General features: G+C 40.1%; 4 protein-coding genes across 6 annotated transcripts; 2 read left to right on the forward strand and 2 right to left on the reverse strand.

Annotated features, from left to right (window-relative positions):
• Positions 1-2,655: 2,655 nt before the first annotated feature.
• On the reverse strand, positions 2,656-20,921 carry LOC119740255 (tyrosine-protein kinase receptor TYRO3-like). Its single transcript, XM_038215511.1, has 11 exons — positions 20,749-20,921; positions 19,564-19,723; positions 17,154-17,284; positions 14,395-14,490; positions 13,251-13,334; positions 12,164-12,250; positions 11,478-11,596; positions 8,251-8,357; positions 7,031-7,202; positions 5,502-5,638; positions 2,656-2,935 (listed from the first exon to the last, which is right to left on the reverse strand). Exons 1-11 carry the CDS (start codon positions 20,783-20,785, stop codon positions 2,740-2,742), a joined length of 1,326 nt encoding a protein of 441 aa, XP_038071439.1. The 5' UTR covers positions 20,786-20,921; the 3' UTR covers positions 2,656-2,739.
• Positions 20,922-25,674: 4,753 nt separating this feature from the next.
• Positions 25,675-39,297, reverse strand: LOC119741681 (cysteine synthase 1-like). Its single transcript, XM_038217525.1, has 11 exons — positions 39,182-39,297; positions 37,988-38,025; positions 37,364-37,506; positions 35,870-35,920; positions 35,284-35,447; positions 33,938-34,052; positions 32,678-32,731; positions 30,899-31,119; positions 29,191-29,265; positions 27,953-28,058; positions 25,675-26,347 (listed from the first exon to the last, which is right to left on the reverse strand). The coding sequence occupies exons 1-11, from the start codon at positions 39,263-39,265 to the stop codon at positions 26,301-26,303; spliced, it is 1,098 nt and encodes a 365-aa protein (XP_038073453.1). The 5' UTR covers positions 39,266-39,297; the 3' UTR covers positions 25,675-26,300.
• A 3,164-nt stretch (positions 39,298-42,461) lies between these two features.
• LOC119740246 (organic solute transporter subunit alpha-like) lies at positions 42,462-52,038 on the forward strand. Of its 3 annotated transcripts, none has more exons than XM_038215493.1 (8): positions 42,462-42,624; positions 45,760-45,846; positions 46,180-46,340; positions 47,106-47,179; positions 47,742-47,903; positions 49,168-49,279; positions 50,531-50,783; positions 51,529-52,038. In XM_038215493.1, the coding sequence occupies exons 2-8, from the start codon at positions 45,789-45,791 to the stop codon at positions 51,819-51,821; spliced, it is 1,113 nt and encodes a 370-aa protein (XP_038071421.1). In that variant the 5' UTR covers positions 42,462-42,624; positions 45,760-45,788; the 3' UTR covers positions 51,822-52,038. The 3 variants fall into 3 exon arrangements, with proteins under 3 accessions (XP_038071421.1, XP_038071423.1, XP_038071420.1); XM_038215495.1 differs by lacking the exon at positions 42,462-42,624 and adding an exon at positions 43,743-43,873; XM_038215492.1 differs by lacking the exon at positions 42,462-42,624 and adding an exon at positions 44,773-44,967.
• Positions 52,039-57,063: 5,025 nt separating this feature from the next.
• Positions 57,064-71,750, forward strand: LOC119742152 (organic solute transporter subunit alpha-like). The gene is made up of 8 exons (XM_038218193.1): positions 57,064-57,521; positions 62,952-63,175; positions 64,302-64,459; positions 65,162-65,235; positions 65,660-65,821; positions 66,835-66,958; positions 67,684-67,936; positions 68,866-71,750. The coding sequence occupies exons 2-8, from the start codon at positions 63,028-63,030 to the stop codon at positions 69,330-69,332; spliced, it is 1,386 nt and encodes a 461-aa protein (XP_038074121.1). The 5' UTR covers positions 57,064-57,521; positions 62,952-63,027; the 3' UTR covers positions 69,333-71,750.
• The last annotated feature ends 59 nt before the right edge of the window (positions 71,751-71,809 follow it).

A 71,809-nucleotide genomic window follows, 5' to 3' on the forward strand; every position in this document is an offset into this window, starting at 1 on the left:
TTTGAAGCAAAAAAAAACAGGAAAAAAAATGCATCGCCGCACCACTTTTTGGGCAAGCTCCATACCAGAAACTGGAGACTTTTTTGGGGGGGCCTTAGGGGGCACAGAAACATTCAGGGTTGGAGGAAGATCTTGTAAATATCGCAACATCAGGCCGTCTTAATTGTTTTGATTTTCATATATTTGCAATATATATAAAAGTACATACAAAGCAGGATTCTGCATATTTGATGCTTTTAAAGGTGAATAAAATTCACAACTTTTGGTGCAAGATATGTTTATTGAATAAAACTGAATAAATCTGAATAAAAGTGAAAAATAGTATTTTTGCCTTAGTACTGCGTGTTATTATTCATGATAGCTGGATTTTGTTTAAATTTGACATTTTAGGTTTTATACAGCGTGTGAAAAAGATAAGGACTTTAAACCTTTGCGGAAAGAAAGAGACTTGCCCTTTCCAAATCAAATGATCCAATAATGAGGCAATAATGATAACATAAGACACATGTCTGTTTGCGCCCCAAAATGAAGAGGTAAACAGCGCCCTCATTGGCTATATAGGAAATAGGGTCTATAACCATACCGCTTAGTAATTATATTTTATACAATCAACAATTGTAAGAAACTAATTTTTTTCCAGAACAAGATTAAGCTTTCCATGACCAATCCCTACGCTGTTTTTGACAACAAATTTACAGTACACAAGAGAGGGGGTGGGGCACCAACTGGCCAGGCAAGGGACTCTTTTTTTTTATAACCAATTTGTTCACATTTCATAAAGCCGTAGGGTCAAGGGAGAACAAGGGATTAGAATTGGGTCATCTACACTTTTCTTTTGTTTCAAAAAAGACAGTTTTGGCTTGGCAAGCAGCAAATTCTGTGGGTTTTTGGGTGGGGGGGGGGCATCGGGAATTTTTATACACAGGCACGGCTGATGGGTTAAGATGTCAAGATTGCTTTGTATTGCCTCTGGGTGACGTCTTAACACGTTTATCCACACATACTTGAATTTGTATCCTTGTGGAGACATTCCTTTGTTGTGTACTACAGTTTTCGAGTTTGAAAGTGTAGTTTAAAAATGCTCCTATTTTAACCAGAATTAATTTCCTTGGCTGAAATTTGGACTTAATATCCCTTTTCTAAAACTCTTCCATTAGCGAAGGATCAACATAGCTAGGAAATTCGTAATTTTTTAGTAAAATCCATATATCTATTTCGTGAAAACCTTGTGGAGACGTATTCATCTATAGAAATTGCCCTGTGGAGACGTATACTATCTTTTGTTCCCTATTGTGTGCACGTTTCCAGAGGGCACGGTGTATCAGATCATCGTGCCTTTCGTACACACTAAGTCCGTGAAGTCTGTGGAGATGGACGGTGTGTTTATCTTCAATTGGCCGTTGTGCACAGCCTATTTAATTATTGTACAATTTATTGAAACATATGAGATTTCGGCAAGATTTTTGTACAAATACTGTAGAAATGACTCTTGCGAATCAGTACTTATGGCGTTTGGCTGTACATATCAGAAGTTGGCTGAAAAATTTTGCCTTTTGCAAAAAAAAAAATCATCAAAATTTTTGGCAAAATTAATCCCGGCGTAAAGTGGTTAACACAAGACCACAGCAGTCATGAGTACCATAAAAGCATCACAATCGTGAACAATGTACATGCAACAAGTACTGAACATACATGCATAAAGAAAAAGTACGGGAAACAGGAAAGCTAACTGGAAGACTGCCATATATCCAAATATTACACATCATCAAACTTGATAAAATCCAAAACAGTGCTGGTAGAATTATCATGGGCCTCCCCTGAAGATTCCCCACTGACAATCTTTTATCTACTCTGTTAGATGGCAATCTCTAAGTGAAAGGAGAGATTTTCACTTAACTACTCTAGTATATAAGAGTTTAACATCCAAATTGTCTCTTCAACTTTGTAACTGTTTTCATTTTGTTTCGAGTACCCACTCGTACAATACTGTTTCTCAAGGTTTCTTCGTTATCCAAATCTAACTCGGGAAAACGTAAATTTGCATCTTGTGGAGTTCATTCTTTCAATAACCTCCCTGCGACACTTAAACATCCGTTGCTAGCTCCCACTCTTGCCAGTTTTAAGCGCATCCACACAAACCTGATAGTTTAATATTATATGGTTCATGTATGTCTTGTTTTTGTCTTTTTTTACTGCCAATGTAACAACCGTGATTAACCTTGTCTCATTTTACTGCGTATTAATCTTCTTAATTATATCTTTGTAATGTGCTTATTGCTTGTTCTGTTTTTATACTATTGTATGCTTGTTGTAAATGCTGGGCACCTTTGAAAAACAGTGTTCCACTGAAAGGTCTCCCCAGGATAAACAAGAAATAAATAAGTAAATCACATAAATGTATGGGTTGTGCAGGATTCCACGGCTTTTCCATGACAATTTTCTTGGAACGTCAACTTTCCACAACTCCTTGTAAAATAACAAAATGCCAGGGCTTTCCACGATACCTTTATATCCCAGGATTTCCCAGGACTTTTCCATGACAAAACAATGATCTGTGGTGTCCAAAATGGCACCGTGGGTTACATACACCTCTATGTTCCGACATCCCTATGTTCCGACTGCACATATTCCTATTCCTAACCCTAACCCTAACCCTAACCCTAACCCTAACCGGGAGTAACACAATCTAGGTTGTCGGAACATAGGGGTGTCGGAACATAGAGCAGTCACCGAGTATGATCATACCCAGGCATTGTGGTACAAGGCATTGGCCTGTCTGATATTGGCTCCATGATTCTTCCTGACGATGGTTGCTGACCAGGTGTCCTCCGCAGTGCTCAGGGTCACCTTCAGGGCTTCCAGCTTCTCCCTCAGGTAGCCAAACGTTGGCCGCATGCAGGGGTCCTTGCGCCAGCAGCTGTACATCAGCTTGTATCTGCAATGGTGAGATATTTGGTACAGGATGAGTTTAAGGGAATGTACATCATTGGCTTTCGCTGTAATTTTCAGAAATGAACTAGTTGAGGGGTTAGTATAATAGATCAAAATATTGTTACACTGACATGTTTGAAGTGTTGTGTCCGAAAATGCTGGAAAAACCAAGAAAAACAAACATTTTCAAGTAGTCTGGTTCCCTGACTCCACTAAAGATGAAATGGATCAATTGTTAGATGCCAGAAATTGTAAGGTAAAGGAACCAGTCTAGCTGGCCTGCACCCGTTCATGAACGTGTAATCAATAGCAAACACAATTTGGACTGAAACAAATGGTAAATTTGGAGCAGTGGTTGAAAAATAGTCAGGTTTTTCCAACGGTGGTCGGCCGACCACCGTTGGAAATGTATACAAAAATACCATTTTCTTGAAAATGTCTTCACACCAGGTACCATAGTTTGACAGGATGCTACTGTCATTTACACATGTACCAACATACTAGTAAGGTTTTTCGTAAAAATTTTGTAGTTTTATTTTTCGATGTTTGCAAATGTTTTTTCCTTTTAAAAAGGAGCGGAACCCAAACCCCAAAAATTAAATTTCATGTTTTAAAAAAATACGTTGCACCAAAAATAATGACTGGAAAGCCAATTTTATTAGCTACTTTTAGATGAAAAACAAATACTGAAATTGGTGCATCTGTTCAAACAATATCACCATTTAAACACAATGACCCTAAAACCTGTCTCGTCCTAAAAATGCAATTTCAAGAATTGTTGTCACATCACTTGTCTTCAAACATCACCAGCGATAAAATCTTAGTTTAAAACGTTAAACAATTCTTTTGAAGGCCCGTCTTTTTGAAAAAAGTAGATTTTATAAATCCATTGTTTGCCTAACTACGGTTGTTTATAAAGATATTGTATACTACAGTTGGTGACAGTTATTGAAACAAGTATTCTGTGTCATTTTCTTTGTTGTTCCAAACAGTCAAAACACACAATAAATTGTGTGTTTTTTTACGAGACAGGATTTAGGGTCATTGCATTTAAATGGTGATGTTCTTTGAACAGATTGAGCAATTTCAGTATTTTTTTTTCATCTAAAAGTAGCTTATGAAATTGGCTTTCCAGTCATTATTTTTTTTGGTGCTACATACTTTTTTTAAACATGAAATATATTTTGTTGGGTTTAATTGGGTTCTGCTTTTTTGACTCACCCTGTATCGTGCATATGTTATGAACAGCTACAAACTTCTCCACTTCAATTCAAAATCAATTCAATCATTTTTTAAAGTGAGATTCGCTTTGTAAATATAATTTAATCAGTAATTACCTGATGTAATGTTAGTCGTTGAAATGAATATCATCAGGTAAAACGTGTAGCATTTTCAGATTGTCAATTCTTATAATTATCAATTTGTCTTAATTTTTAGTTAATTGTCACACTTTAATTATCAATGTTCCTTTTTGAACTTTTTAATGATTAATTCTCCTGAATGCATTACTCATCGTTTTCTTGTATACACATACATGTATACCCACACAGTGCCTATGCAATGTGTAGTCCCTATACTTTTATATGTACAGAGCAAATGACCTTCACTGCCCACACACAAGTCATTGGTCATTTTCTTAGTACAACCAAGTTACTTTCAAGATCATTGTTTTAAGGAGCTATGTTACTCATTCCTAGTCATCTTTCTGAGAATCAAGGAAGCCAAGACATGACTAAGTTTTCCCATTCTTAACTATTTCTTATTCCCAAGACATCCTGTTTTCCACCAGCATAATACAACGTAAGTGCTGCACCACTAGCAGTTCCTCATTCTGTTTCAACATGTTCAATTCCATTTCTGTTCCATTTCCATTTCTATTCTAGTCTTTTTCAGTTCACTCAATTTAATCTTTGTCTCAGGTCGCTGTAACCAGTTCAATCAATCAGTGTGTATTAAAATATTGTTGTGGAATAAACAGTCACGGTAAACACAGTCCTCATCCAAAGAATTGTGTATCGACTTAAATCCATTCCCCAACAAAAGAAACTGGAAACCCTCTCTCAAACGAGGCACCATACCCTGCCAATCATGAACATTGTCCACTTTGTTCTTGAGATGCCACTTTGAAACTGCTCGATGTGAATGTCAAGCAGAATTGTCATCACAAATCTATGCCAACCATCACAAGCCATTGCAAGCCATCACAAGCCATCCTAAGCCATCGCAAGCCATCACAAGCCATCGCAAGCCATCACAAGCCATCACAAGCCATCTCAAGCCATCACAGGCCATCACAAGCCATCACAAGCCATCACAGGCCATCACAGGCCCTCACAGGCCCTCACAGGCCATCACAAGCCATCACAAGCCATCACAAGCCATCACAGGCCATCACAGGCCCTCACAGGCCATCACAAGCCATCACAAGCCATTACAAGCCATCACAAGCCATCACAAGCATCAGGATCAAAGCTTCAGGATCAGACTGATGTTTTTTTAAAATTAATTTGTACTTCTTTCCTTCAAAAGCAAATCTTGAACGTTGCAAAATACACAAAATGTGAACTTACAAGTTTTCAGGGCAGCCATCCGGCTGATACAGACGATGTCCCGACTCGAGATGTCGCAGGACTTTGTAGTTCTCCAGGCCAGGATACGGAATCTTAGCATGGGTGAAAATCTCCCACATGGTGACACCAAAGGACCACTAGGAATAAAGTCACAGAGTAAAATTAGTTTTAAGTTGTTGTTTCACATCAAATTTGACTTTCGCAAAGAGTGTTTGATTTTTCCATTAGTGTTGATCTGATACACCGTGCCCTCTGGAGACGTGCACACAATAGGGAACAAAAGATTGTATACGTCTCCACAGGACAATTTCTATAGATGAATACGTCTCCACAAGATTTTCACGAAATAGATATATGGATTTTACTCAAAAACTAGGAATTTCCAAGCTATGTTGATCCGTCGCTAATGGAAGAGTTTTAGAAAAGGGATATTAAGTCCAAATTTCAGCCAAGGAAATTAATTCTGGTTAAAATAGGAGCATTTTTAAACTACACTTTCAAACTCGAAAACTGTAGTACACAACAACAACAAAATGTCTACACAAGATTACAAATTTCAGTATGTGTGAATTTGTGTGTGTGTGTGTGTCTAGGTTTCAAACACTAATACTCTGATGCAGAGTTGTAACGAGTCACTGAATTTTTTTACTCAATTAAGTCGAGTCAGTCATTCGAAGGAAGTTACTCAAGTCGAGCCATTAGGTCAAGAGATCGAGTAGAGTTGAGTTGAGTCGAGTCACAGTGTGTTGTTGAGTCGAGTCAAGTCAAATTTACACTCGAGTCAATTTGAGTCACTGATAACACATTAACACCATTTAATAAATAACAATGGAAGAAGGAACACAAGGCACCAGTTTATTTTGAAGATCCGAAGACCTAAACTATGCTGTATGGTACCCAATAGACAGCTTCTGCTAGATGTTTCTACCAAAGATCTACAAAAGTCTGCAAAAATTTTACGCTGACGTCAAAACCAAATGGCAACATAAGAAACTGTTTATATTTGCAAGCGATAAACGGTCACAACTGGACGGCAACGCAAAGTACACGAACATAAATAACTATGTAACACTAATCTATTTTTCGCACAGTTATGAAACTCGAGTGTTATTGGCCTTCAACTCCAGTCGAGTTGAGTCGAGTCATCTGTTGCCGGACTCAAGTCGAGTGGAGTTTGCTCGCAGTGACTCAAATCGAGTCAATGTCATCTGATGAGGGACTCAAGTCGAGTGGAGTCATTTGCTCGCAGTGACTCGACAAATCGAGTCAATGTCATCTGATGAGGGACTCAAGTCGAGTCGAGTCATTTGCTCGCAGTGACTCGAGTCGAGTCGAGTAAGTTACCTGTTGGGACTCAATTCGATTCGAGTTGCCAAAAATTGTGACTCAGTCGAGTCAGTACAGCGCTGCTCCGGTGTTTGTCTTTATCAAATAACATTGCTCATTTGCATATAAGTTTTAGACATGCATGGAGTCTATAGATTTGCACCAGGGCGAGACAGATTTGATTTGGGTGTAAGTAAACTCACCACATCGCTCATTGTAGTGAAGATGGAGTCATTCAGTCCCTCCATGGCCACCCATTTGACAGGCAAGGAGCAGGAGATACTCTGGCGTATCTTCATCTTGTAGAATTCAGCATCATGCATCTGCCGGGCCAGACCAAAGTCAGCTACCTTCACCGTGTAGTTGTCATCCAGCCTAATATGGACAAATCCAGAGGTGTGCGCTCCAGTCATAAGAAATTCATCCGTGGCTGCAAATTGCTAAAACTATACCGAACAAGCTTAAAGGCATATGGAATCAATTTTTTTTTAATGCTTTGTTTTCAACGATAACACCACTCAAAATTCAAAGAAGAATGTTCAAAACCTACTTTGCTGAAGTTTCAGCTCTCAAAATTCAAAGAAAAAATGTTCAAAACCTAACTGGCTGAAGTTTCAGCTCAGTGGATATTACACTTTTGAAGAAAACAATGAAAAACCATGTCAAATTTTTTGGTTGCCTATTACAAAAATTGGTAAATTGACTGATCATTAGAAATCACTTCTTGATTTCTTCTAAATGACAGCAAGCCAGACGAAATAATTTCACAGGGTGTTTAGTACCAGTACAATCTTTAATCTTCTTGATAATAATTTGGTTGGTTACTTTTGGGAAAATTGCAAACGATCCTGGCTATATGCCTTTAAGTACACCCCATGGTGTTCATTATAGCAGCTTTTTAAAATTCCCATTTTCATGTTTCTTAAAATGGTTCAATAAGCTATTGCAAGTGCCGCAGTGGCCCTTTGTTAAAACAATGCCACATCTCTCATCCCAAACTTGTTCAATTTTGTGTCTTTTTTGGTTCATTTTGTGTCTTTTTTGGTGGAGTGCTGTGGCCTAGTGGTCTGAAGCATTGAATTTGTGGTCTGCTGGTCACTCTGCAGGTTGTGGGTTCAAGTCCAGCCTGGGGTTGTGGTGCGTGTGCCCTTGGGCAAGGCACTTTGTCACTCATTGCTTCTCTCCACCCAGGAGTAGATGGGTACCTGTGAGGGCAGAGTTGGTGACTGTGAGAGGTTGATCAGTACGGCCAAGAAATGGCTGCCTACCAGCCCTCTATACTCCCCTGGGAGTTGAGAAGGTTTCAGGAGGGTTTGCCCGTAAGCGCTTTGATACTTGTTTAAAAAGCGCTTTCTACACATGCCTGTTATTATGTATTATTATCCAGTGAGTAATAAAATGCTACAACCCTGGATAGGCTTACATGCAGTTCCTGGTTGCCAGGTCCCTGTGCACGATATTCTTGCTGGCGATGAACTCCATTCCAGAGGCTATTTGGGCCATCAAGTCCACCCGCCAGCGCATGGACAACTACAAAATGGACAGAAATAAAGTGAAAGACGAGAGTTTATAACATCCATTGCCTCCCACTCTTGCCAGTTTTAAGCAACTTACTTTTAAAGATATCCACTCAAAAAAGTTGTTACATGCAAACTGAGAGTTTTTTCTCATAAAACCGGTCTTTGCTAAAGGGGGAAGTTGGTGGTTCATAGGTTTTGTTGGCAAAATTGTCAAAACGTCAGAATAATTTCTGGCTAGTAAATGTTCCTCTTGGTATTAAGCGATGATAGTCATGACACTCAATACTAAATTTAGGGACACTGGTAACCACAAAAGCGGGTCATCAAACATATGTCATTGTGAGAGTGCCCACCCCCCCCCCTCAAACAAAAGGAAGACTGCCACCAGGAACCATTTTCTAGTTATTTAATGGCGCATTGTTTAGTGATGCACTGAAAAGTATAGGCCATATCAACCTCGGTCCAAAATTCTGGCCACCGGTATCAAATGAGGGGAATAATCGTCATAGCGATTTTTGGCAAGGTGTACACCTCCAAAGTTGGAAAATATCTGATAGCATTGCAGCGGTGGCAGCTTTTTGGGTGTTATCACCCTTTTTTTCAAAATGTCCATCAAAATGCTTGTTACCACTCTAGGGGCGGTATACCTTGCGTATGCGCACCATAATCATTTATGCCCTGATTTGATACTGGCCAAACCCCCAGGCTGATGGCCTAGTAGTGGATCACTTCAACAACGTAACTGAAACTTTACACAGCGATTTGTACATCCAGGAATTACTGACCTAGACACATTTTAGATTTGACGCATGCATCCAATGTTTAGTTGTTGGAATAACAATAAAGGTTTTGTACTAAATGAAACACAGAGGTTGTACAGGAAAATTATGCGAAGGCCTGGCCAACTCGGTTAAAGTGAATTCAGTTTCGAAGCTACATTTCAAGCCAACACAAACATGCAGGAAATACTGTGGTTTCAACAATTGCTTTATATTTGACATTTATACTTTGTTGAATTTACTTCACTTTCAGATTCAGGAGAATTATAAACCTGGCTTTTAAAGGGAATGTACATCATTGGCTTTTGCTGTAATTTTCAGAAATGAACTATTTGAGGGGTTAGTATAATAGATCAAATATTGTTTAACTGACATGTTTGAAGTTTTGTGTTCGAAAATGCTTGAAAAACCAAGAAAAACAAAAATGTTTAAGTAGTCTGGTTCCCTGACTCCACTAAAGATAAAATGGATCAATTTATAGATGTCGGAAAATTGTAAAGTAAGGGAACTAGTCCAGCTGGCCTGCACCCGTTCAAGAACATGTAACCAATAGCAAACAAAATTTGGACTGAAAAAAAAATTGTAAATTTGGAACTGTAGTTGAAAAATAGTTGGGTTTTCCAATGGTGTTGGCCGACCACCGTTGGAAATGTATACAAAATTACCATTTTCTTGAAAGTGACTTCACACGAGGTGCCATAATTTTACAGGATGCTTTAGACTGTCATTTACCAACATCCTGTTGTGTATTTCGTAAAAACTTGGTAGTTTTATTTTTCCATGTTTGCAAATGTTGTATTTTCCCTTTAAAGGGGCATTATGGCCTGGAATCCCAAAAACTTTCATGTTTTGGATTGTTTACTTATAAATGATTGTAGTACTTATCTTAAAGGTCTAGTAGAAAAGCCCCTTTTTTTCTCTTCCACATTTTCAATTTATGTGTTTTATTTTAACCAGAAAAATAAACCCTACTTAAGATCCGTCTGAATTATTGAAGGGCCTCAAATAATTCAATATTTGAAAGCCTTTTATTTCATAACTAAACATGGGCAGATTTTCTCATTCGACGTCTGATTCAAAAGCTAGTAACTTAATTTCGTTTTAGCAACAAAAAAAAAGCATTTTAAAACAGGAATCATCTTCTGAAGGAAAAATTAGAAAGTAGCACTGGAAGAGCAACTCAGTGAAATTAGTCGTTGAAGGGAATATACATCATTTGCTTTTGCTGTAATTTTCAGAAATGGATGGAATTGGGGGGTTGGAAATATATGAGCAAATATAGTTACACTGACTTTTTTGAGGTTTTGGGTTCGGAAATGCTATAAAAACCAAGAAAAACAATCAGTTTCCTGTAGTCTGGTTCCCTGACTCCATTTAAGAAGAGACAGGGCAGTTTACTTATATTGGGGAATTGTAAGGTCAGGGAACCAGTCTAGCTGGCTTGTACCCGTTCATAGGTGTGTAATCGATTGCAAACAAGTGCGATGGTCAACTGGGGCCAGTATTTGAAAAAAAGCCAGTTTTTTCCAACGCTGATCGGCCGATCGGCGTTGGAAATAGATACAAAAATACCACTTTTCTTGAAAATGACAGTATACCAGGTGCCATGATTTTACAGGATGCTTTACACTGTCATTCTATAACAGTCCAGCAAGGTATTTCAAAATGATTTGGTAGTTTTATTTTTTGATGTTTGCAAATGTTGTATTTTCCCTTTAATGGCCAGTTCGCACCGGGATTATTTTGACAAGAACGGAACGATGTGCAGGGTACTTTTCACTGGACCTCAAGCCAGGCAGGTTGAAGCCATCACCCTCGGGCAGCACGCTTATATTTCCGGCCTCGCTCGCTGCGGGCGGGTCGTGTTTATCCGTCATCTGTTCCAAATACCGCAAAACCTTTGCGTGTACACTCGTCATACTATAATAATAATAATAATAATAATTTGGGAGGCTAATCATCCTTACTCGCAGCTGGTGTGCTGAATTGCGAAGGACGCGGCTACAACGTGGTCGGGCCGCTAGCACGTGAAGGCACCTATGTCTGCCGGCCACATCGACCCATATATGACCACGGAACACAGCCTGAGATCGAAAGTGTTTGATTTTTCCAGAGGGGGAAAACCGGAGTGCCCGGAGAAAAACCCTCGTGGCAGAGGAGAGAACCAACGCGCAACTCTACTCACATGCGATCCGCGGCCAGGATTTGAACCGTGGTCACCTTGGTGAGAGGCGAGCGCTTTACGCACAAGCCACCCATGCCACCCTTAACAAACTGGTAAGTGACCAATGGGATAAGCCTAGCATCTACTGAAAGATGCAAGGAATGCCGCCTCTAGTTTCAATGTTTACCTCCTGGTTATTGGCAAGTCGGACGTTCTTCAGGAAGCTGTTCAGATCTCCGTTTTCGAGAAATGGCATGACGACCAAGGGTCTTATCTGCTTGGAGTTGACAAACTCAAGACTGATGCCTGCAGTGAAAAAGAGGTCAAAAGTAGTCATTCAGCAATATGAAATGGGTACTTTGTAGGTTTCCGGGAGGCCGTGTCAATCGCTTCTCAAAAGTGGGGGGGGGGGGGGGGAGGACATCCCTTGATCAGAACTAATGCGAAGCGTGAAGCCCTAACGGTGTGGAGTTCAGAATATTGGTGCAATCTGAGGCAATTTCTGACCACTTGAACCTTTTTTTTGAGCAAAAGATCATCATTTTCGAGTTTGGGGTCATTGAATCAGCTACTCTGAGTTAAAGAATCAAATGTAGGCTACACTTTTTATTTGAGGACAATTTTTTTTTTTTGGGGGGGACAAACGATATGATCCCCCCCCCCACACTTTAAAAAGTAGGGGGACATGTTCTCCCCCCCCCCCCTCCCCTCACTGATCAATGTCCCTGGGTGGCGCCATTTCTCTACACAGCTGTAAACTCCATGCGTGACTATAGGATATTAGATGGTGCTTTGGGCTACTTTTGACAGCCCCACATTCATGAGCAAAGATTTTTCACATTCATGAACAAAAGAGTGTCGAGCAAAACGTACCGATGATTGTCAAGATGTTTGGGTGGAGTAAATCTACGGTCAGCATTCCTTCCTCAATGAGATGCCTGGCCTGATCGGTCCAATGCTCTGCCAAAGAGAACAAGTTATGCATAACATTAACAAGCAGATATCGATACTTAAAATAGCTCCTGGGTACAAAAAAAAAAAAAACCTGTAAGGTGAAACTTTGGACTTCTCTTCTTCCAGTTTAAAAATTTCCCCCAAGTCAAATTCTTTTTCTTTTTTTTCTCGCAAAGTTTCCCAACATTCTCCAATTTTTTATTCAATAAAAAAAAACAGGTCCTTAACTTCTTCACATTTTCAAGCCCCACAAGGTTTTAATTTAGAACTGTGCTTGTTATTAAAAGGGAATGTACACTAACATTTGCTTTTGATGCAATTTTCAGGGAAAAAAGGGATTTGGAGGATTAGTATGTTACAGCAAATATTGTTAAACTGACTTGTTTCACGATTTGGGCTTGTAGATGCTGGAAAAACCAAGAAAATCTATCATGTTCTTGTAGTCTGGTTCCCTCACCCAACTTTAAGATGAAACGGAGCAATTAATATTGTAAGGTCAGAGAATCATTCTAGCAGGCTTGTACCCCTTCACAGGTGTGTAATCAATTGCAAAGAAAAGTCAGAATAACTCAATATGAACAATTAGGAACGGGGGGGGGGGGGGGGGGGGGGGGGGGGGGGGGGGCAATCTGCCCTCCTCCCCCCGGCGGATTTTTTTCACAACATGTTTTGTTGAGCAGTTATTTCAATAAATGGTTAGAGAGTTCTGACATCAATCCCAAAAAAGAAAACCCACTCAAAAAAACATTACAATGCGCCGTGAAAATGGGTATATAATTTGCAGTATCCATAATTATGGTCAGTTTTGAAGAGTGCCCCTGTACCAGCCCAGCCCCCCCCCCCCCCCCCCCCCCCCACCCAAATGTCCACAGAAAAAAAAACATGTCTACATTTCGGCGCGGATGTGCAGTTGGGCCCCCCCCCCCTCCCCCCCCCCCCCCCCCCCCTCCCCCTGACATCCAAAGCTAAATACGCTACTGATCACACCTTTGACAGAGTAATATACCTTTCATGATCTTGACTGCCACTTTCTGCTCGCAGGAAAACGATGGGCTGACCAAGGTGGCAAAGTGGACTTGTGCATACTGGCCTGGGGAACAGAGTACAGGGGAGAAATTCAACATTAGAGAGTAAAGTAGTTTCGGGGTCCGCTCATAAGTACGACGTCTCATAGGTCCGACATTTCTGAAATTTCGGACTTATTGAGGCGTCGGACCTTTGAGGCGTTCGGACTTAGCTGGATGCTTTGTCTCTGAATATTTTTGTCTGATTTGTAACTGTTTGTACAATATAATGGCATTCTACTTTTTCTCGAGAAACATATGGGCTCCATGCGACAACACAAAAGAGGGCGCGTTTTTCCACTTTTCAGAGCCGCACTCACCGCACCGTACCCCTGATTCCCAGCATAGAAAACCACAGCTAGACAAAATTTATCAAAATTTGGCAAGTTGGAATATCCAAACCTTTTAGTGGCCTATTTATTAGAAAGTTATCTCCAGAGCACGCACTTAACCAGACGAAAGAACCGGGTCAGCGCACCTGTGCCCTATAATTAGCCCGCCAACAATGCGCCCGCCGGAGCTCGGCTGGCGATTTTTTTTTTCTTTAGTGGGGTTGCTGAAATGTCACCCTTCGTGTTTTGGGTACACAGCTTATAATACATCCCCTGTGGGCAAACAAGGAAATACTGCTTTGCACGTGTCAAGCTGGGGCGTGTGTATGCCGCACCCACGCCCATTATTTGCATAAACTTTAAATATGCATTTACAATTCCAAGACCCATATTTCATTGAATAAAGACATTAAATATCATAGGTTTTTTCTTGGGAGGTTTTTGGTTGTTGTTTTTGGTCCTCTACCCTCACAGGTACCCATTCATACTCCTGGGTGAGAGAGAGGCAGTTGTAGTTAAGTATCTTGCCCAAGGGCACAAAAGCATGAATTCCAGGCAGGGTTCGAACCAACGCACCACCGTACATAAGTCAAACACCGTAACCACTGGACCATGGTATTCTACTTAAAAAAGTTAGTTGACTTGTGTAAGTCCCTGATTATTCAATCTGAGCTATTGAGGAGATGTATTTCCATTAGAAAAGTCAAGAACATAGGACCTAGAACATGTTGGACTATTTATAATAATTAATTACCTTCACCAATCAGTTTATGTATGGACAGTTTATTCCTCGGAATAAGAAACATCCGCATCTTCTTCTTCATATCATCGTCCAAAGCCAACTCATCCACTGACAGAAAAGTTGGAGAAAAAATAGCAAGAAGTTATAAATAAAATGGAGATTAAAAAAATTGCGACAAGGTATAAAAGGTTTAGTATATTTTCCCCATTTGTACCACTTTATCTTGGCAGGTACAGGATCACACTAAATTAAATATTGCTTTGGTTAACGGGAATATGACAACATTTGCTTTTGCTGTATATTTTCAGAAATGGATGGATTTGGGGGTTAGTATTTTAAAGCAAATATTGTTACGCTGACTTGTTTGAAGTTCTGTGTTCGTAGATGCTGGAAAAACCAAGAAAAAACAATCAAGTTTTGTAGTCGTTCCCTGACCGCACCTTAGATGAAACGGTGCAATTTATAGATGTCGGAGAATTGTAAGGTCAGGGATTCAGTCTAGCTGGCATTGCAAACAAAATGCGGGCTAACTAAATATGATAAAATGGGAGCAGTATTTGAAGAAAAAAAACGAGCTTTTTCCAATGCTGGGTGGCCGACCAGCGTTGGAAACTGATACAAAAATACCACTTTTCTTGAAAATGTCAGCACACCAGGTGCCACGATTTTACAGGATGCTTTAGACGGTCATTCAATAACAGTCCCGTCAGGTATTTCATGATAATTTGGAACTGATGGTTTTTGATGTTTGCAAATGTTCCCTTTAAACATTCCCTTTTTAAAGGCAAATGGGCACATTGATAATTAATGGGGCTGATTCCATATACCCAGAAAAAAATTATTCTGCTTGACATGGTATCATTCTGAAGAAAACAATAATTGAAGGTGGTTTTAAAAAAGTGTGCACAAGGGCCACACTTTTTTGGGTTCAAGCAACAGAATCCAGTTACCAGAGCAAAATGTTACAGACCTTTGCTTTGTCCTGCTCACAGGATAGTTATGCATCATTTTGAGCAACTTTTTTCCATCAAACAAAACACAATGCACAAAAAGCATCCTATAAACCTTTAAGAACAATTCGTCGCTTAGCCCCACTAGTGTGGCCGTCGGTATGCTGCGCTTAGGTTCAGCGCAGCATACCGACGGCCACACTAGTGGGGCTATTCGTCGCTTAGCTCACGAAGTGACAAAAACCTCAAAATTTGACAAAAGTTCATTCTGAGATAATCGCATTTGAAGTTATTCACTTTTTCAAAAAGACATTTTCGACCACTCTGCAGTAACAGAATTCGGAATTTTTTGCATTGTCCAATAGGATATGATTTGCTCTTTGTTAATTCATAGTTGTTTGTTAACAATATTTCGTAATTAAACAGCAATTCAATAATAAAACTTGTTTGCACTTCGTGAGAACATCAATACTTTGGGTCCCATATTTTGCTGATTAGTTTGTACACAGTTTTTGTCAGTTCATGGGATCATGAATTGCGGAGGCTTTTTATTTGTACTTTTTTCGACGCAACAAACTTGTTACTTTTGCGCGTCACAACAGTTGAGCGCGCGCGCGTCTGTCCTTTTTCACCATCGTTCGCACCGCGCGTGTATGCTCCCATCCTGCCGCGTGTAGACCAATGTATAATTCCTCCGGCCTTGTTCACGAGGTGACTTTTTGTCACTTCCTGAGAACATTTTACACTTTTTACACTTCGTGAAAATGAAAATCACCGATTTCAGGCTTTTTGTCAATTGTTTGTTTACAATAATAAGAAATTAAACAATATTTTGCCTTGAAACTTGGTCAAATTTTTGTTGAGACAACTATAATAAAAATGGCTAGTAAAACTAAAAATCGAATAATTATCGATTTTCGAGGTTTTTGTCAGTTCGTGAGCAAAGCGACGAATTTCAGCGTGGTTTTTTTTGGAAGACATGTATTTCTCTTTGAATGCCTTTGGAAGATTGCAGATATTTCTTCATAAAGTTATATTTTGAGTTCCCCTTGTGGGTAGTCTGAGTATCACCCGTTGTTCAACGGATCCATCTCCGTAACTAACGTCTGATATATGTGAGCAAATTTTATGTGAACCTGCGCGCCAGCTAGTCGAAGTCGACTTTAGAAATTGTGACGTCATTTCGATCAGAAATGTGGACTAACTCCAAAAAAAACAAACAGTCTCCTGTTTCTGGTATGCGCGCGCATCACCGTAGCCATGCGCGTCGGCAAAATGAAAAAGGTTTTTTTTCAATGAGAGATGATGTCTCAAAACCGCCAAACTCACTGGTTTGACTGAAATCCTGCTGCTGCACAATCTTAACATGTTTTTAGATTGGGTTATGGTCGAGAATAAGCTTTATGTGGCCTCTCTGGACTCCCATATATTTGCACTAAGTTTAGTCGGGCACCATTTGCAGTCATCAGCCGACATTTGAAGCAAAAAAGCAGGTAAAAAAAAAAAAGCCGCGTCGCCGCACCACTTTTTGGGCAAACTCCATACCAGAAACCGGAGCCTTTTTTTTGTTGGCCTAAGCTGTTGATTGGGCATTTTGGCTGCCAAGTTTTTGTAATACAACAACGGGTTCCTGAAGACCCGATAGAAGGCGCCCGCTGAATGGTCAGAATCTCAAGCTCAAGACGCAGTCTTGTTTTGCATAGTTAATCGCTGAATCAGCTCGCATATCATAGACCCTTGCTGTGCAAGGGGATATTCCATAAGCTTGTAGGCTTGTCGAAAAAAAACAAATTAAATCCAAACGAGTCAATTTGAACTTACATTTGAGTTCCTCCCAGAATATCTGTGGGCTGATGGTGAAGTCTGATTTAGTAAGGTCCTCCTCGGAGATAAACTGTGGCCTTGGTATCCTCAAGTTGCCCTTAGGAAAATGTTTACTGTAACACTTCCATCTGTACAGTTAATTCAAAAACACATGTTCCTGACTGTGTTTCCATGTCCCAGTTGTACATGTATATGGCTTATTTGTACCTACTATACAGGGTGAGTAAAAAAAAGCCTGAAACCCATATGTCGGGACCATTGTTTTAGTGAAGTTCTTCATGCAGCACTTTCAAAATCTAGGATTTGAAAGCCCAATTCATAAACTTTGTTGTAGTACAAGAATCATTCAAATCACTTATGTACTTTTTAAGTTACGGAATTTTAAACACAACCAGTAAGGTTCTGTCCACGGATCACAAAAAAAGTTCAGTGTTCTTTCAGCAAAACGAAAACAAATCACATAGGGATGTGTGTGAATTGTTTTCATTCTGCTGAAAGAACAAGCACCTTTTTTGTGATCCGTGGACAGAACTTAAAAACGTAGGTTGTGTTTAAAATTAGGTAACTTGAAAAGTACATGAGTGATTTGAATGTTTCTTGTACTAAAAGAAAGCTTATGAATTGGGCTTTCATATCCTTGATTTTCAAAGTGCTACATGAAGAACTTCACTAAAACAATAGTCCCGACATTTGGGTTTCGTTTTTCTTTTACTCACCCTGTAATATCAAAGAGGGGCGACAACAGCTAATCTCTGTCACAAATGACAATGGGGAGTCAGGTTGGCACAGTGGTTAATTTCCTCGCCTTCCACCTCTATGGCCCGGGTTTGATTCCTGCCTGGTCCACGTGGATTGGGTTTTCAGTCCCTACCTGATTCCGTGGCTTATCCCCAGAATGTTCCTCTGGGGTTTTCCTCCCACCTCTAAAACTGTAATTTCTTCTCACTGTCTTCTCTACAGGTTTCTTAAGGCTTGGAAGCTATTGTGCCTTGGTTTCAGTACCAAAACTAAATTAAAAGTAATACTAATTATAAGAGATAATGGGTAATTGAGGACATTTAAAGCATCTCAGGGTATAGCTTATTAATGCCTTGCTCTATGCATAATCCTGGGTTATTACTCAAAATCTTTCCAGTGAGAGTTATTCACAAAGGGCAATGGGTACTTCTGTATCATGGTTGAATTTAAAAGGGGATCTTTGTGACACCAAGTTACAAAAAGGATCTTAAATTTTCAGTTCACACAAATAGTGGTATTTTTTAGTCTGATGAAATCGCAAGGTACATAAACAATACACAATTTTATACAACATTTCTATTTTTGGAATTGAATCGCAGTGGTATGACATTCAAATCGTCACCCAACTTTTTTTGACATTTTGTTTTAGAATACCACCTTTTCCCCTACATGATCAGGTTGTTTCTCTCAACCCCCCCCCTTACTTCATGTTCCAATTTTGAGGGGCACTCATGCAGTTGCCTATGGGAGAATGGGCTTGGAGACTATCTGGGTATAGACCCACCCCATTCATTTTGGAAAAGGTCGAAAGATTCTGTAATGTTTGCACATTTTTTTTCTCCTGCTTTTCATATATTTTCTAAATCCGAAAATGTGGTTTTTTTTAATCTAAATGATGGAGAAATGTAACAACTTGTTATTTTGGTACCATTACTCCAAATCAGGTCCTGGATATACTGACTTAAATTCCTGCCTCTTCAATTTAAAAAAAAAAAAAATTCTAAAATAAAGTGAGGATTGGTTCCTAATTTTACAAATTAGACTTCCCTTTGAAAATTAAAATTATGAAATCTCAGGATCAATACTTACCACAGTTGTAATGACTTGAGTCAATGACTCGATTCGGGTCAGACTCGAGTCACAATTTTTGGTGACTCAACTCGACTTGAGTCCCAACGGGTATTACTGACCCGACTCAACTCGAGTCAAAGGCTTATAACACTTGAGTCCCATAACTGTAAAAGTTATTTGCGTACTTTGTTTACCGTCAAGTTGTGGCCGCTTTCGCATAATTATAAACACGTATCACGGATTCTTGAGTCCTGTCTCGTGGTTTTATAACGTAGCGCACAAACTACTATCCTGGACCCCACCTTTAAACGCATTTCCAAATTCTTGGTTTTGTCATCAGCTTCGGACGATTTTCCTACTTCTTTTTTGAAATTTACCAGATTGTGTTGAAATGCCGCGATGACTCGAATTGACTCGTGCATTAATTTGACTCGGTGTGACTCGACTCGACCACACGCTGTGACTCAACTTGACTCGACTTGACTCGACTTGACATTCTTCATCTAATGACTTGACTCGACTTGAGTCGCTTCCTTGAAATGACTCGACTCGACTTGAGTCAGAAAATTCAGTGACTCATTACAACTCTGATACTTACAACTGCCAACAGCAAGCAACGATGCATAAGAGAACAACCAAACCACCAAGAACTGAAGATAATGCTATGATCCACAAAAACGGGACGTGGAATGATCCATTGGTGGTGGGTTCTGCAGTTGTCATGGCAACTGTATCCATTGCAGTAGCTGTCGGCAGGCCTTGATATATGACAAAAAAATAACAGCAATGATTGTAGTGAGCTGTGGAAAGAAGGATCAATTGTTCTTGCTTGTTACACTTTTGCAAACCAATTGTAACACTGTATGCTCAATGAGATTATTCTGCAATATGTGCGCTCAATTTAAAGCTGCTGTACCCATGCTCCAGACTTGAACCATGAGTGCAGAAAAGCACTCAAAACAAATTTAGGCCAACCTTTCTCACTCTTTAGCCGACAAAATTCTCCAAAATTTCCATTATGCAAAGAGTCCTGATCAGTATGCCTGATCAGTATTTCGCATTGCATTTTTTTCGCTTCCATAGAAGCTAGTTGATGAAAACAAAATTCGAAACCCCCCCCCTCCCGTTCCAACACCCACAATTTGTTACTGGTGTTACAAATTTGTTACATGTGCACAAAATACGGAAAAAGCCAGCTTGGTCAGGGGGTATATGTACACTATTATGTGATATACATATATAATGCTAATAATTGCTGGATTTGAACAGTGCCCCGTTGAAAGTATGGTACGAGCCCCCCCCCCCCCATTGATTTTTAGAGGCAAAATGTCCAGAAAAAAGTCAACATCTCAGATTATTTTGCCAATGAAAACCACCCTGTGCGAGAATTCCTGGATCAGCCCCTGACGTAACAATAAAATCTTTTCGTACCATTTTTTCTTTCAAATACATTGATAAGTACTTAAAAATTATATTGGAATTGAATACCTTTATTCACTTTTGCCCTTAGAAAACCAAACGCTTGCAAAAAAATAGAAATTATATCGACATTTTGAAAGTTAGTATTTTGTCCGTGTGGCCTTTAAATCGCATCCTCTTGCACAAAGCTGATGAAACTCACTCCATAAAATGTGTCATGCCTTGTTTACATGATCTACAATTTTGGCTTAATTCCATTGGTAAACGACAGAGTTATTCAGGATCAAACGTAGGACAGTATTTTTGACACATAGTACAAACAATCTGAAACAACATACATGTCTATAAGTTATTTTGTACATACCTGCCGTCATATTTGTAGTTTCTTCTTCGGAACTCATCACAAATCAGTAGTTTGTCCGTTACTGAATTCAACGGTCAGTCCTCTTTAGATGTGGTGTTAAGGACACTATTCAAATATTGCCCTTCCAGACTTGGTCATCCACCCGGTGATGTGAACATGTTCCTGAAATGAAGGATTTTGAAAGCATTATGAAACTTGAAAACTCATCCTGAAATATAAAACGCCCAGGAAGTGTCAGTTATGAGAGTAAAAGTGTTTGTTCATTAAACAGAACATCAGGCTTTAACCAACAATATAGGCCTACACGAATGGTATTGCCAAAGATACCTGGTACAAGCTTGTACCAACAATAGCTTGTGAAAGTAAAACAATACCGAGGCCATTTAAACAAAATAATTCTGTTTATTTTTACAGGAAAGAAAAAAGTCCGAATTAAAAAAATGTCTAACATTTTTTTTCGTTGGTTCATCTTTTTGAATCTTTTTAAACTAACATTCTGTGCATTCTGGTTTTTTTTTTTAACTTAAATTCAGATTTTTAAAAAACAACCTTATAGTGAAACCTCTGAAATTCCACGTTTTGTTCTATTGTTACACATATGCTAGTTTGAACCAGGGATGAAATGGGCTTGGCTTAAATGCTAGAAATTTCAACCTCCTAAACAAATATTCTTTAATTTGCCTCTTTAAACTGACTACCGCTTCCAAAAAAATAAAAACAAAAAAGCAGGATTGAAAACAGTACCATGGGGAAATATAATTAAATTGAAAAAAAAAGTTGATTGAGATACAGTGCTCAACGTAAAGTCAAGCTAGTAACAAACATGAACATTAAGGCAGGTACAAAAATACACAGGTCAATTAAACAAATGTAAAGCAAATGTGAACTTCTGTCATAACAAAACTTTGTTAAGGTTTGTTATTGATGCTACAGGCTAAACCCAATAGCACATGATCGCAGTCTCAAAATGTAACCGAAACCATTTTACAGGCAACTGAATAGAAAAGGAACAGGGAGGTTAAATGATAAGCTCTTAAATTTAACTGAAGTCTCAAAAAGGTACCATTCCATTTTAAATGGAATGGTACCTTTTTGAGACTTCAGTTAAATTTAAGAGCTTGTCATGGTCACGTGACAGGTCACATGAGGGCCGCAGTAACACCAGTTGATGAAGACACCGAGACGGTGTCGCAAGCTCCTGCTACCAATTGAGCTTTTAATTAAGTCCCAAAAATGTATTTGACTTTTATTTTGGCGTATTTGAGGAAGTTTATGTGGCAATAATAAACAGTCATTGCATCAAAACTGAATTTGTGAGATTTTCTTTTGGTTGTTGTTTGTGTCTGTGACCAATCTGGTGGTAGCAGTGTTTACTACATAGTACATGGTGATTGACAAATGTACATGCACATGTATTATGTATTACATCAGATGTTCAAATCACCCACGCCAAGTTGACGTTTGGTTCAATCTATAAATTTAAGGTCCAAAGTGTGACCTTTGTCCTGTCCCTGTTACCTTGGTACTTTGTAATTTGCCTTTTAAGTATCATTAAGAATGACTTCAAACTTCTTTTGGTGGGTAGGTAGTTTGCTATTCATAATCACTCTTGGAGGATGACTGCATTAAGAAGTGCATCAGAATTATAAAATCATAGATGTCAGATGTAACAGAGACACGACAAATACAGATTCTAAATTTCCATAATGTCTCATTTACATACTTGTATTTCCAACGAAATCTTGGCAGAAGGTGGTGGTAAATTGATAACCTGTAACAACAATTGAATTTGAGGAAAAAAGTTCAAGAAATTAAACAATTTCTTACCCAACGACATCTTCTGACAGCTGGTATTCAAGATGGATTTTCTGCTAATCCAGAAGTAAGGATCTTCTTTAATGACCCGAGTACATCTTTCTGGCACTGGTTTGTGACTTCGCAATGGGATGGAGGCCCACACGATGCAGTGCTGCAGGACACAAGTCCAGCAGGACTCGGACTCGCGGGTCCATCTCGAGTCACAATTTGGGTGACTCAGACCAAGGGCGGATCCAGGGGGGGGGGGGGGGCAAAGGGGGCCATGCCCCCCCCCCCCCCCCCCCCAAAACGAAACCCATTTTTTTTTTTTAATGTGACATCGCAATAAAGGCAGGCAATGAGTACACCACCATCTTTTCCTCAAAAAACATTGGTTAAAGTGCTCAGAAATTGCCTCAGATCGCACCACAGAGCATCTAGAATCCAACAATTTTTGGGGGCCCTTAAGCGGGCCCCGAACCTACGCCATAATTTTTTTGACCCACTTTTTGGGGGCACCAAACTTTTTTTTGGCCCCTCCCAAAATTGTGTTCTGGATCCGCCCTTGACTCAGACTCGACTCACATTGGCAAAAGACTGGAGACTCGGACTTGGGCTCAACCCAAGTGACTCGAGGCTCAGACTCGACTCAATTGACTTGAATGCAACACCGTGTCAATGTCCTTGGCTTTGAAGCCCCGAGTTGGGGTGTAAAGGCTGAGGCAATTGGGGCTTACCAGAATTTCCCCATATTTCCAAAATTTAACTCAAAAATCAAAAGGGAAAAACAGGAATTACACTTTGCCTTTTTTGAAAATTATTTCTACATGATGAAACATTTATTTTTTTAAAAACAAAGAGACATTATCAAACCCCCTAAAAATACAGTTATATTTAAATTTTGGATATTGTTAACCCTGTTTAAAATGTAAGGCCAAATTAAAAAAAAACATGTTTAGCGTCCCCAACCGCTTCCTTTTTGGAGGCCACCTCCTTTTTCAATTTTTTTTAAACCAAAAAAATTGATACATTTTAAACAGTGACATCATTTTGGCCTCTTTGTCTGTTGCATCTAGCCCATAAAAAGCTGGTATGTCATTTCCTGAGTCCAATGGCGGCCATTTAAAAAGAAAAATACTGGCGGCCATCTTGAAAAAAAGCCCGGTCAGGCAGCCATTTTGGCGCGGAAAAAAAGTTCCTCCCATTTCCTTTTTTCAACAAGGCAGGACGCTAAATTTCTGTTTTGTTTTTTGATTTGGCATACCCTTATTAGACCAGGAGAGAATGACAAAAAAGAGGCAACCCTTAAGATCCACTTAAATCAGTCTTATTGAAAATATTGAAATTTAAATTCATTTCAAAGTCTATGGATTTCTTGTGTTTCTATGTAATTGAACAAAATATTAGGTTGGCAGTGCCTTCTATGTTTTACTAAAACCAAATTATTCTTGGGTGACATGTCACCACAAATGAGCATAAAGTCAGACTTTTTAGTAATTTACATTGCTTGATTTTTGCAGAACAAGAGCTTTCTAATGGTGCACATAAAACAAGTGGGGTTCAGTAACAGAAATATAGACCGCCAACTAAACTGAAGTTGTAAAACTGAATATTCATTTGGAGAAAATGGCATTTAAGTATCTTGCTATTGTATTACACTGAATGAACAGTCAACTAATTTAAAGGGATGAGAGTAGGTTTTATAGATATTTGATTGACCACCAAAAATTTGGAAAAGGTAGATTAGGATGTAGAGATTAGGGTTCACCTGAAAACAAAACAAATCAACCACCCATTCAAATTTTGGTTTGCCTCACGGAGTTGCAGAATAGCAACTTCAGATTTTACGCTCATTTGTGGGGGCAGGTCACACATTAGTTTTGACTGGAGAGATACATTGCTACGTACATGAAGTGAGACTTTTTTTTTACAGTTTCATTAGATCAAAATCCAATCATTATCATATATAAAAATATAATTTTAAATTGTCCTGAATAATTTATGATGAACAAAGGTATTGACAAAGTGGGGAACCACCTACATAGGGCTGGATAGCTCAGTTGGTAGAGCACTGGAACGGCAATCCGGAGGTCGCAGGTTTAAACCCCGCTTCAGTCAATTTCTTTGTTCAACTTCAAATAATTTATGTACATGTACACATTAAATTTTCTTCAACACTGATTAATAATAAAGCTTTTAAGGTCATGACAGCAAAAAATCAGGTAGAGTTAAGAATCACGTTCCCATATCCTACAAACATCTACATTCATGAGTAAATTAACCTAAAATTGAATAACTTAAGGGTAGTTATGTAATGACCGAGACAGAGCATTTAAGAGCTCAGTGAATAAAACAGAAGATGCATTTTTCAAATTGTATACATCCATCATCTGGTAAATGTCAAGGAGATTACAGACTAGGAGTTTTGGATCATTTCTCTGAATCATTATTTGGATATCATGGTTAATTGGCCCGGTTAATGACATTACACCTCCTTTGATAATGATGGCATTTTCCTTTGTACTGTTTGTGCACTGCACTCCACACACAAGACATATTTGCATAGATCAGGTGGGACAGAATGCAGAATAGACACCAAAAAAAATATGCAGCGCATTCTGTTTCGATTTAGAAACTTTGCAGCACCAAGGACATCATTCTATTGTTTTTGTTTTTTTTGGATTTTTTTAATTCAGATTTACAAAACAGATGTGCACCAGGTTTTTGCCCAAAAGGAAAGGACAATGTCTGGCAAAAAATACTACAGAGTTTGCCCCAAAAAGTGCAACATTCAGGAAACTAATAATCCAAACTGTTTAATGTGTTTTTCTTCAACGAAATTATATATTATTTCATAAGATGAATTTGCGTCGGAGTGATGTAAATGGATATTAGGTTTTTGCCTTGATGTATAATTGGGCATGCGTGCATTTGACGCTACTTTACAGTGTTTATACGTCAGTCAAGGGCAAAAACCTAATATGGAAATTATATATTACATTAAAGCCGGACATATTTCTCAGTCCACTCCTTTTTACCCCATTCCATTTGGGTCCCTAGAGATCCAGAAATGCAATCAATTAAGTGAAAGGGTGTACATTTTACTTGGGCCACTCTCACCTGTGATGTCACCAACTTCATACAAATAAAATTAATTTCGTCGTAAAATCACACAAATTGAGAATATCGTGGGAGAATTTTTTTTAAGAGAACGTAGCGCGCATCTGCCACACTTTTTGTTGATGGGTTAAAAAACAAATGCCAAAATAAGCAGAAAACCCAGGAAATTCCATTTACTCACCTTTTCAGAATGTTGGTCTTGACATTATTTTCACCAAGTGCATCGTCTTTTCATTTCTCCCACTTTGTTTTGAAAGCGCCTCGTGCTTAGAATATCGGAGGCTTTTGGCTTGCGCTCTGGTGCCTTTTGAGAGAAAGCCTTCATTTGTGTTCAACTAATTGAACTGAAACATTGGAAACCCATCGCAGACAAAATCTAGCCATTTTAAATTGAATGACCAAATAAAATTGGAAAAATTAATCACACACTTATATCGGAGATTCACAAAAACAAAAACTAGAAGTTGCACAATCTAAGAATTAATGGATATTTAGAATTAATAAAGAATATATGGATATTTACGATTATATAAATACATATCATTTTTTTTTTTATAAAAAGCTTGTCTTAGACCCTCAGCACACTAAGTTTGAAGCCAAGTTTTCAATTTGTGTAACTGAATCTGGAAGGTTTCTTAATGTAGAGTTGTTTGGTACTTGGCAGGTAAACAGTCCAGAAGACCTGGCGAAGAAAAATTTAAATCAGGAAGAAAAGAAGAGAATATTGTTTTACATCACCCAATGTAAAACAGTTGAATAAACCACAAATGGAAACTGACTAGGTGCCTGCATAATGGACTGATCCAGTAAGCCCTGCCCACTGCGCACTGGGCTAACACGTGCTCCTCTCCAATGCCACGATGCATTTTCCTGCCGCGCGCATCATACGCGCGTGCACGCATGTCGGACTTTAGTGCACGCACGTCGGACATAAATCACGGCTGTGATTGGTCAGAATACCAAGGGGGGGGGGGGTGCTTACTGGATCGGTCCATTAGTTGAACAACGACATTGACTGGAGTGAGATTTGAGCCTGCGACCTTCGGATCACCATTCTCACCCTCTACCAACTGAGCTATCCAGCCCTAACTGAGCTATCCAGCCCTAACTAAGCTATCCAGCCCTATGTTGGCAGTTCCCCATTTTGTCAATATCTTGGATTAGGGGTGCTAGCCAGAAGCCATGAACCCATATAAAACCCAATGGCATTATTTTCTAATGACTGAATGAAATCTGTTTTCAAAGAAAATGTCGGGGAGTCAGGTTGGTGCAGTGGTCCTTTCCAGGCCTTCCACCTCTATGGCCCTGGTTTGATTCCTGCCCTGGGCCACATGTGGATTGGGTTTTCAGTCCCTGCCCGATTCCATGGGTTTCCCAAAAATATTCTTCTGGGGTTTTCCTCCAATGTCTCAAACTGTAATTTCTTCTCAATGTCTTCTCTCTACAGGTTTCTTTAGGCTTTTGAGCTACAGTGCCTAGGGCGCTTTTGAGGAATCCTTGGTTTCATTATTAGAATATATAACATTAGTAATCACAATTGTTTTTTTAAATACAGAATTTTGTTGTTTACTTTAAAAAAAAAATTGAAATTACATTTTGCACCACAGTGGGGCAAAACCAAATTTGAAGGGGTGGTCAATTTTTTGTTTCCAGGTGAACTTAACCCTAACTCCCAAGCATGATTTACTAGGAACCATACCCATCCTGGCAAATTCCAACACCACATGGGAAACTGTACACACATATTCTGACTTTTGATTCTGGAGGTGTGCCAACCCAATGTAAAAAACTGTCAGTTTAGGGGTACTGTACCCATCCTGACAGATTCCAACAAAACATGCTGTTGGGGCTTGATGGGTTGAGTTCTGTTAGGGTTATATATGTGAGTCCTGTGCTACCTTTTCTCCAATTTTTTTCTGTTCTATCAAACATCTTTAATACCAATATGCATCCGTTTTTATTATTTGAGTGTTCATTCTCTGTAATACAATAGCAGCATTTATACTCCAATTTAGTTGGAGGTCTAAATTTCTGTTACCAAGTTCGGTACCCCAAATGTTATATACCATTAGAAAGCTCTTGTTCTGTAGAATCCAGAACTAAAAATATCTCAATTCTACAAAAGTCCACCTTTTTGCTCATTTTGTGATGACGGAACACAAAGTCTTTAAATTGGATGAAAGGCCTCATAGATGACAAAAGCGTGTTACTTTCTTTGCAAAGTCACAAAATTTTTCTTAGATTCAAGGGTCTGATTTTTTGTGCCTGTTAATTAGACTTTGCTCACCTTTACTTTGTAGCCATTCCTTGCTGAATAGTCTTCCATAGTATCGTTGACCCGTATCACATAAACAGGTGGCTATGATGTGCCCTGGCCCCATCAGTTTTGCAACCTTACAAGAAATGAGGAAGAGCAGTATACATGTAAACAGTTTACAATGTGTCAAGTAAATTGTGTCAATTTGTTTTCATCAGAACACTCTTGTGCCTTGCTGGATGAATACATGTTCTCTCGAGTCAATTCATGATCTACATGTACCTTCTCTTTGCTACTTCAAGTTGTGCCTATGCAACCTCTTTTTAATAACTGAATGGATAAATCTAATGGAGCTTTATGCATACTCATTACACTGTACATGCGCAATTAATCGGGGTTTTCCAATGTGCGGTCACAACTCTGGTCCTATTTAATCAATAGAGGGCGCACCAGCTGCAACTTGGCCAGCAATAACGATCGGGCTATAACTCGCGCACATCCTCATAGGTTTCCAATGCAGTCACATGGGGACCGCAAAGAGCCAGTGATTGGACTGTCGGCGTGCGGGCTACAATTGGGCCAACGGTAGCAATCAGGCTACCTTGAAAGCCAGGATTTGTTGCGGTTACGGGCTGAGGTCCAGTCACAATGGTATCGTGTACGCTGCATCCTCACGTGAAAAAAACAAACGAAGTGCTTTGGGCGGTAATGACTCCTGAAAAACATTTTGCTATCTTTTTCATGCTTCTTTGTGAGTGTTAGGCAGCAGTTTCTTATGGACTGGCTGAACAAAAGTTTGAGATAAACGGAGCTACTGGTGTAGGCTTTTCGAGTTACGGTGGTATTCATGTACATAATATCCTATTCTCTTGATGGGAGTGGAGTATAACTTCAAAATAAATGGAGTTTCAAGTTTTCTGAATTTGAGTTAACAAGAGTTAACTGTATTAGAATTTAATTAAAAGAACTGATGAGAGCAGGATTTGAAATTCCTCCTAAACACCGTAGAGGCACTGTGCTTATGCAGCCACAAAACCCTATGTTGGTAGTTTCAAAATATTTCAATTTCTCATTTCTAGCGGGGAGATTGTCAGAAGCCACAAATGCATGCGTGCTAAAAAGCCATGTGAAATAGTCTTCAGTGCCTTAATTCATGGTGCTAGCCCCAAATCACAATGCTAGCACACCTGGGAATTTGAATATTTTTTTTCTGAGTGGAATTGATTTTAAATTTATGTTATTTGCTTAAAATCACCAGAGATACATACCTGCACAGCTCCCGCCACATTAAGTCCTGATGAAGCACCGACGAAGAAACCCTCTTCATGCAAAAGACGGAATGTCTGAAAATGTAACAAGTATAAAGAAGAAGAATTTTTGTTCAAGAGCTTTGAATGCTAGGTTCATACATTCCCAAAATATTGGCAGGAATACCCTTATCTATCCCAAATAAAAATTCTTGATGGCATCTGGAGAAATTAGCCCCGATTCCCTGTTTGTAAGAATAACCTAAGAATGAAACAAAAATAATCAAGAACTAGGTAGGAATCGGAAGCCGAATCGGACCGAACCAAGCTGAAAGATTGCGATTTAGGGCAGAATAAAACCAAATTGTATCGATTTTGTCAAGAAAACTTACAGATAACTCAAAAATCTTCCAGAATGACCCAGAATTATGCCGATTTGGTGTATACGTAAGTTATTCTTATAATATTCGTACATTTCTTGATACATTGGTTATGATTCGGCATGATTCTGGACTGTTAACACCAAAATTAACCTTACCGTCCCTACAAAACTTGTAAGAATGCTGTATAAATCCAAAATGCTCTAAGAATAGTCAGAATTAGTTATGAATACAACAAGAATAAACAAAGAATTGAAATTGATTCCCGAATCATCCTGACAATTGTCAGCCCGCTTACCGATCTTTAACGATGTTTTACCCAACTAACAGAATCATCCCGAGGCAGCCACGAACCATTCCCCGATTTACTCAAGAATTGCTATTCGCGGCGATTCGGCTTAAAAATCGGGAATGTGTGAACCTAGCATCAACTATAGTGTGGCTAGCTAGCAATACAAAGTAAATGCACACTAGTAAATGATGATAGGACTGGAACACACCTTAGGGTACATAGGAACACTTTCGTTTGGGCATTTTTTGGTTTTATTTGAAGCAACAAAGTTGTTTCAAATCTCATGTAGGGTGCGTAACAACTAACCTGATACGACACATTTTGAGAAAACTATGCACAATTGTTTGTCTTGTTATAGTGGAAGCTGTTGCTAGTGCTTCTGATTCAAACGTTACCCATTGCCCTCCATACACTGAAATGCACCCTCAACTAAATATTGTCAAATTAACCCTAACTCCCTAGGCCTTTTCGCTAGGATGTAGCCTCAATCCTGCAAAATCCTCCAATTGGCCTCATGGAAAAATAGCATATAGCCTCAATCCTGCAAATTCCTGCGTTATTTCTTGAATATGGTCCATGGAGGGGTGACCACTGCCTGAATCCTGCAATATCCTCCAGTTTTGACTGTCAATAGGCTGAGTCAGAGGTAGTGACATCCTGGAGCAGTGCGGAGGATGTCAAGCATAATCAAGGACTAAATTTATGCACGGCTGAGCATAAACAACACAAGGTCCGGCCCAAGACTTTGACACAGTGCGTACTCCGAAATCAGCAATGCACTTTTGCCATGTAACCTCAATCCTGCAAATTCCTCCAATTTGCAAAAAGGATTTTGGAGGATTCAGGGCGGTTAGGGTTGAAAAAAAAAGTGTTTCCTTTTTAACGACCTTCAATGATTGTTTTCTTCCAAACGATGCCATTTCAGGCCAAATAATTTCACAGGGTATTTGGTACTAGTCCTACATTTTCCTCAGCAAATCGGTAGGTTCATTTTCTGATACACGTAGTTACCGATATTCCTACGTTCCTTTAATGGCATCGCCGGTTGGTAACTCACCATATGAACTGCATCCTTATCATAGATAGCCAGCGCATCGTCCACGGGTGCCTCTTTGAAGTTGTCGGTGACCCGACCTTGACCTATGCCCTCTGTAATAGACGAGCCCTCAGTCCTCTCTATCTTGCCGTGCTTGACGTAGTTGTACAGGACGCTACCCTGCGGATCCGCCAGGAAGACTTTGACTTTGGGGTTCTTCTCCTTGAGAAATTTACCGACACCTGGTCCAGAAAATCAGAGTATTAAAAATCTGAAATGAATATAATCCTTGAGAAGTTTGTGAATATAATTCTTTGTACAATGCAATCACTTTTGTGTCACCTCCAACTTTAAAGTAAGTGATGAATGCTCCTTTTTTTTTTGTAAACAACCTTTGTAAGCAGGACACGTATTGTGTTTATAGGGTTACATGCAAGTTCTGGACAGTGGTTAGGTGTGCATTTACGGGTAGAACGGGAACCAGGTACCCAATTGAAAAACACGGGTACCCGGGTACCTGTTAAAGAAGCCCAACCCATAAATTCAAATCTCGGAAGTTGCTGGTCAGATTGTTCACAGAGGTCCACCGGACAATACTACCACATCTGTGTGTTGATACAGCAAGATGCAAGTGTGTACAGTGAGCTTATAGCTTTACGGTGTATAACTTCAACTTTCGCGAGCATCGTAAACATGATATCTTTTATTTCATGTTATTTCATTTTTAAAATCCTGCGTAATTTGTTATTGGTTACAAGTACCCGATTCCATAATCTCGAACCGGTTCCTGACATTAACGGTCAGGTACTTGAGTACCAGGTTCCGATGCACAGCCCTAACAGTGGTCCATATACTAAGGTCATCAACCGTAAGGCCCAAAAAAAAAAGTCTCCGGTTTCTGGTATGCGCGCGCGTCGCCGTAGCCATGCGCGTCGGCAAAATGAAAAAAATGTGTTTTTTTCAATAAAAGATGATGTCTCAAAACCGCCAAACTCACTGGTTTGACTGGAATCCTGCTGCTGCACAATTTTAACGTGTTTTTAGATTGGGTTATGGTCGAGAATAAGCTTTATGTGGCCTCTCTGGACTCCCATATATTTGCACTAAGTTTAGTCGGGCACCATTTGCAGTCATCAGCTGACATTTGAAGCAAAAAAATCAGGTAAAAAAAAAAAAAAGCTGCGTCGCCGCACCACTTTTTGGGCAAGCTCTATACCAGAAACCAGAGACTTTTTTTTTTTGGCCTAAAGGAGCCTGTTTTTGTAAAGGTCATTTTTGAGCTGGAGATGGAGGGAGGGAACAGAGTTGTACAAAAAGTTGTATGCTGATAAAGATATTCATAATTAATACGTACGCAAAGTCTTAGCTATATCTAGGGAAGCTTTGGAGAGTGTTTTCCTATGCACTGCTAACTGAGGAACTTACGCTTTAAATTTTACATTTTCAAAATTTGATGGTTTGCATGAATACTTCATCACAGTTGTATTGAAAGAAGGTGGCTCAGAAGAGAAAGTCGTTCTGTAAAGCAATATTCTGTTCGAGGCAACCTGCTGTATAGTGTAATCCAGCAACAAAATTAGAAGCCATTTTTGAGATGGTGCCACTCTCACGCGAACGCAACATGCATTCTTAAAGATGAGGGGCGCACATTTTGGTAGCGGTATTGCTTGAAGGAGCCCAGAGTGCTTGCATAGTGCATACTACCTGAGCATGACTCACGCGAGCCTGGGACCACAGCAGTGCCACCTCAGAAAATGACTGTCGCCGAATTAGTTTATAGAACTTGAAGGCCATATTTACCTGCTAATGTCCCTCCTGTACCGGTTGAAAAGACTACAGCATCAACCTTGCCGTCTGAAATAAACACAAAGGAGGTAAGCACATTCAATTTATTAAAAGGTAGGGTAGATCATTTGTCATTTGTGCATTTTTTGTTTGTTTGAAGCAACAAAAGCGCTCAAAATTTCAAGACGGGTGCTAAACCACCAACCTGATGAAGTTAATAGCTCTGTGGATGCTGTATATTCCGAGAAAACAATGTTCTAGGATCTCAATTTCAATTCAAAAACTGCGGAGTCGTTTTGAATTGTGCCCAAAATCCTTGTCTGGGACACGTTCTCACTCAGCCGATTGCAGCTAAGCAATGTCACGCACTGGACCGATGAAAAATAGCAACCATGCGTCGGTGCAAACGCTTGCGCGCCCATTCACGAATTGGCCAAATTACAAACCAACTACTAACATGGAAATTTAACATATTTTTGGAAATTTCAAAATGACAGCATGCCAGAAGGAATAATTTCACAGTGAGTTTAGTGTCATTACTATCTTCCAACCAAGTAAGTTTTTCAAAAATAATTTTGTCAGGTACCTTCTGGGTAGCTGCAAATGCTATACTCTAAGACAAAGCATTGCCTGGCCATTCCTCTGCTTTCAAAAGACTGCCTCTTATTACACTCTTATTACAAGTGAATAAAACTGGTTTGTCCTTCAGCAAGACAAGTTATTCTAATTTCTCTTTAACCCCTTAAGGACGGTGTAATGGGGACAATCCTCCACAAATAGAGCTAGTGGCCTGCATGACTGCACAGCCTTTGTGTGGTAGTGGGACTGCACAAAAGCAGCAGCTGTGGAACTACCCACTAGCTGTGTGCCATGGCATACCACAGCTGGCAACTGCATTCCAATGAGGATTAGCGGCCACGGCCATGACTGCTTCCCGTACGCATGGGGTTAAATATCTAATAATAAGTATGGCTTAAATACAAATGCAGATTTGCTTGTTGGGTAGGGTTAAAAGATCCAAAATCTAATTTGAAGATCTACTTTTTCAGAGATGCGTGGAAACCTGTTCGCAACTTTTGATTTGACTCACTTTTAGTCTATAAACCAGTTAAAAGTGCAATATAGGTTTAGTGAAACATAGTACAACTTTATCAATATATAACCATGCCTGATCCTCCCTTCAATGAAATTAGCTAAACCTATTTGTATAACGGTTCTGTAATATATATCTAATACACATCAACATTTCCCACAATGTTGTTATTGGTGTTTCACCTGTTTGGTCCCATATTTCTGGTCCCGTCGTTTCATAATGGGCTCTGAGATTAGCCGTGTTGTCAAACTGGTTGGTCCAGATGGCGTTCTCCAGACTCTCAGCATATCTCTTGGCCTATTCAATGAAGACAAAACAGGAATAGCGTTTGAACTTAACCAAGAAAATACTTCCCAAAAGCACTGTCTATCCGCTCCGTTCACAAGTGTCCCCTCACCGGCAAAGAAAGTACAGTTGGGGGTGACCGACCGACGCCATCTTGCCTGACTGCAATTTTGCCGCAAAGCGCGACCGTACCACTGCGTGTACATAGTACAAATCTCCTGGTGTACGTGCTTCACACACAAGGAACAGTGCGCGTCTAGGGTTTTTCACTCTATTGTCTCACTCATCCATGTTGAAATCAACATGTCCATCGTGCATGGGACCGAGTCAGACAGAACACAGGTCGACAAGGCATGGGATTCTAACTTACACCAGTTCGTTGGCATCTCAACCCTGGTCCCAAATGAACTTTAGTTTGCAATCGGTTACATATTCATGAATGGGCACAGGCCAGTGATATTGACCCCTGCATACACGCGGAGAAGTGGTGTGTGCGAGCACGAAGGAAATTTTGAAAGGAAGGGCTTTTAACGGAAACCTTGCTTAGCGCTGAGAAAAATGAACATGCATTCTCACAGTTTTCTCAAAAAGCATATCTACTGAGCTGAAATTCTGACAGATTAGTTGTTAAATAAGCTGCTTCAGATTTACTGTACTGGTGTTCCTTGCATCAGCAAAAAGACGGGGTTGTTTTTTAGACTGGGTTGTTTTTGCAAATGGTATATAGATATAGTATATATAGATTTTTTCCAGGCTATTTTAAAACATTTGTCATTCAAATTCACCACCTCTAACATTCTATTTCGTCCTAGAAAAATTTCACAGGCTTTTAACAAAACCAATTTAGTCATTTGCCATTCAATTTCAAAGTTTGGTCACCCTCTTTAGTCACCGGGTTGAGAATATTCGTCATTACAGATCAAATTCGTCTAAGCTGTTGCCGAATGGCAGAATTCAGAGATCGAATTTGTCTTATATAAATTACTTAGACGAATTTGATTTTTGAATAAAAAGGTTTGGCGTAGACGAGACGAAACAGAATACTCCGGTACGAAAACGTGTGCTCATTGTTTGAATTTGCTTGAAATGAATTTGAAATTGTCTGACAAAAGACGAAATTAAACAATGGAAGTGCTTTAAATTGATGTTGCTGGACGAATTTGAATATTAGAAATGGTGAATTTGAATGATAAACGTTTTAAAATAGCCGGGAAAACCTATATTGCTTTCAAGGGCTTATTACCTGATGGTTGTAGTTGTCTGGGTCTGTGAAGGCTACGGCTGGCACTGGATAGACCGTGGCTCCAAGGACTCGTAGTAAATCTATCTTCTCTTGAGACTGGGTGTTTGGCATGAAGATGACGCACTTGAAGCCCATGGCGTTGCATATGTGAGCTAGGCCGATACCTGAAAGGTTTGAGACGAGAAAACTTTCATTCAAGATGGTGGGAAATAGGAAAGGTTGGTCATTTAAGAATTACAGAAAAAAAACAGAAAGAAAGGACAACTTTATGCAAGGACAATTGACATAGGCCAGAAATCAAGGTTGGATGCAAGGGAAAGAAAACGGGTCATTCATTGTTGACAAGAAAAAATAATTTTTCAAAATTATTCATTCAAGTGACAGATTCAGATTTTGGTCAAATAACGCAAAGATTTTTCTATGCTTGAAACATCACCCCTTTTTCGGGACATATCTTCCTAATTTGTCAAAATACTACACTATACAGGAAATTTAAAAACAGATCGCAGGAAATTTAAAAACAGATCGCAGATGTGACATGCTTTTGCCAAAGAGTTGATTTAGGTTACTGTGGACAATTGTTTACCTGTGTTGCCTGCTGTACCTTCCACCACTGTACCACCAGGCTTGATTTGACCTGAAGGAGAGACAAAATTAAAATACAGCAAAATGAGAGTTTTGTGACTATTTAAACCTAAACTTCCCAGCAAGGTTCCAACAGAAATCTTAAAAAGAAATTCCATGACTTTTCCATGACTTTTCCATGACTTTTCCATGATTTTCCATGATTTTTCCATGGGCTGGTACCATTTTCCAAAATAGGGGGTGCTCTTCAAAACCGGCCGTTATGCACACTACGCATTTTGTTAGGGGTTTTTGGGGCTTCCTTGTTCATATCAGAACTCTCCATACCATTAAGGGAAATGGTTACTGAATAAAAAAAAAAAATTGTTTTTTTTTTTTTTTCTTTTTTCTTTCTGGTAATGAAACCAAGGATCCCTCAAAAGTACCCTAGGCACTGTAGCCCGGAAGCCTGAAGAAACCTGTGGAGAGAAGACAATGAGAAGAAATCGCAGTTTTAGAGGTGGGAGGAAAACCCCAGAGGAATATTCTGGGGAAAACCCACAGAATCAGGTAGGGACTGAAAACCCAATCCACATATTGGCCCGGGCGGGATTCGAACCCAGGTCACAGCTGTGGAAGGCGAGGAAAGTACCACTACGCCAACCTGACTCCCCGAAATTATCTGAAATTTTAGGGCCAGTTTTGTTTTAATCTCGAGGGGCCACATTTATGCTGGAGGAGGCACTTTAATGTCTGCAAGAGGGGCTCTTGAGTAAATCCAGATTCCAATCCCCCCCCCCCTCCCTGTTCCGCCGTCCCTGGTTTGATGAAATCAATCCTAGGACAAGTCGCGACCTAAGACAAGTTACCCTTTTTAAGATGCTCTAAGATGCATCTTAGCATTTTGTGAAATCAGCCTCAGCTTTATTAAAGGGAATATACATCATTGGCTTTTGCTGTAATTTTCAGAAATGAACTATTTGAGGGGTTACTATAATAGATCAAACATTGTTTCACTGACATGTTTGAAGTTTTGTGTTCGAAAATGCTGGAAAAAAACCAAGAAACACACAAACGGTGGAGTAGTCTGGTTCCCTGACTCCACTAAAGATAAAATGGACCAATTTATGGATGCCGGAAAATTGTAGGGTAAGGGAACCAGTCTAGCTGGCCTGCACCCGTTCATGAACATGTAACCAATGGCAAATTAAATTTGGAGTGAAAAAATGGTGAATTTGGAGCAGTAGTTAAAAAAATAGTTAGGTTTTTCCAACGGTGGTCGGCCGACCACCGTTGGAAATTTATACAAAAATACCATTTTCTTGAAAATGACTTCACACCAGGTGCCATAATTTTACAGGGTGCTTTAGACCGTCATTTACCAACATCCTAGTGAGGTATTTTGTTAAAACTTGGAGTTGTATTTTTCGATGTTTGCAAATGTTGTATATTCCCTTTAAGCTTCTGTTCCAACCCAACGGTGCAAAGGGTCCATCTTTGAAGGCCCACTGCTTACCTCTCTCAAGAGCATCTTTAATGAGAAAGACAGCTGCCCTGTCCTTGACCGAGCCACCGCCGTTTGACGATTCTACCTTGACTGTGATATCACAGCCTGTTTCTTCTTCTTCGCTTAGCTTCTCAAGACGGATCAGCGGGGTCCTAAAGAATTTGAAAAAAGGCAAAATTGGGGAAAAAAAAAATTAAAATCACCCTGTAACTCACAGTTATGGGGATACACTTCAGGGCGGCATATCATTTTTTTGGCGTTAGTTCATAAAAAAATTTAAAAAGTAAAATTTGGTGACAAACTGGTCCATAAAATGCAATGAATCTTTTGCAATTAAATTTCTTGCAATTAACTAGGCAATATTTAGTGGAAGGAAAGTCGATTTTTAGCAGACCCGAATTTTTTTAATGATTATTGGCACCATAAGTTCAATGACGTACGAGAGCTAGTGAGAATAAAGTACACAGAATTATTTAGGCTAGATTCAAGCCCATGACCTCAGGAAATAGTGCCGATGTCTCCCACAGCAACAACCAATTTCAGTGTGATATGCAGTAAGTTCTCATAATAAGATTGGCGTTATTTTGATGTTGAAACAGACATTCCATTAAAGGAGAAACAACAGTATCATACTTGCCAACCATGCCCACAAAGCCACTTCGTATACTATCCTGCAAGAAAGACAGAAACAAGGTAATTAAAGTGTGCTGACCTGAATGTTACAGTGAAACCTCTGGACAAATGGGGGGGGGGGGGGGGGTGGGGGGGGGGGGGGGGGGGGGGGGTGGGGGGGGCAAAGCTACTTCACACAAGCCCCATGCTGATGCATCAACAGGTTGCTAATGTACTTTTATCCTGATATTTAATGCACTATTTTATTTCTCAAAGTATAAATTCGATATAGGCGGACGTAACTGTGCATGACCTCTGGTCATGCGGGGTGAAAACAAATGCCATAGCGTATAGCTTTGCACCATGATAGTGCATTCACTAGAATGTTTTCAGAATGTTTTCACCGCACTAGCCGAAAGTGACGCGCAAGTTGCATCCTCCTATTGTCATGAATTGCAATATTTAATTTAGTTAGCCTTCACATCCCCGACATCTTATACCCAGATGCAATATCTGTTGTATTTAAAGTTGAATTACTTCAAATACTCCAATGGTTTATTATTCCAATGGCCCCCTCCCCAATCTGATCGGATGCCTGCCCAAGCATTACTTTTACATCATGCTAGAGAGGTTACAAAATGTAAATTCTGCACATGCTTTAACCATGTTTGACCCAATTCAAAATAAAAAAATTGTGCTTTGCAGAATCCGACAGAATCCAAATTTTAAATTTAAATTTTCCTTAAGTTATGACTTTCTCCAAAATAAAATGAGAAACAAAAGTCGAAACTTTATTCAAGATATTTATGACTATTTTATAGTATTAATGTAATGAGCCCAATTGGGCTCAAGTGACACTAAAATAAATAATTTAAAGGAAACATTCACAGGGCCTATTCACTGATATGGCAGTATGATTATCTGCTCTGTGCCCTTTGGACCCTATCAATATCATGTGGACACAATGGGCTGCATGCGAGCTGCTAAGTTACATGTACAATGCAATGTATTCACTATATGACTCAGCAGAAATTCAGCGCACAGCAGACCCCCCCCCCCCCCCCCCCCCCCCCCCCCCCCCCCCCCGGACCCTGATCGTGCAATGGAATGGCGTGATTGAAGTGGGCATTTGCCAAAAAAAAACAGGCTGGACTTTAATTTAAAAACAAACACGAGCATTGGTAATTATAACAAATACCTTGTCATTTCACTTACTTTCCAAATTGTTCGATAAAACGACTTTAAAGCCGGCAATTCTCTGCAGGCGTTCCAGACAAACTTTCTCCAGGGCGCTGCCATCTTGAACTCGAGCTAGCCAACTACAGAGGGCGCCGTCACGATTTTTCTGTTCATCGAAACAAACCACGTACGGTCCGCGTGCGGCGCGGCCGGTAGTCATTGGGGCTCTTAAAAGTTTGGTTTTTTTAATGTCAAAGCCGCCAAGCTAGTCGTACAGTTTATGCTGTAAATTTTCAAAAATTCTCACGTTGAAGGTATCGTTGTTTACTTCACTCCTCAGTCTCAACCCCCCCCCCACCCCGGATTTAACACGTCAGCCCCCCCCCCCCTGTGTGAAGCTGACTTGGTATATTTAGATGACTTGGTGGTACAATTATATCAGGGGGGTTTTCAGCGTCAAAAGAGATTGGCAGTGAACTTAGGCCTATAGTACGAGCTTTAAAAGTATGAGCTCATCGTGAGGTGTGAGCTTTTGGACCGACGATAATTATTATGCATTGCCTCATTTTGCGTGGAAAGTACGTCCATAGATTTACGAAGTGATAAAATTACCGTTCGGTGGTCCTTTTCGGATTGGAAATCGCCTAATAAAGTACGTCGGTCTTTACTGAAAGCTCATTTGAAATTTGAGGGAGTTCATATTGTATAGGCTACGGTTTTGCCATGATATTGGAACCAAAACGAGGCTAGGCTTGAATACAAAGCAAACTGTTGGGGCCCACAAGCCTCGAGGGGGGGGGGGGGCACTTCCGTACCAACAACTCAGGCGATCGTAAAATTAATCGCCCGAGCAAACAATATCCCTACAGGTGTCCCATTAAACGACTCCTAATGACACGACTAACGCCTTTGGTACAGATAAGAATGACCGATTAACACATCATCATGATTTTGACAGCTGGTTTATTGGCTCCAATTAAATTCCCATTAGGAATGATAGGATCGGTATTTACAGCACCCGTTTGGGGTGCGCTTTTAAACCCTACACATGCATTGCATAGGCCGCCTCGAAACTCGACTGGGTTGTACGCCGTACGCGTAATTTTTTTTCCTAGGAGGGTCAGGGGCAATGTCATGAATATTTCAGTTTTTCCTTTGAATCATTGCAAGACTTAGGTTCTCGTTCTATTTTCCCCTTAATTTAAAATTATCTCAGTGATAAATTTGGAGAAGAAAAATAGCTGATGAAAATGAGCTGCGACGACATGGATTCGAACCAGGGATCTTTGTATCCATAGCTCATCTCGCTATCCACTAGGCTACTGTGTGGTAGCTCGACGACAACCGTTCTTTAAAATGCTTTAATTTATTGTAACTAGTTGAGTAACTAATAACAATGCTGTTGATGTCATTGTCCGTTCTCATGGATAAACATGAATTATTCATGACATTGCCCCTAACCCTCCCAGGAATAAAAATTACGCACACCGTACGCGTTCTGTAGGATCAGTTTGATTGATTGTTCCACAATTTGACAAAGATTGCACAGTTTGGGGAAAGGGCCTCGTTCAATGGCATACATAGGATCATTTGCATTTACCCCCAAACGTAACCTACTGAATTAATATCAAAAAAGCTCAATTAGATTAAAGATCATACTGGTACCAAACACCCCGTGAATTCCATCGGGCTTGCTGTCATTTAGAACAAAATAATCAAGTAATCTAGGTGAATTCCAACGTTCAGTCAATCGACTGTTCGTTGGAAATAAAGCTTTCTATGGACGAAATCGTGTTTCGTGATCAAAATGTTGTGCATGGTGTGTGTGTGGTTTTTTCTTCTCCGGTTTTTGGAAAGTGTAATATCTACTTATATAGCTGAAACAAGCTAAGTTTTTAACATTTTTCTTTGGATTTTGAGTAGTGTTTATTATTGAAAACGAACATGCAATAGATCATGTATGATGTATGCTTTTAATGCATGGCAATAAAATGGTCGTGAATCGCGTGTTCACAAACGTGACACAAGTCTCAGATCAACCCAGATAACTTATTTTGACAGCTCTCGTTATCTACCACATTTTAGGACAACAGTCTGGTGTGTCATAAAGCCTCGCTAATTATCAATTTCAACAAATTTAGTATAGGCGTGAATTTATTTGCGGTAACGCACTACTCCTATTTATATTGGAGCTTGTCGAGGCTGGGGCAAAAGATTTTGATCTTTGCCGGCTGAAGGGTTGCTGTTTCAATAAAGAAAATTCGAAAACTTGGTATGTATACTGTCTTTGAATCATCTTATTTTTTAAATACAAAATACCGATCATTTAAAATGTTGCAGACCGCAAAGGGGTTAGCAAACAAACACCATGTGAGTCAATCTCTCTTACTACTACCCACTAAGCCATCCCCCGGAACCCCCCCCCCCCCCAAAAAAAAAACCCCGAAAAAATAAATATCAAAAAAATGAGGGGTGAATCATAGGGCCTACTACTATTAAATTTAATGTATATTAACAACATGGACTGTTTTCAACAAAGCGTCAAGTGATGCCTAGCATCCCCTCTCAATTTTTCCAAGGCCGGTGATTTCTTAATTTGCTCCTGGTGAGTGCTTTACCCCCCCCCCCCCCCCCCCCACCAAGAAAACTTCTGGCGACGCCCATGCTGCCAACAGTTCATCTAGAAAGAAATCTGTACAGGCCTAGAAGATATTGAAATTCACATTGTTTTAATCCTAAGAAAAAAAATCATATTCCAATGCACTTTCTTTTTTTTTGAACCCAGAGGGGACAGACTAGTATCCTTGTTCTACCTCACTCAGGCTCGGGTTAAGCGTTTCGTAGGCCCTAGGCACCATGTGTTCCGTAGGCCCTGCTCCACCCTAGGCACGGCACAAAATACATGCTATTAAAGTACAAAGCACTGTACAAATCAAGCCAGGGCAAACTGGTATAAGTCCTAGCTCTAGAAGCCTGTTGGCGCCAAAATAAAAAAAAATACCTCAAGCCCCCCTCCCCAACACGCCCCCCCCCCCGGATGAGAACCCTTACGCCCCTGACTACACACATAAACAGCCGACCTTATTTTACGGGGAGCCATAAATGCCATCAACTATATGATAAATCCTGAATGTACGATAACGATTATCTTCTCTTCCTACCGTAATAGCACCTTTTTATATACTCATCTTCAGATAACGCAATCGTTAATTGCATTTTAATACCCAATTGACACCATCCAAATGCCCCCTAAACGGTTTGAAAAGTCAACAAGGAACCAATCACTATATGTATATGGGGTGTAGGCCTGTTTAGAAAAAAAGACTGCAGACCGCTTTGTGTTTGGTCCATGCCCGCTATTGTCAAGATCATTTCATTCCTATATCTTCTGTATGTCGGAAAAGCAGTGCAGTTGGCAAGAATATACCAGGAATGAGTCCGTTATATAGCTGCGAAATTGACGATCATTTTTTAAGAAGGTAAGTGCTCAGGAAAAATTTTACTAATTTTTTCCCAAATGTTTTATTCCTAAAAAATTGGGAATAATCAGAATTTTGTTTGCGCGTATAATTGAAAAAAAAAAGTTTGAGGGTCAAAAAGGTTTTCTTATGAGATGAAACAAATACCTTATTTTTACGAATGTACAGAAAGTTCGGGGGAAAACACAGAAAGTTTAGTAATGGAACAAATTGATTGGAACAAAAGGATTGACAACTTGAAATATTCTTGAAAATAACTTTTCCAGGGGCGGGCCCTCCGGATCCCCTGCATTCTTTATATGCGATCTGCGTCAGTGATCAATAACCTTCTTGCCCTATACCCATGGTGATTATTATTGTTTTATAGTATTTTTTTGGGGTAGTCCTGGCCCTGCAAGGCATTTAGGTCTCATTTGCATGCATTGATCCCAAAAGTTACCGACCGAATTATTATCGAAAAGCTTGTTTGGATTACAGATCGTACTGGTACTTAACACCGCGTGAAATTATTCCGTCTGGCTTGCTGTCATTTAGAAGAAATCAAGAAATGTAGGTGATTTCCAACGAGCAGCCAATTGACTGATTTTAAAAAAAAATTGAAAATAATGAAAGCTATAGACGAAACCGTGTTTAGTGATCAAAATGTTGTGCATGGTTTTTCACTGTTTTCTCGAAAAGTATACTATCCACTGAGCTGAAACTTCAACGGGTTAGGCTTTGAACATTCGCCTTTGGATTTCGAGTGGTGTTATTATTGGAAACGAACAAAAGGCATGAAATGCAATTGATCCTATATGTCTTTCATGTGTCCGAATCATGTCAGTGGCGTTGGCGTTATAACGACTGACCAAAATTCGATGACCAAAGGTAATCAGGCCAAACATTTACCCTGATTTCAGGACAGTAGTATGAAGGTCGATTCGAAGGTGACGAGTTAATACGGAAACGTTAGTCCACTATCAATCTTTTTTCAGACATAGGACGTAATTTGATAAGAAAAAAAACCCTGTGATAATAACTTAACATTGCGTGAAGCTTGGAAAACAGGATGTGTACCTAACCGGGGAAGTTGTCTGAGATAGATAATTTTTTTTTTACGCGTGGGCCAAAATTGTGACGCACAAATCAATTCAGTATATAAACAGACAAAAAGGACCAGTTTAGTCAAGACAGTTATGACTTCAGTTTTGTTTCTGCTGTTTGGTGGATTTCCCTTGTGAATCACCATTGTGACTTATCGTCTGTTGAGGTAAGATAATGATTCTATACCGGGAATTCGGTAAAGTCCAGCACATCAGGGGCGGCGGAACGCTTTTCAAACTGAGGGGGGGGGGGGGGCAACACCAAAAGGGGCACTTGCTCAGAAAGAGGGGCACCTTCCGTCAGTATGAAAGTGGAGGAAAAGAGTATGGTCCCGTTCATTTCGCTATAAACCTACATGACGAGGAACAAATTATGAATACGTTTTCCATCTTGCTCTTTGTGTTTCTTTTACCTATAGTTATGTAGCAAGAATATTTTTTTTTATCGCGAGAGGGGCACTGTTGCTTTTGATGGCCAGTTCAGTGACAATTGTATTCGCGTGAAGAGCACTGTTATTTCTAGGCGCCAATTTAGGGGCGGGAACCAGTCGACCCTGCGGGAAGTGACTTATTGTTAGGTCGCAAGAAATCGCAATTTGTACAGTGATTATTCCATAACTAAACGCGGACCGACGTTTTCGTTCGATATCTCATGAATAACGTTTGTATAGTACAAGTAGGTCTAATGTATCAATTATCAAAGTGAAGAACTCTATACTTTTCGGGGTGAAACACACAAAAGATAGCACTAACAGTACACGTAGGCCTACATCTTTGAAGTGTTGGCGTTGCCGGTTGGCACTTGTTTCAGTTATGTTATGACCCCTATATAAGGTAAACATCGCAGTTGAATTATTTCTGTGCGTTTTTGTTGACCAAATAAAAAAATCCTTTCGCCAGCCACACTTAATATTTACACTCGCATTCCACTTCTATTAATTTGGTCCCCGTAGCGACATAATCCTCCCTCCTTTCACCCGAAGAAGCCCCGGCATCCACGGTATACATAACCCGTCAAGACCTTGCCGTTATATTTGATTTTTCGCAGGTTAGCAATCAGATTAAATGTGGCCGAGCAAAATATACCTTTGTGCAACGCAATAACAAAGCTGGTGCATGGGCTACAATGAAAACAGAAATTCATATAGATACAGGGTATGAATGTCATGAATGCTATGCTATAGAACTAACGGTGCAGTGTGTCACTTTTGCGTAAATTTATACGACGTCAAACCGGCCGGCGGGAGAAGGTTGATATACGGTAAGCTTTTTTTCGGTAGTGTACTTGGGGACCCCTTTCCTGTAAGACAACTAAATCCACTTGTATGTTATTGTGTTGAAAAGCAACAGGAGTATCATGGAATGAAGGCAGGGTTGTGGATTTAGAGGGAAATTATGAGGCAAAAATTATGAAGATGATGACAAAACATAAAACGAAAATAGAGATAGTCTGTAAGCTCATGCTCTAGGACAGTAGTGAATTCATAAAATTGCATTGATTCCCACGGCATCAACATGGGGAAAAATGGATAATTTAGTCATTTTTTTTTGGTCAAAGTACTATTGAAAATCTTGAAAACTAGGAGTAAGGAAGATTACTTAAGGTTGCAAAAGTCATTTTGGAGCAACAAAAACTGTTTTAAAACCAAAGAAATAGAGGAGTCCTAAAGTATACTTTTACTAGTTTTCTACTATTGGATTTATACCGCTATTTAATTTCTGACGGTTATCGACCATGCCTATACATTGGGTTGGACTACTACCTCAGTCGAAATTTGTCTCTGGGCCGACATGGCATGTAATGGCTTGAAGTGCAAAATGGAGAGTACCCGCTTATACCCGAATACCTCTTCAAAATAGGTTAAAAGGATAATTACAAGTAAAACGGACCTCAATGGTTGTTACTTTTATTTTGTTACTTCCGTTGTTGGACATCAATGAAGTGAACGTCCCCTCTTCGTCGCTTTTTTCCCGGTGGGTATCACTAATTTCAGTCAGCATAGCAGGAGCAACACCCACTAACCTTTCCATTTCGTATATTCTATTGGTGCAGGATAGACGGTGAAGACACAACACTAAGTCATGGCGGCAACCAACAGCTGTGCGATGGGCGACTTGACTTCGGAGGAACTTTTCGAAGGTAAGTCATTTTTCCCCTTTCTTCTAGAATTAAATTTGACTGAAAAAAGGCAGGCATAATTTGCACAGTCCTGAAAAAGTTTGTTAATTGGGCTTTCATATCCTAGATTTTGATCCTGTCATTTTGGGTTTCGTTTTTTTTTTACTCACCCTGTAGGCCTATTTATAAAAAAATCAAATGGCTGGTAATTTTTCTTCCAAGTTGGGTGGAATAAGAAGGGATCTGTTTTCCCCCTCCGCCGTGAGATTCATACCCAAGGCTCAGCATTGTATTTAATTCTATATTTTTCAATTTCTGTTCAATTTACCTGATTTCTTGTCCTCTGGTTTGCAGATATCGGCAAGAGTGCCGCCGCCATTACCGCCATTGTTCTACTGACGGCCACGTCCATTCTAACCCTGGCGATGTTTATAGAATCAGTCTTCAGCGCGAACAAGAAGATCCCGAACAGCAGACGCAGGGTCCGGCTCATCATAATGATGGGAATCTACCCGGTAAACAATAAAATTATTACCTTCTCTCAACAAACCAAAACCACGAATGAAAACCACGAGACCCGTCCGTCAAACATCAGATGTTCATCATTCACAATACAACAAAGTATTTGTAGACCTATATTCTGTTAAAAAAAACAACAACATGTGTCCATACTTTGGGGTGGGGCACCACGAGTATTGGAAATTTTGATTTCGATGTGATCTCCACAATGGGGGGGGGGGGGGGGGGTGTCTAAACCACCTCTTCCCTCCCACCGCCCCCCCCCCCCAAAAAAAAATTAGGAATCTTGCTGAAAAACACGACAAAAATGCCTGCTAACCCCCTTTTCTAATTGGAGATCACAACGGTCCATGAAAATTGAAAATTAAGTTTAAGTATGTCAATTTTCAAATTGGGATCGCCCCGTCAAAATGAAACAAGTTTTGGGAAGATCGAAAGTAGTGAAGAGTACAGGATGTGTTGTTAAGCTCAAAAGCATCTCTGCTTCACAAGGTAGTCGTGAGCAAATAGACATCTGCTGAGAAGAATTCGTCAGTTCGGAGCAAGGGTTAGGCCTATAATCGCTATGATGTGAACTCCAAAAGACAAGGAACGAAACCGATTATATTAACAACGATATTGTGACTTTCCCAACCCAATTTTTAATTCCGTTGGAATTTGAAGACGGGCGATCCCAGTGAACGTTCTTGTTTCCCGTATTTTCCAGCTTGTACAAATCAATTTATAGGTCAATATGTTACTCTTCTTTCTAAATACGATAGACGATGTCCGTTACTTCAATGATATCCCTGTACGTTCCAGCGGCACATCTCCTGAACACTCTGGTTGCGTCTGTGTGAGTGAAAATGCTCTCTTTATTAATGTGCACGTTAGACTTGTAATACTTCCAAAAGAGTGCCATTTGAATCGCATTTCTGACGTTGCTTTATGGCATTAACTACCACCTGAGGATGATTTAACACATTTTGAATGATAACTTCCTGTCTTTGAGTTTAGTTCTGCTGATGATTAATGCCTGATTGTGACGGTGAGTCCGTTGTCACTGTTCGTTTCTTCCATTGTTGTCTTTCAAATCTGTATACTCCCAATACTCTTAAAACCTTGGGTCGGATTTGACATGCAAACAGTCAACCTTGACTAGGCATTTAGATTCAGTTGAAACTGGTTAATTTATCCATAGAGCTAGGATCTATCTATAGTTCTCTTCGGAAATAGAGACACTCGGTATAGTTTAATTAAATCAAAACCGATCGGCATGTGTTTCCTATATATTTCCGGTCGGTTCTTTAGAACTAGAGAAACCGTATCAATATATTGACTGTGTCGTTTTGAGACTGACGGGGCAAACCCTTTTCAGCGAAGTTTCATGTCAGTATCTCTGCCCCTCTTTCCCGTAGGTATTTCTCGGTGGCGCTGTTTCAGTTCCTCATGCTCATCATCGACTACTACGGAGGCAAGGCGGCCGTGGTTGAAAAGCTTAAGGACCAGCGCATCTCGCTGGCCAGCCCGCCTCTCACCTGCTGCTGCCCGTGCTGGATGCCCAAAATCACCATGACACCGTAAGAAAAGACGCTGACAATTCATGTTCTCTCATTTAACCCTAATCCCCTCAACTTTTTTTGCTAGGAACCATCCTCAATCCTCCAAAAGGTTGCACTTATGTTCAAATGAAGGATACCCAGCGCCTCAATCCTTCAAGATTGTCAGACAGTCATGCCTCAAAATGCATTCATCCTCCATCCTGCAAAATCCTCATGTTTCTCAAACGCCATTCCTCCTTAAACACCATTCCTCCTCAATCCTCCAAAAATCCCCCAAAACCGCCAGGAGGATTTTGGAGGATTGAGGTGGGTTAACGTTAATCAAGACCAGTGATCCCTGGGCCCCTTGAAAAACCTTTCAAAATTCCAGGGGACAGAACTACTGAATAACTGTTTCGGGGTTTAATGACATTTTAATAATAAGGGCCTTGTTTTTTTCAGGGACTTGTTACAAGTGCTATAGAAATGTCTGCGTTTTTTAAGAGCGTGTGAGAAGCCAATGAAACAAACATTTTACAAGTTGTGTGGGCGGCACTCGAACTGCGTCCCGGGTAGTGTATGGGTACGAGTGCCAAGCTCTGGTCTAGCACTGAACTCAAAACCTTGCTGGTAATTCTGCAGATTGTGGGTCCGAGTCGAGGCTGTTGGGTTGCAGTGCACGATTGTGTCCTAAATCCACGCAGGGAAAAAAAAACTTGTCATTTAGGCCTATTGCTTCTCTCCACCCAGTAGTAGGGAGTAGGCATTGTACTGGTGGAGTGCCAGTGGAGCATTGAATTCGTGGTCTGCGGGTAATTCTGCAGGGTTGTGGGTTCGAGTCCAGCCAGGGGTATGGTGCATGTGCTATTGGGCAAGGCACTTTGTCACTCATTGCTTCTCCCCACCCAGGAGTAAATTGGGTACCTATATGAGGGCAGAGATGGTTATCGTGATTGATTTGAGCTGTTTCACGCCGAAAAGGCAGTATCGAGCTGTATACTTCCCAGGGAACTGAGATTGTCTTTGGAAAGTGTCATTACCCAATGAGCAGGGTAATAATGATGTAGCGCTTTGAGCACCAATATTGGTGGATATACGTGCGGTTTATAAATACACATTACTGTTATAGCAGATATTGTGATATTTTGCACCAATTAGCAGCATTGAGCTGAACACTCCACAAATAGTAGAGATGGTCTTTGGAATGTTTTATTGGCCCAGTGACCAGATGTTTTTACTCTTGTAAAAAAAACAAATGTTGTTATTTACTCTTTATTTTTCACATTCCTGGTTGATATAACAGATCCAATCTACGTAACCTGCGGCGCATCGTGATGCAAGTTGCCTTCATCCGTCCGCTGCTGTTCTTCATCTCCTTGGTGCTCTGGACAGACGGAAAATACACCCACGGAAACGTAAATATCAAACTTTGATGCCGCCCCAAAATTCCCTGACAAGGATTCAAAGTCATTTTTATAGCCGTCCGTTCTCTGCGACCGGGATTAAAACAATACTCGAAACATTTTGAGGAACTGTTCTCGTTGAGTCATGATATACTTCATGTAATGATTATATTACATTCGTACCCATTGCCCTATATTCAAGATCGCTAATTGCGGCTGTTAGTGTGAAGGAAAGGCCAAGCAGAGGTCTAGCAATGTCATTTTTGTGGGGGGGGGGGGGAGTAAACAGTTCGTGAAAGGGCACTCGCACATCCGTGCTGTACAGGTTTTTTTTTTTATCTCCGGACACTTGGCCTCCGTAAAATCAAAGGAGGGGCTGGTGTGGGGGGGGGGGGGGGGGGTGATTTTTTGGAGGGGGGGGGGGGGGGGCCTGGTACCATCTTCCAAAGGGGGCGCTGTTCAAACCAGACGATCATGCCACACTACTGTGGACAATTAATGTCGCTTTTCAGGGCGGCACAATTGCCGACGGTCGCGCGAAATTCCAAAAAGGGCACTCGTAAAAGAACGTTGGTAGAAAACGTCCTATATTCCCTGTAGATTTATGGGCTAAGCAAAATCAGCTAAGTACCAGTTGTATGCAATATAATAACAGCATTACATTCTTGTACTTATCAAATTTTTAACAGCTCCACAAATTTGGTAGTGTGAGTATCACCCGTTGTCCAACGGTGCCCTCTCCGTAACCAGCGTCTGATCATGTGAGAAATGCATATGCGACCCCGCGCGCCACAATCGGAGTCAACTTTAGAAATTGTGACGTCGTTTCGATCAGAAATGTGGACTGAACTGTTGGTTGATCAATGTTGCTGCCATGTTTTTTTTGTAATACAACAACGGGTTACCGAAGGCCGGTTGGGAGGCGCCCGCTGATTGGTCAGAATCTTGGTGACAAGACGCAGTCTTGTTTTGCATAATTAATCGCCGAATCTGTTCGCATATCATAGACCCTTGCTGAACATGAGGATGATTCCATATATACTATCAATTTGGCCCAGGCTTGTTCATTCAGTTTGTGCTCACAAGTTATGCGCACGCGAAAATGTCGATTATAGGTCATTGTCTATCCAATGAGAGCTAAAAAAATAATAATAATAACCGATACCAACGCTCCTGTCTACGGCGATGGTTACAAGCGAGATGGTTACAAACACATGTACTTTGAAATCACAGAGCAATTCAACCTCATCCCCTGTCCTATAGATCGCTATCGATGAGCCCTACATCTACATCACCACCTTCTCCGCGCTGTCTGGTCTCCTGGCCCTCTACGGTATTATCCTCTTCCTCACCGCCTCCCTGGAACCTCTCCGCTCCTTCCGCATCCGGCCCAAGTTTTTCATCGTGCAGATGGTGTTGATCCTCATCAGCACCCAGAACCTCATCCTGGCCATTCTGGCCGATGTGTATGTCATTCCGTGTGTGGCGCCCTTCAGCTCCGACTCCAGAGCCAACTGTAAGTCCGAAAAAAGTATAGAGTAAAAAGTAGGACAAACAAGGCTGCGTCTGCGGCAAGTGGCTTCAGTCGGTACCATAGAAGCATGTGTAATTGCAAGCCGTGTAGCCATAAACAAGCCAAGAAAATCGGACGTTGCCTGACATTAATGACAGACCACAAGGAGCCGAACTGAAAGCAATTTTAGCAATTAAGACGGTTCAAAATACATCATCAAATTGAAATGAAAATAATAGTTTAAAGAACACTACTCTTAGGCTGATAAGTCATTCTTTATTTTCGTGATTGTATGTGAGACCTTTGCAAACAGGCTGCCCTTTGAAATGAACCTTTTTCAAAAGGTGCACTGGCCGATTTCGGCGACGTGAATAAGTTCTTTCATATTAAACAACTCACAGTTTCACAAGTCTAACCTCGCTTCATATGGCGGAAAAGGAACGAAAAAGATGCCTTTTTTCTCTGACCTAAGATTGGACCTCGCAATCTAATATTGGAGTCCTAAACCGGATTGATTCCAAAATCCAAAGTGGATTTTTTTTCAATACTGCGAATGGTTTTCACACACCGAAAGTCCAATCCAACCCCACCCCTTCTCGAAGATATACCAGTGCAGGTTTCGTTTTGTGCTGAGAATTATATCAGTGATTTAGGTATCTAGGCCTGGGAAACTGAAAAATATGCCTTTACATAATTTCGGTGGGTCATTTTAGTGCCTTCAAGTGTTCCTTCCATTTCCTCCCTGCAGACATCGGTGATATGATGATCATCGTCGAGATGCTCTTCTTCTCGGTCCTCAGCCGCATGTACTTCCGGGGTCGCTTCGGCAACATCGATCTCATCGACGTGAACGCCCCCATGGGCGGACGGCTGACGAGTTACGGGCCTTACGCCGTGGTGACGTCGGACCAGGAGAAGCCCAGCGGTCCCCACGACGGGAAGGAGGTTGAGGTCAACGGCAACGCTCAGTTCAAGGTTGAAAATGAAAAATCAGGGGACCAGACCACTAAACTCGAACAGGGCAATGCGACTGAAGCTTGAGCTTAGATTGGTGACAGTGCCTAGGCCGTTATTAACATTATCACCTCTTCAATAATAGTTCGATCGTGAGTGCACATAGACAGTGCCTCGTACTTTGTTGTACTTCCTCCAAAATAATAAGCAACTTTTCTAACTGACTAATCTTCGTGGGCACGTGTGGTCTAGCGCCAGAGCACAGGATTCATGATCGTGAGGTTGTGGGTTCGAGACCCGTGGCCATGCGTGTTGTGCCCTTGAGTAAGGCGCTTTACCTCAATTACTCCTCTCAACCCAGGTGTTAAATGGGTACCGGCATTATTCAATGCTGGGAAGGTAACAGACTTGCTGTGGAGGAGGTGTGGCGATCCCCCCCCAATGAGTCTGGCCCAATCGCTATAAACGAAAGAGAGATGGACACTCCGTTCCTGTGAATACAGATTCGTCTCTTTTAATCTTCTTTTCAAGAATACTCATAAAAGGCTTGATTTTCTACGATTATCTTAATATGTTTTGCTAAAAAAAGTGTCGTGTAGTAGGCCTCATAATTTGAGATTTGCCCATGGCTGTACATTTTGCACAATTATTAACTTTCTTGAATAAATTGTGGTCAAAAATCAAGCTCACAAGTACACGTAGTGACTTCTATTAACCCGAATGTATAGCTGCTGTCTTAAATTAGGCTGCCTAGGCTGAAATCAAGTCTGTTACTTTAGTACAACCTTCAAACAGGATTTAATTCCAGCGGTTATGTTGCTTGCCACATTTCCAGAGGCGACATTACCTTTACTGATGAAAATCAACGACATGAAATGGGCTTGGGTAAAAATCGTGGTTGTGTTTAGAAGTTGTTTTTTGTTAAAAAGTATTTGTGTAGACCATATTTATTATACAGTTAGCATGACTATATATTTACTATTTTTCATATCAGTATAGATACTATTTTTCCACTTTCTGTAATATAAATAACATGTTGTATTTACTTTTCTGAAAAATCATGTGAACATTTCGCTAACATTTGCACAAAATGTAACCTGACTCAATAGTTCTGACGATTCCAGGTGTTGATGATTTGTATCAGTACATTATTACAACGCCTGTTTAAATCCCCGTCATCTGATTGGTGGGTCGTTGATCAGATGTCATTTAATTATTCCTCCCAGTCCACGGCCCGGCCGCACGCCGGTCACACTGTAGTGGCCAATCAGATGACGAGAATTTATTGTGGCGTTGGAAAGAATACTTTCATTCAGTGACAGATGGAATGTTCCATTCCACTCGGCCTCACCTCGTGGAATGGAACAGTCCATCTGTCACCTCATGAAATTAGTCTTACCATTGCACTCATAACATTCATTATTTGTATATAAATGGTGTAAAAATATCCTCTTATACTCTCACATTCGTAGAAAGTACGCACATAATAAACACTATTTATCATGCACCAGTGCTTGAAATCGAGCAAAGCAATAAATATAAAATATAAAAAGACCCCAAAAATTGCGATAGTTTGAGTTAATGGTTTTTTTCATGGATCGTCTTTAATGTTTCGTGTAGTCTTTCTTTGAATATGTTGAATTCCATTTCCATCAAATTTTGCAGATTTGTGCACAGATCGGGTATACTTCATTCATGTATGCATAAGACTTGTGTGCAATTCGTATATATTCGCAATATGGTCTTGTTGTTTACCTCCCAACAGGACCTTTGTGCCTCCCCAAAAGTCTGGGCAATCTCCGCCTCTCACGTCTCGTCCACTCAATGACAGCTGGATTCTAAAAACACGCTTGTGTGTAAAAAAAACCTATAAAAAACACCGAACAAAAACTAAAACAAAACAGAACAAACTCAATCACTCATATCAGGGCAAGCCTTAGCCCACTCGACCAATACTATTACCGCGTGTTCAGGAGACGATTTTAGAAAATCATTTGGATAAATTCAAAAGATATTGTGAGCCTTATACATTTACCATGTTACATTTGCCCCTCCGGACTGGTGGAATATTTTGCATTTGTGTCCGCCCTTCTACGCTGCTCCAACGCTGGTCATGCACGTGTACAGATATTACACAGAGATCAGACAGCATCAATAAACATGAGGAGCAGCCATGCGTGAAGCGATCAATTTTCGCAATTTTTATTCAAATGTCAATAAATCTCATGCAAATCAATTTTGCGCGCGGCAGACGGTATGTTGAACCGTTGGCGGTTGGTCCGATTGTTTTTGTTTACTCCACGGTTCAAGGTAAGGTTGCACTCAGCGGCCGTTCATTGATGATTACGACAGGAACAGATACCGTATTTCGATGATAAATTGAGGGAAAAATTATGAAAATATGTGCACAACCATGTCCCCAGAAGAACTCTTCTCACGGGGCGGAACACCCTAATTTTCATCAGCAATCTCGTGACAGTTTTGATTCTTATTTGATATGCATTATAGGCATTCGTGCATGCCTTGAGAAAATTTCAAAAATTCAGACCAATCGGACAGGGAGCAATTATTGTCATTGATTATTGACAATATACGGTCAGTGAGTGAGCGCTCACCGGTATCCCTTTTCACGTACGACCAATTGAAAAGGTTACGCAACCAAACGTTCAAAATTTTGACGTTTCTGATAAAGGTACGTCAACATTGTGTCCGCGCATGCGTAAGACATTGATCGAAACTGCCTCGCTTAAAGATTAGGTCAGCAAAATGCTGGGCGGTATACCGTACTCCGCCAATCTCTTTACATGATTATGTAGTTTACCAACAATTGGTTGGTTGATTGGTCCAAAGTCTCACTGGGCAATAAATATTCATCGTTTCTCTTTTGTGCATTTGTTTGTTCGAAGCAACAAAATTGCTCAAATAAGTAGGGTGCGTGACAACTAACCTTGAGAATGATTTTATAGTTCCGTGGCAATTTTAATTTTTTAGAAAACAAAGAAAACGTAATTGGGCATCGTACCCTGAATCAGTAGGCTATGTATTCTTTGTAGGAAACGCATCTCTTGTACAAAGCTTTAAAAATTAAAGGATTCCTTTTTTTCCCCGTTGATGTTCATATTGCCAATCCTGCAGACATGAAAACTCGCCTATATTCCAATTATTCATCTTAAATGTAATGTCAAACAATTAATCGAATATTTTTTTACTTGAAATCTAAATACTTTCATTTCTGCCTTTGTATTTCGTGCAGGAAAATAAAAACCTTGTTCATGTTGGACCAATCTGTACTGTTGAACGGCAAGTGAGTTTAAATAGGCCATAGGTCAACGTGACACACAGAGCATGATGCACATGCCAGCAAAACTTTCTCTGCCATTATTGACAATTCAGCTCACGCCGCTCCAGGGCGACCGCATTTGTAAAGCAAGCAAACAGGGAGACAATGTGCCCAAATGTTTGAACATTTTCTGCCGTCACAGCTTGTCCCGTTATATAAACAAACAGTTCTTGGGAAGATCCCTAAAACGAATCGCAGTCACGTACAAAGGTTTTCTTTGGGGACTGAAGATCAAATTGTTTAAGTTCAATGTACATAAACCACGATCCTAGTTGCAACACCATAAACCACCGAATTGTAAACAAAGATGGTTAACATGCTCTCAAATTGCAAAACCATTAATTTAATGTGTTATGAATCGGAGTCAACTACGGGGATCTGTAGGTGCCAACTGAGATGGTATACCAGGATACCGATATCTTATGTGTCCATACAGTGAGATATCGATATATTCTAGTGATAAAAGTGTCAAGATCTCAAGTTGGCACATCCAGAGCACCGTATCCAAGGATGAATGACACTCATAATTTGATTTGTGCATGACTCCTTTAACGCCCACATTGACATCAAGAGAGGGCGCTCTAATATTTAAACACAGGTGACATATCTTGTAATGATTTACGGGGAGAAATAGTTCTCACATCAATCATGCATGATAGCCATATCGAGAAAGGCCGAGCGACGTTAATAGCGCTATTAATCACTACTTAAACGAGAGATTATATCGCTTTGATTATGTACATGTGTTCGTGATATCAATAAACGATCGTTTTGCTGGCAAATATTTGTAGAAGGGGCAGTTTCAGGTCGTATATTTTGTTGGAGGTGATGATGTGCCAATTAACTGAAGGTTCGCATATTTATGATCCTTGCATCTTTCATTTTATAACCTCCACTGACATCATGAAGAAAAAAAATCCGTCCATTTTGAAGGCTTGGTTATTTTATACGTCACCTTACAATCAGCCAATCGGTGATGCTATATCCCACGGTTCAGTTCTAGGTTAAAACATGAAGGAAGCTCAGGGGTACGCCCCTACCCCTCCCCGACTCTGCCCAAGGCCTGTGCCCTCCCGTGCCCCCCCCCCCCCCGTGGAAGGCACAATTGAGCTGTTTATTGTTCAAACAGCGTTGAGTGCCCCTTCCAGAAACTGATGACCCTAAAATGCCCCCCCCCCCTCCTTCTCAAACTGGACCCCAGCTACGCCTTTGTTATAGCAGGCTGATAATGTCAACAGCGCAGATGTCAGACGATGTGAGCCATCGACTCCATCGGAACGCAGCAATGTACACTCCTCGAGCCAACTCCGCTTTTACTTTTGTCCAATTCCCCGCCCCCTATTGTCCCTCTTTTGTTTGTACTGCTAATGTGACAAATATACCTCTGCGCAGGGGGACACTGAGGTTTTGACTTTTCTGTGAGCTGCATGTTTAAAAGCAATTCAAAAATGAAACTGTCAAGATATCATGCAATGTGCTACTTGATTGCAACTAAATAATAAGATCATGCATCTTGTGAAATCCATCATTTCCTCGCGATGGCTATTATGACCAAACCATAGCGCTTTCAAGTATGCTTTGCAGTGAGAAAAATGAAGATGTGTTTCCACTGTTTCTTCAAAAAGTATGATATCCTGAAATTTCGACAGTTTTTTTTTACAACCTGCTTCAGTATTATAAGATGGAATATTTGTTTGCGTCGGGGTGATATAAATCAAATTTAACCTGCTTCAGATTTATTCTATTGTTGTTCCTTCAATCGGCAAAAACACATTTGTTTGCAAAAGGTGTCCAAAAATATATCAGCGATGAACCAAAGTAAATCTGCACCTTCCAAAAAGACAACTATCGAAGCGAATCAGCGCAGCGGGAAAAATAACTCTAGTCATTTCTTTCTGCACTGCTTCTAAAAAAAACTCAGATTGGTTCCTTTGTTTACCAGAGCACCTTGGCTCAACTTTCACTGTTTACTGATAGCATACCTTTTCCCTGTCTCTGGCCATTGGAAACCGTAGCATCCCAGCAAGGTCTCTCGACTGTAAAAATGTAAACAAGATAAATGCTGTTCGCGCCTTGGCGATACTTCCAATAATAAACAGATCATGTTCTGAAACCAAAAAAAAGATCGCGCCATTAGAGATCGCACTACCGATTCACAGAACCATTGCGACCGCAACCTACATTCATATCACCGACAACACTGAGTTAGACGACAAAAATGTATGATTGCATAATATCATAACGTCGCCCTGTCACGCCTGCAGGCATAGCGACCTTTGACACAGTTATCATTTTCGAACTTGTGACTACCATGCACATGGTGACTACCAGCATCCGTTTAATCAGTCGAAAGAGGAACTGCGTATATGTGTCGGCTCCAGTGTCATGATCTACACTGTAAAACGCAGAATCCTTTCTCTTGACGCAAGTGCATCTCAACCGAACAAGTAAGTCATGATGTATTAATATCTTTAATGTTTTTCTCATCGATTTTAAAGACCTTCTTTGGGTGGAAGAGAAGTGTTCTTCATTTCTCCATTTCATATTTGTAGCTTATAGTACCAGACATCCAACTGCACCATCCATGAAAAAGAAAACCCTTGAAAGATATGGATGAAAACCATTTTAGCATGTGATCGTGGGGCAGTACGTTTTCCTGATTTAATTTATGAAACCTTTGTTATTGATTAAAAAGGCCATATAATTTCCGGGGGTTTCGTTAAGAATTTCACTCAATGTGTTTGTCTAAAACAGGAGTAATAAAACATCAAAAGGTTTTTGAATGTTGCTTTTTTTTCAAACAGCGTCGATAACAATAATTCACTTTTTTCGACACAGTTAATGCATAGGATGCTTACATTTCGTTCAAAGTGGGTCGCAAAGGCTTTCAGAATACGTGTCGTAAAAACACAGAGCAAGGACTTACTATAATGGTCAAAATAAGGAATGGTTTTTGCCATATCTTCAGTTGAACCATTATTCCGACGGTGCTGTAAATTTGGACTGCATGTATACTAGCTGAGGGGATGGATATTTCGTCTTTCCGTATGTCATGTATGTACTGAATGTATTATTTTCAGGCCAACTTTATAAAAAAGCCTCTATGGCACTTCTGGTTAAAGGGAATGTACAACATTTTGATCTTGCTGCAATATTCAGTAGTAAAAATGGACTTGGCGGAGTAGAATGTTATAGCAAATATTGTTAAACTGACTTGAAGATGCTGGAAAAACCAAGAAAAACATCATGTTCTTGTAGTCTGGTTCCCTGACCCCACTTAAGATGAAACGGAGCAGTTTGTCAACTTTGGGGAATTGTATAGGTCAGAGAATCAGTCTAGCAGGCTTGCACCCCTTCACAGGTGTAAAACGAATTGCAAAGAAAATGCGGAAAAACTAATTATAAACAATTAAGAGCAGTTAAAAAAAAAGCCAGTTTTCTCCAACGGTGGTCGGCCAACCAGCGTGATGAAAAAAATACAATTTTTTCTTGAAAATGTCAGCACACCAGGAGCCACGATTTTGCAGGGTGCCTTAGAATGTCATGCCCTAACACTCCAGTTAGATATTTCGTGAGCTTTGATCATTTCGTTTTTTGATGTTTGAAAATATTGTATCTTGTAACGGATGTTACGGAATAATCGGAACGTTTCCGATGTCTGAATATTTTGCCAAATTATTCGAATCACATGCTTTCACTTCTGGAAATATTAAAAACATATTGATAAACTGTTGCAAATTTGCGATGTGGAACAAAAACAACAATGTTGCAAAACTACGCTTCGGCAGTCGTGAAGTTTTGCGATATTTTGAAAACAAAAAGTCATATCATGCGATTGTCTTGAGGAATGCAATATCTCAAAAACAAATCACTATACCGTCCAATTATGCCTTCAGCCTATGGAATTCTGTACCAGGTTCCGGTCCTTCACAGAGGTTCACACCCCTCCCCGCCCCTCCCGAACTAAAACCTGTTCCTTGCGCCAAAATGTATATTTTATATTGTGCTGCCTATTATTATGATTGGAACACGTAGGCCTAAATACAAAACTTCGGGGATGACGGACGAACCAAAATTACGAATAACTCAAAAAGTTTATCCTTTCGAGTTCGACAGAATAGAAGCAGACATTGTAATTTGCTGATAGATTTGCCAAGACAAGAAAATCGATGCTGTGATGGCCAATCCCAATGAACCGTCAATAAAACAATAACCAAAGCCCGTGTCACCAGGCGGCGTGGTGTGGTTCTTTGTTTAATGAAACAACACCAGAGGTTACAAGGGCATAAGGCAGGACTAATTATTTACAACCTGAGTTTTGATGGGCAAACACCTGTAAACTTTACAGGTGTTAGATGTGACGGTATTTATGAGGGGTTTTGACCACATTTATACGAGGGATGAGATACTGGCTATCAATTTTGGACAATGGGGTTTATACGTGCCCTTTGTTTGTGACCCCCTCCCATTCCCCTCCCTGTGCTGTAACCCCCGCTCCAAATCAACCCTTCCATAAATGTCGCTCTTGTTGATTTGACGAACAGTTCAAGAAAGGCAGGAGAAAGAACCGATCTCCCATGTAAATCAAGTTTGAAGCTCAGATTTTAGGGTGACACCGTAAGGTTTGCGGTTTGTCATTAAAAAGTGGTCTGTCAAGAAATGTTGCTTTTTAAAGATTCAGTTGTGAAGAAGTTTCTCTCGGAACCACCTTTTTTCTCGACGGGAAAAAAACCCATGTTTTGTAACTCATCCTAAGTTATAACCGTGGTTTTTTTATTTTATTTTTTTATAGTACTCGTACTCGTACCCGAGTACAGTTTTTGGTACTCGTACTTGTATTCATGAAAATGTGACTCGCAAGAAAAACAATTACTCGTTCTCATTACAAAGTACTCGTACTCCTCGTACTCTTGCAAATGTTCTCCCGCAAGAATTTGAAATTTTTTAAGAGCTACATATGCAGGAAAATAAGTAGTTTTGTACTGTTTAGGAGGCTTCTGCATTTTGTTCAATGCCTAGTTTGACAGCAAAAAGCCCTATAAGAAACACGTGACACATTACAATTTGCTCCTGCTTGTGGAACGTACTCGTATTCTTACTTGTACTCGTACTCGTATACTCGAGTACAATGTTTGATACCTGTACTCGTACTCGTACACATGACAAAGTACACGCACCCATGGTAAAGTACTCGTACTCATACTCGTACTCTAGGCTATAACACTGACTACGAACGATCAAATCTTTATTAAGTTAGGAGTTACAGCATACGGCAAACAGTGGCGTTTACCGTGGGGTCCAACTTACAGAAGGGAACCTATATAGGTTTTATTTATTTATTTATTTTTTTTTTTTATAGAAGTGGTACTTAATGGGTTTTAACAATAAAAAAGCTTTTTTTGTCATGGGGGGTGAACCCCCCATGACGCCACTGGTGGCAATCCTGTCCAATCCTAATCATACTTGTGGTATAACATGTTCGTATAATGTGTTCTGGCAAAGCTCTCCTCTGCAATGAACTGATGTATTAACTTCAAATATGCATCCATTGGATCAAAAGGATATGTTACCATAACATGACTCTAAACATCCGTGACAATCAGTCTAAAGTATTCATATTTGACTTCTTTTCTCTAATACGAGAAAAAAAATCAAATATGGCGAAGTAAAGGTTGTTAACTTGCAACGACAAAACATGGAACCCTGAACAAAATATGATTTCATCGACCATTCTTATTTGGGGGAACTTACATATTAAGTATTGTTTCTGGTTATCCATCGACGCGTGCGCATTTTTTCAGGTCTGACCTTGTTAGCACATAGCGGATATCTGACTTCTCAATCTAATATTTCTGCATATCAACCTCCTTCCCCGGGGCTGTTATCACCGTGTAATTACGTTTCTCGCGTGTTATAGTTGGTGGTGTTCTGTCGTGCCGTGTTGAAATTATGCATCTTTTTATCTATTATTTTAACTGTCAGGAAAGTAGATTGACCCCGAGATCCTGCAACATGAACTCGAACCCGGTCGTTGTTCTTGAGAATTGGAAGATAACGTATGGGTTATGTGATATGGTTGTTTGAATGTGGATGATAACATTTTCGAAAACAACCAGCAAAACTCATATCGCATTGTTCATTTTAATTTTAAATTAAAGGGGTAGTACGGCCTGAAAACCCCAAAAATTTCACGTTTTGGATTGTTTACTTATACTATTTCAAAGGTCTGGTTGAAAAGAAGCAAACCCAATGTCTTAAGCCCGGTTCGTACTCTGCGCGAAAGCAAAAGCGAACGCAAATTTGTCACGTCGTGGCAAGTATTCGCGCTGCGAATTCGTAAAAGTTGAACACATTTCAACTCGGGCGAGCTTCGCAGCGAATGCTTCGTGACGTCAAATTCGCTTGGCATTCGCATTCGCATTAAGTATGAACCGGGCTTCTGGCCTACCGTTCCTGAGAAAAGACGGGGAAAACGCCGGTTGTTTACATCGGACTCGACGGACATTTTGTGGCATACCCATACGTATTTCAAGTCGTTTCTATTCATTGCAGCGTACACGTTGCAATAAACACATTACAAATACACAAATGTTGCTTCTTACAGCACGGGTCGCAGAATGCGAACCATGCCACTGTGCGGCAGGATCACAACTAGCACTGAACAGCTCGATTTTTCGGGTACAAAATTGTGACCCCGAAATTCGTTTTCACACGCATCTCGCAAGAATAACACTAAAACGCACAGTTTTTAAAGGATGGTTGTGTTGACGTTTAAATTTTAATTTTAATTGCTCTTTCTTTTTAATATCATTTCGATTAAAACGCGATTTGTAGCCCAATTGGGCGCATTCCAGGCCGTAATGTCCCTTTAAGGTGTACCGCGTACTTTCCTATCGGTCAACATCACGATATAATCTTAAAACATTACGAACGTAACACATTGTTATAAAGAAAATAACTTAAAGTATTACAATAATGTCTTACAATTCTTTTAAATCGCTTTCTTCCACACATTTGAAATATTATAATTACACTATTTTGACCGTATAATGATGCAGGACTAATGATTAGTTTGTTTGTTAAAATTGAAATTCCGATTGCGGAATTGAAGTTCCGATTGTGCACTTTTTACGAAAATTATTCCATAATTCGTGCTGACCAGCCAACCCGCTCAGCAATAGCCCAATTACGTATTGTTTATTTTTAGATATTACAAAAAAACACATCGATTGGAATGAATGAAAAGAGAATGTGGCTCGCTCAGAGGAAAACATCTGTTTACCGATCAATGATGGAACAATAATAAATACTCAGACAGACAGTGGGTAGTTCCATTGATGAACGAGAAGAGTGTTCAACGACTGGCCGTCAGAATATTCCTGCGAAATTTGATACTTCTTTTTCATAAATTGACACAGCAAAGATATACGTGAAAGGAGTTGGATCGAACACGTACGTTTCTCAACTCTCTTTATAATATTCGAGATATTCTTGGAATCTTGCTAAATTCTGCCTTTTGGGACAGTTTGTGTTGTTTATCAAACTAACTGTTGTACGGCAATAGATTCACTTTATCATCATGCGATAACCCTTTTTTGTATCACCGATTGCAAGAATGTTTGATTCTTTTTACACCTTTAATGTTTTAATGCTAATTCTTTTCTCCAGAAAATGGTTGGAAAAAAAAACTTAAGTTAAAAGCTCGCCCCACTAAAAATAGTCAGTGTTTGTGTGAATTTCTCGGGCATTTCGTTCACTCTGCCAATTATATGTACAATCTAATTCGTGAAAAAATAAAGCAATAGAGACATTCATTTAAAAATGAACAAGTTTTGCTTTGATTCTGATTCATGTTTGAATCAATTCACCATGCACAGACAGTGAACCAGTGAAGCAGTTTAACTGCATACTCCAAACCTCACCGCCCCAGAGCCGGAGGACAGAGCACCGACCATGGCGGACGATCTACCGTCCCGCGCTCCGTATCCAGGCGTCACCATGAACGACAGCACGGTGGACAATGATACAACCGACGCTAACTCCCCCATTCCGGCCTGCTACTTTAATCAACACATTCCTACAACCAGTGAAATGCTTGCAGGTGAGATGAAAATAAACAGACCGACTTGGCGACAAACGGATAAGATTGTGTCTAAACATGACACTATTAAGTAGTGGCGTAGAAGAGGGAGGCATAGGAGACAGAGGCCCCCTATCAAGGCCTGTGCACCTCACCCCATCCACAGCTGTATGTGCCCCGTTTAGAATTTGGTGGAAGGCAAAAAAAGAGATTTTAATTGTTAAAAATCCACTGCCACCCCCTCCGGAAAATAGTGTGCCCTCCTTCAAATTGGACCCCATACGCCACTGCTATCATCATGTACACAATTTTAACATTTTATGTTTTTACAAAGGCCACGCTCGACAAGACAGAGTGTGCATTTCTGCAAACATGTTCTCTATGTGTGCAGACCTGCAAATCGACTCCCACAGACCTCAATGATAATAACGCGTTCTTCCAAAAAATATTTAAAATATTCAAAACTCTTCAAGGTGTTTTGAGACACCCATCAAATTAAAGCTTATTTCATCATCGTTCATTTTCTGGTCATTTATTTTTTTTTTTTTTGGGGGGGGGCGGGTTAACCGTTGACTTTTGGGAGGAAATTCCATCCAAATATGATCAATTTTTCTTTAAAAAGTGACAATTTTTTAAAACGCAGTAGGGGAATTAATGTACTACGAGCGCCGGTTGTGAGGAGTCGGCTACCACTTCTTTCCCTATCTCTCTCCCTGCCCCCACGCCACGCCACCCCCACCCAACCCACCCCAACCCACGCTGTTTACGCCATTTTGTGACAAAAATTGTGAAAGAATTCATAGATATAACTTTTTACTCGGGTGGAACTCGAACCCACGACCTCCGGACTAGTGCAGACATTTTAACCACCCAACAACTGAACTTGCCAAAAAACTAAGAAGCCAGGGCTAAATTATCTGTTACTATAGCACACCCTGGTAATTTTTCTCACATCCCATTATAAGTTAAATTGAACAAAATCTTTGTTTTGTTCTCCAAGATAGAGAAACATTAAACGTTAACGAGAGATTTAACAACGCAATTGTACAGCTGGTATCAGGATGGTACATAAAATACAACACAATTGCACTTTTATCGTCACTCTGATTTCATCTTGATTATTTTTTCTCTCGTTTCGTTCTACCAGTTGTAATGAGCAATCCTGCTTTGATCTTCATGATGTTAGTAGCTCTTCTTCTAGTCTTCTTCACAATGTTGATGTACATCGAGGGCCAGGTCTACATCTTTAAGAAAATCCCAGGAAGACGAAAGGTTCATCTGTCGTTCATCTTTAGTTTGTACCCGGTAAGAAATCACACACATTTTGGGCTTTTTTTCTATTCCTATGGCGTAATGACACACGACGGTAAATTCTCCAAGAAGTAGATGTGGTTGGTTGACTTGGGATTGTTTCGAAGTTGGTTTTGGGCGGCTGTACTGGGCGCGGGATGGTCTGGCCAGGGTTTAGCTGTGCCGATGGCTGGGGTGGGCTGGGCCTGGCTGGGTTGGACTGGGCATAACTGGGCTGGGCCGGGATTGTATACATTATTAACCGGGCTTGTTTGGGCTGGGCTGGCATGCTGAATTGGGCTGGGCTTTGCTGGGCATGGGTTTTGCTCGGCTTGGCTATAAAAGGCTGAGCTTGGCTCGGGTGAATGGGCTGTGCTGGATTTGACTAATTACTTTGGGCGGGTAATGGTTGTATGGGTTGGGTCGGGCTGGGCTGGCTGGGTTCGGCTAAAATTTGGTTGGGTTAGATTGGGTTTGGTTTGGTTGGGCCGGTGTGGGGTCGGGCTGGGATTGGCTTGGCTTGGGGGGGGGGGGGGGGTGAAGTCGGAATTGGCTGGAACGGGCTTATACTTGCTTTCTGTTTTCATTTTACACCCTTGCATATATCTTCATAAAAATAATATGCATTTCATGGATACGTTATTATGCTGGGGCTTCAAATTTAACAATTTCAACTTTTCAAGAAGGTGCATTTTTTTGTGGTTATTATCTTTACAGGTGTTTTCGGCGACAGCGTTGTGTGGATTCTTTATCCCAAAGGCTCACATTGTGGCGAAATTCACCTCAGAAATGCAAGTGTCAGGTTTTTCAAATTCAAAATAATGAACAAAACACTCAATTACAGGCACACAATTAAAACACACAAAACGAGTTTCCCTTTTCAAAAGGTAGCATTATGGGCTATACTAGATGCATTTTCAGTTGGAGTATGCAAACTTTGAGTCAGTTAGATTTCATCTCACACGGAGTGTGACATCCTTCAATTTTAAAAGATTTTCATCATTACTGTGTTCTCCGACATATTTATTTTGGATTCATTCAAATCAATATTCTGTTGGATTATTTTCGTCTCTGCGGATATTTAGCAGCTGCTGCATGGGTAAATTCGGTTGAGTTGTACGGTTGTTGGAACTCACTTCAACTTCACTTTGTTTGGTTTGACCATCATCTATTTTGTCCAAAAATTGAATTTGATAAAATGTTGTTTCCTTACAGCTGGTTGTCCGTGGTCCTGTTCCAGTTTGTACTGCTAGTAAGCGAGTACTACGGGAACAGGCAAAAGATGCTGTCCGTGTTACACGGGATAAAGATTCCCTTAGCTGGTCCCCCGTGTTGCTGTTGCTGTTGCTGCTTCCTTCCCTCCGTACTCATAAACGAGTAAGTTGCAACATTTGGAAATTGTACTTCACATTTCTGTCAATGAAAAAAAGAAAATAACGCCGAATCAGGGCAAAACAAATTGTGCATAGAGTCGGCTTTTTGTAGTTTTAGTCAGATTTGACTATTACCTCATTAGGTACTAGTCAAACTTGAACCCAGCTGACTACATCAGCTAGGGTCAGATGGGTGCAAGTTTCACTGTTTTCTAGTCAAATTTAACAAGACTGTTTTTAAATAAGAACGCTGTCTCTTTGTTTCGGTCATTTCAACAATGAACACGGTCTGAAAATAGACACACAGAAATGTAATATGATTAAGAAGGTTGATAATCCTCTAGTTTTCAGAATTATAGGAATGAATTGGTGCGACTAAAACTCGGTCAAGAAAACTGTATTTCTATATTAAGGATAATTGACCGGAAAATCTTTGGTTAACACAAGTCTATAGTCGAAAGTTAAAAACGATCGGAGCGTCTTCCGGTAGTGACTTGATTTTAAGTCAGTTCTCAAGAACGAAAGAAAACGGTCAGTTTTTGACGATATTTTTTTTAGAGAGCATTTAAACAAGAGAACATTTTCGTGCAAGAAAATTTAACGCATGTACAATCATTTACAATTCATGCAGTTGTTCGTTTCCAATAATAACATTAATCAAAATCCAAAGGAAAATGTTCAAAACCTAGCCCGTTGAAGTCTCAGCTCAGTGGATTTCATACTTTAAAAAAAAAACAGTGAAAAACCATGTACAACCTTTTGCTCACGAAACACGATTTTATTAATTGATAGCACTCTTTATTTCCAAAATTAAGTCAATAATTGGCTGATCGTTGGAAATCACCTACATTTCTTGATTTCTTCTGAATAACAGCAAACCAGAGGGAATAATTTCACCGTACTGTTTAGTACCAGTACGATGTTTAACAAAAGTGCAGGCTCTTTGGCAATCCGCCACAGAATAAAATAAAGGTTTTTTTTTTAATCAGTTACGTTTCACTTGATTCTTTTTGCAAGAAAAAATGTCGGGAAGTTCTCCCGGAGAGTGAAGATTCTGGTGCTGCAGGTGGCTGTGTTGAGACCCATCCTGTGGTTCATTGCCATCATCCTCTGGATCAATGGAAACTACAATGAAGGAGCGGTAAGATATAAAGTGCTCAATCATATTTCTATTTGGAAGTACGAGATCTGAGTTGTGATCTGTCACCAGACTCTTAAAAATTGGCATATTTTATATATCTGGATTCTGCAGAAAAAAATGGCTTTTAATTGTGTAACATTTTAGAGTTTCTGAGCTCAGTAAACTGAAATACAGACCGCCAAAATTAATGGGAGTTGCCGAAGTTATTCTTGAGAAAACAAGATTTTAAAATCCTGCTGTTGTGTTAAATGAAGAAATGTAAAACGATGTTAAAGAAATATTGCCTCCCCATGGGCGGCGCGAGGGGGTGGCAAGGCCCCCCGGAAAAAGCAAAATAAATAAATAAATAAATAGATAAAGGAAGGGAAAAAAGGAGAACAAAAAAGTCGAGGTGCGAAGTCATATTGTTGTTAATTTAATGCACATTTAACAACATGGGCGTCCAGGCCGCGGGGTGTCAATGGTGGTGGGTTGGGCAAAATAATGTCCCTCCGTCCACCCTCGAAAATGATAAATTCAGAATATGCTAGAGAAAGCTCAAGGATTTTGGGAAATAAATTTGCTTTGCCCCCCATCTAGAAAAATCCTGGCGACGCCCATGTGCCTCCCCCTTTGGTCCTAAAAAACCCACCTGTTTGCGCCACTGCCCCTAGCTTGCCCCGCCATCTCCTCGAATCAAATCTTGACTACGCCAACCGTCATAATTTTCCCCACTCTGTTTGCAGCTCATGCTGGGCGATGCCTACCCGTACATGACGCTCATCGCCCTCATCTCCAACATGGTGGCGCTGCAGGCTCTCGTCACCTTCTTCAAGATCTCGCAGGACCCCCTGTCCTCCTACAAAGTCAAGCCCAAGTTTTTCACCGTGCAGTTCGTGTTGATCATCACCAGCATCCAGAGTATAATCACTGGGGCCTTTGCCAAGTTCGGTGTCATCAAGTGTCTGGGGCCGTACAGCCCTAGGGTCAACGAAAGAAGTAAGAGCGAAATGTGTACAGCTAAATATATTTTGTTTAGCATTACGCGTAAACAAACAACACCAAATCTGTTCTGCTTCTGATTTCGCTTCGTACTGCAACAGTCTCCTTGAAGGGATATTTAACATTGCATGTGCGAGTTGGCTGGCAGTCAAGGATTAGAAGTGTCCGCCGTAATATTAGTAAGGAATAAAGCCATTAGGCCTATAATAAAAAAAATTGGTTGAATTTTATAATTCAGCTTGGAAGCAAAGGGATGCGAATGAAAAAAAAAATGAATTGGAAGAGGCTAAGCAATGTTGATTGTATTTGTGGACATCTTCCGAGAAAAGTATGTTCTTAATAACGATTATATACGAGGTGTCAACCATGTCTTCTTAATAACATTGTCATCTTAATTCTGGATATTTCTGTCCGGAACCTTCGCGAATGAACAAAGTCACATTGTCAGTACTTTTGTGTTATGCCTTGTATAGGCTTACTTATATGGCTGCGTCCGAATTAGTTGGCTACGGATCGAGATTACACACACAACTATGGACGTGGCTGCAGCCACTTCTCATAGACTCGTGTGTTATTGCCAGCCATAGCCATAAGTAATTCTAACGCGGCCTAATATTGGCCGAAATACGCATGGCAACAAGATGGACTAGAAACGCGCAAGCAGGTAAACGGGGTCCGGCTTTCCTGTTGGTTTTTTTAGGTCTATGTACACGATTTGGTAAATCCTAATTTGCATGGTTGGGTTGCAAAACTGGCAAGCTTTTCCACTTCGAGAGTTATCTTAGCATCCTAAATTGTAATGACGAGATAGAGATTTTTTTTTGCAAATTCGGTTTCGACTTTATGGCATAGTCTGTAAAAATGTGAAGTGAACTTGATCAAATGTGTTCACTTTTTAATAACGTTTTTTTTTTTGCTGTCTGCAGCGATCCTCAACTTCACAGTCATCGTGGAGATGTTCTTCTTCATGATGCTAGCGGCGCTGTGGTATCGCCGCGTGGAAGGCAACGTGGACCACGATCTGATCGAGCGACAGACCTACAAGCGCATGTCCAAGACCAACTACAAGAAGAACCCAGCCGAGCAGATCATGCTGAGCGATTACGACGCCCCCAACGGCGGCGACGCGTCCCAGCCGACGACGCCCTCAATGGTGCAGAAGTGCCAGCCGGATAGCATCTGGCAACACCGGGAGGCGAATGGGACCGGGAACGGCGTTGTGTTGACGAAGAATGCATCATCGGATCCAAAAGAGGACAAATTGCCATTCGATGGGCAGAAAGAACCGCTGCTGAACAACAACACGGCCAACGGTAGGGTTGTCACCCATATCCAGCTCCCGTCCAGTTTTGTTTTGGATACCTTTGCGTCTTCCAGAGAAACTGATGTTTAAACAATTCACGGATGCCTTCGAGTCGGGCACTACATCATAAAGGAATTCCTCCATGACTGCGTCTATACCACCGGACCTAATATATCGACGGTGGTGTTTATACGAATTTCTGTTGACGAAACAGCTGCTCATTGCTAAACACATTAAGAGCTATGATACATCGAAGTCTTTTTAAATGATCTTAACACAGTCTACCATATGCACAGTACGGGCCAAAGCATCAGCTTGTTTAGGCAGAGTACGTTTTCTGCCAACGGAATTAGCCCTACAGAACACAATACTGTTTTTTGTATGTTAACTTGAGTGACGCCTTCTATAGTAAACTGGACAAACTAATAGGGTATGCCGAATAAAAAAAAAATGTTTTCAATAGTTAAGAGTTGGTTCCCCCACAGCAATGAGAATGGGCACATCGCTCGTACCTTTAAAAACATTACAAAATGAACTATGTTAAAATTGTTGTTATAGCCCTAATTACCCGACAACAGTATCCTTTGACGATCACGCGCTTTTCTGGGAAAAAAATGTCAGTAAATGCATGTTGCGTTGTATGGTACAGTGTGATTGCCGACAGAAACTAATGTTGCTTATAGTTGCCGCAGTGCATGGTCACAATTAATTTCACGTGTTTGGTGAAGTTAACTTCTATGTAAGGCCTCAACGATATATATGTGTCTCTAGCTCTCTGCCCGCTACTCATGCATAGAAAATCTACAGTGAGAGTTTTTTAGAGACAAATGCGGTGTGAAGCGGCAGTATGATTTGAACGAAAACTTGCAGGCAATGTATCATGGTGTGTGGTGTTGTTGTCTTATTTCGAAATCTTACAAAAAAGGAAGGAAAGAAAAAAGCAAATTTGGAGCTGAATTATAAAATTTTATATTGAATTGTATTGCATTTGCAAATATACATTTGTGCCATCTTGTTTTATTATCTGAGTTTTTTTAAAGGAGATACTTTTGTGTGTTATCCAAGGTACTTATTCCTTATAATGGACAAACATTATGTATAATCCGCTATAAACTTTTCTTGGCTACCATTTTTTAATGTCAAAGACAATGTTTGAATATAGTTAAAATAAATGCCTGTTCTGTTGCAAAAGGTTATATTTTTTAGCTTCCGTTCAGAACCAATCCATCCTTTGGACGTAATTGTTTTTATTATGAATAGCGCCCCCGTTGGTGGATGTCCTTTGAGTCATCAGTACTCGGTCGGAATTGTGTGCGCCCTCAGTCTAATTTGGTTGTACACAAAAAGTTGTTTTAATTTTGAACACACACTTAATTTTATAACGCAGTGGCTTGCAAGTAACGCACATTTGGCTTCAGTAAATTATCGCATAGTTTTTGTAATTAAATGTAGATTTTGAAATAAAATTAATATGAATCAAATGATTTTCTTTGCAAGTGATAGGCATGAATGAATATCTTTATTTTGTGAAATCGCTGAAACTATTTTCTTGGGGGAAAAATGACTTAATTGTTTAACACGGTTTGATTCAGAAACCTTGGTTTTATCGAAATGAGAAAATAAAATAAGTTTAAATACGTCATTGTTCATCTCATCCGAGATATAAATCAAATACGTTTCGACTGTTTGTTTAAACTTTTAGATTTCAGGATCCATCACTTTCAAAACGAATAGAAAAAATACTGTGACAAAATAATTCAGATTTAATAACAATTTGTGAGTTGCGGATTTTTGAATCGGGTCTTGACATCATATAATAATTATTCGGCCGCGAATTATATTAGTCACTGTATAGTGCGCGCACTTCTCTGATGTAGTTATGTAGTCGAAGGGTCATAGCGCTAGTCATTGCCAGCAAATCAGATAAAACAAAAACAATAGCTTAAGCCCTTACTCATAACATAAACTACTATGATAACAATTGTAGAATATAATACTGGTATTATTATCTTGTCGTCGACTATGAATCAAGGGCGTAAATTTGTGCGGATGACGGGGATGATGATGGAAAAATCCAGAAATTGTTACCGAGGTTTCATATCAGAAACTTCAAAAGGAAGTGACAGGATTGCTGCTAACATTTGACACATGTGGCTCTGTTTATGGAAAAAAACTACAGGTTTATCCACCTGACGAAAATGTGATCGGTTTTATTCCCTTTTCAAAACCACATTTACTTTTTCAAACATAACTATTGGCTATCGATCGGAGGACGTCATTAGTGATATTCCTTTTGTTTTTTCTTAGTTAGGTGCAAAAATCTGGATGAAATACGGGAGTTTCAAAAAAGTAACACTTTACAAAGGGATGATGTGACCAGATATGAACTTAATGACCATTATTATGGTTTTATCATAAAGTAGGGGCAGTAAGCTTTCCATTGATATCTTGGATGCATTCCTCCGGTCATGCATTACTGAGTTCCATTGTTTTAAAAATGGTATGCAAAAACCGTATCATTATGGTAATTAAGTTCATAGTTTGTTCTTATTGTCCCTTAGTTTGTC

The sequence above is a fragment of the Patiria miniata genome, unplaced genomic scaffold (assembly GCF_015706575.1).
Source record: "Patiria miniata isolate m_02_andy unplaced genomic scaffold, ASM1570657v1 HiC_scaffold_5, whole genome shotgun sequence".
NCBI classification, from domain to species: Eukaryota; Metazoa; Echinodermata; class Asteroidea; order Valvatida; family Asterinidae; genus Patiria; species Patiria miniata.

Coding starts and splice junctions, on each gene's coding strand:
- LOC119740255 (XM_038215511.1), bottom strand. CDS start 20,785: ATGAGTTCCGAAGAAGAAACTACAAATATGACGGCAG. Junction 19,724..20,748: donor AACTACAAATATGACGGCAG/GTATGTACAAAA, acceptor TCATATATCAAG/GCCTGCCGACAGCTACTGCA. Junction 13,335..14,394: donor ACATAAACTGATTGGTGAAG/GTAATTAATTAT, acceptor TCTGTTCCCCAG/GCCAGTATGCACAAGTCCAC.
- LOC119741681 (XM_038217525.1), bottom strand. CDS start 39,265: ATGGCAGCGCCCTGGAGAAAGTTTGTCTGGAACGCCTGCAGAGAATTG. Junction 35,921..37,363: donor TAAAGATGCTCTTGAGAGAG/GTAAGCAGTGGG, acceptor TCTCTCCTTCAG/GTCAAATCAAGCCTGGTGGT. Junction 32,732..33,937: donor AGAAATATGGGACCAAACAG/GTGAAACACCAA, acceptor TGTTTATTTCAG/ACGGCAAGGTTGATGCTGTA.
- LOC119740246 (XM_038215493.1), top strand. CDS start 45,789: ATGGCGGCAACCAACAGCTGTGCGATGGGCGACTTGACTTCGGAGGAA. Junction 45,847..46,179: donor TTCGGAGGAACTTTTCGAAG/GTAAGTCATTTT, acceptor TCTGGTTTGCAG/ATATCGGCAAGAGTGCCGCC. Junction 47,904..49,167: donor CCCAAAATCACCATGACACC/GTAAGAAAAGAC, acceptor TTGATATAACAG/ATCCAATCTACGTAACCTGC.
- LOC119742152 (XM_038218193.1), top strand. CDS start 63,028: ATGGCGGACGATCTACCGTCCCGCGCTCCGTATCCAGGCGTCACCATG. Junction 66,959..67,683: donor GAAACTACAATGAAGGAGCG/GTAAGATATAAA, acceptor CTCTGTTTGCAG/CTCATGCTGGGCGATGCCTA. Junction 67,937..68,865: donor CCCTAGGGTCAACGAAAGAA/GTAAGAGCGAAA, acceptor TGCTGTCTGCAG/CGATCCTCAACTTCACAGTC.